This window comes from Mauremys reevesii, linkage group 1, assembly GCF_016161935.1.
Source record: "Mauremys reevesii isolate NIE-2019 linkage group 1, ASM1616193v1, whole genome shotgun sequence".
Taxonomy (NCBI): Eukaryota; Metazoa; Chordata; order Testudines; family Geoemydidae; genus Mauremys; species Mauremys reevesii.
The window spans coordinates 118,421,468-118,493,556 of record NC_052623.1 but is presented as its reverse complement, the minus strand read 5'-3'; the positions used below and the strand labels follow the sequence as shown (position 1 = coordinate 118,493,556).

The 72,089-nt window shown below is 40.4% G+C and overlaps 1 protein-coding gene and 1 long non-coding RNA gene across 3 annotated transcripts; one reads left to right on the top strand and one right to left on the bottom strand.

Annotated features, from left to right (window-relative positions):
* Positions 1-24,696: 24,696 nt before the first annotated feature.
* LOC120395159 lies at positions 24,697-60,053 on the bottom strand. The gene is made up of 3 exons (XR_005592499.1): positions 59,969-60,053; positions 31,293-31,511; positions 24,697-24,831 (listed from the first exon to the last, which is right to left on the bottom strand). It is a non-coding gene; the product is annotated as an uncharacterized LOC120395159 (long non-coding RNA).
* On the top strand, positions 58,933-62,429 carry POU3F3 (POU class 3 homeobox 3). 2 transcript variants are annotated; one of them, XM_039519307.1, is made up of 2 exons: positions 58,933-60,982; positions 62,252-62,429. In XM_039519307.1, the coding sequence occupies exons 1-2, from the start codon at positions 59,942-59,944 to the stop codon at positions 62,273-62,275; spliced, it is 1,065 nt and encodes a 354-aa protein (XP_039375241.1). In that variant the 5' UTR covers positions 58,933-59,941; the 3' UTR covers positions 62,276-62,429. The 2 variants fall into 2 exon arrangements, with proteins under 2 accessions (XP_039375241.1, XP_039375240.1); XM_039519306.1 differs by having other exon boundaries at positions 58,933-61,254.
* The last annotated feature ends 9,660 nt before the right edge of the window (positions 62,430-72,089 follow it).

The following is a 72,089-nucleotide window of genomic DNA, read 5'->3' as shown; positions in this document are numbered from 1 at the left end:
CCACAGTGCCTATGTCAAATGTAAAACTTTCTCAAACCCAAGTACTTTCTCAAATCTTGATCCCACTCCATCCTTTGCAGGGGCGGCTCTAGGAATTTTCCCGCTCCAAGCACGGCTGGCAGGCTGCCTTCCGCGGCTTGCCTGCGGAGGGTCCACTGGTCCCGCGGCTTCGGTGGACCTCCTGCAGGCGTGCCTGTGGGAGGTCCGCCAAAGCCACGGGACCAGCAGACCCACTGCAGGCAAGCCGCCAAGGGCAGCCTGCCTGCCGCCCTCGTGGCGCCCGCGGAGCGCCCCCCCGTGGCTTGCCGCCCCAAGCACGCGCTTGGCGTGCTGGGGCCTGGAGCCGCCCCGATCCTTTGTCAATCCCCTCGCAGCACCCAGGACAATTAGCAAGCTAGAAAATCCCAACTGGCAAAAATAAATCTCACAACCCCCAGCTGTGCAGGTTACGGAAAAGTGCCTGTGGCCCCACATATGTGACTTCACTGCAGAATCTAGATCCAGCCCTAAGGGATCTGGTGCAGAGACCAAAGGAAGACAACTACAATTACAATGTGTGTTAATTAGAACCCTTCTTGTTTCAAGAAGCTCTCATATCAAGTGAGCCCATGATATATATTTTTTAACAGGAAGGTATTAACAAAGATTGCCTATAGAAGATGCTGCATTTCTCGAGCCATTCATGTCACTTTGTATTTTTACACTAGACTAGTTTAAAACTTTGACTTTAACCAACATGAAAGGCCCTTAAACAGTAAATAACATATCATCAAAAACAAATAGATTAACAAGTGAACATATATAGCCATTATATTTCTTCCCAGCACGGCTTAGTTTTCTGCACTACCTAGAAGTATAAGACTGGCAGATCTGGGCCAGAGGTATGTAATGGGCCTTTTTGCTTTCTTTTCTTCTCTCTCCTGTAATAAATAATCAGTTTTAGAGAATTGATAAAAAGAGACTAGAATGAAAAGTGAATATGACACATTTATGAGATGGATTTTTTTATCTGTTTCTTAAATCCAGCACCTTTGTTTCAGATCATATTAAAAAAAAGAAAAGGGAGAACCACACGTTATAATGCATTGCAGTAGTGAACACACATGAATAGATGGATCATACTCTATCAGAGGAACAAAATTCGCCACAAAATTACTTGACAAGTTGAAAAAATTGTTCTATTATCTTTCCAATTTAATAAAACAAACAAACAAACCATAGGCCTAGAGCCAGCAGAGGTTAAAAACACATTATTTCCACATGAATCCCTATCAAAGGCTTCTGAATGAAGATTCTGAAGCTGAAACTTCTGTGTCTGCATTTTAAATTTCCATTAGCACTTTAAAAAAACCTGGAGTTTATGAATCATGATTTGCTTCATGCTTCCCAATCCTGATTGATAACAAGGAGCAGCATTAGCACTATTTTCCCCCATCATTCCACCAAAGCTAATGGAGTTGAGGATTTGTTACTTGATCTAATGGCAATAGCTTTCCAATAGACATGCACGGAATCATTGATTAGTTTGTCCTCTCCTTGTTTGCATTGGAACACTGTTCAATTTACACCAATTAAAGAATGCTTGGTTTGTGTATTGAAGAATAATTAAGGGATGGGATTCCCTATAGGCTGCTAAAAATGACATCTGACTGGAATGGTGATTACAGCATGAGGGCAGCATTAGTATTTAAATAGTCTGACTGCTCTATAAAATCATTACAGCATCTCACCATGAAAAAGAGCATTAGTTAATTTTGCCTATAACTGAATTATTTGTATGTATTTGCCTGGTCACTTTAAGCAAATTTGACAAGGCAAAGCTTAAAACGAGTGCGCGAAGTTTGGTGTCAGAGGCATAGGATAATTATGATTTTATATATATATAAATGAACAGCAGAGCTTTGTCAGAGATACTCAGATGAATGCAATGCATAAAAAGAAATGTGTTGCTGAAAAAAAAATCAGAGAGGAAATGGTAAGGTAATTATATAATAAGCAAAACTTTACACAAGAAATTCTTATCTGGCCACTACCTTGGTTCTCAAACCATTGCCCAAGAGTCTGCAGAGTTCTTGCTGGTGGTCCACTGAATGACACTTCTTGAGAACCATGCAGTGGGAGATTCGGGTGTGGGCATGGGAAGTGGTCCAGGAGAGTAGATCTCCCTTGTGAAGTGGTTCACAGAATGAAACCATTGGACAACCACTGGCCTAACACATCCATGCAATGCTTTTGTAGACAAACTTGGTTTTCCATAGATTACAAGGGGGAGAGTGTTTAAATTAAAAGAAAAATAAACTTTGGGGGAATGTTTTTAGCCTCCATTAATCATCCCTTCCAGCCTTAAAAAAAAAAACTCGAAAGATTACAGTATCTACAGTAATGGTCCTAAACATGACAGTAACATTACTGTAGCATACGCTGCTTGAGGCCATTCCTGTACTATATTTACTTTTCTGTAGTCTATTTAAATGTAGTATATTTATTGTGCTATATTTAGTTACTGTAGTATATTTTATAAGGTCATCTGCTCACTTCAAGGCCTCACACTTCAGCCACCATCCTTCCTTTAAGGATTTATGGGATTTCGTTTGAAGGTCATCAACACGCTCTTTAATTGATCAAAGAGTTCACTGTTAAGGAATATGATAAGATTCCTCCACTTAAGCCTCTGAGGGGAATGAGATTCAGAATAAATTAGATCTGAGTCATCCCACATAACTGTATAACACAATCTCTGAGCTGTCCGACATTTTGTTTTAAATTATAAATATTTTTTTTAAAAAGCCTCCTGCTTCTGCTATGCTATAGGTCTTCAATGCTTTACTTTGGCCCTTCAAAGTTAATACTTCCTCTCAGTGACCAGCAAAAATCTCCCTTTGCAATGAGGCCGTTATAGAGGTATATTCTTCCCTCGACCCAGGCAAAGAATGTCTGTTAAATTAATAGGAGCTATACATCCAGAAAAGGGGGAAACTATACCCTGGGGAGTAGTCATGGAAGATTAATGGCAGGAGGAGAAAAGTGATACAGTGCAGGCAGAACAAAATCAGAACCACCCATACAAAGCTGGACAAGAGTTCATTTTTTAAAAGTCAGTCAGAACGACAGGAAAGCTTATTAAAAAATCAGGACTGTTTCAGTGCATTTTTACTTACACTGGCTTTCAGGAGACATGAATAGAAACCAAACAGTAATTCTATTTTTTTTTCATACCTCCTCTCAGAGGTCTCACTGGCAAAGAAGGATTTAGCACTTAATTTCTGTACTTTTATGTGGAAAATTAGGAATTTGCATCTTAAAAGGAAATTGCTTTTCAAACTCTCATAAATTTTGAATTTCATTTTTTTAAATAGAGAACAGCATTCTCTACCTTCATCCCCCACACATAATAAATAGCAATCTCAGTTGGTTCTTCTCAGAAATGGGTAGGCCAGAAGGGAAGTAGAGCTAGGCAATGAGAGAGGTATTCCTGGTTACTGCTAAGAGGAGGCAAGGTTTGCAGATGATACTAAACTGCTCAAGGTAGTTAAGACCAAAGCAGACTGTGAAGAACTTCAAAAAGATCTCACAAAACTAAGTGATTGGGCAACAAAATAGCAAATGAAATTTAATGTGGATAAATGTAAAGTAATGCACATTGGGAAAAATAACCCCAACTATACATACAATATGATGGGGGCTAATTTAGCTACGAGTCAGGAAAAAGATCTTGGAGTCATCGTGGATAGTTCTCTGAAGATGTCCACGCAGTGTTCAGAGGCGGTAAAAAATGCAAACAGGATGATAGGAATCATTAAAAAGGGGATAGAGAATAAGACTAAGAATATATTATTGCCCTTATATAAATCGATGGTACGCCCACATCTCGAATACTGCGTACAGATGTGGTCTCCTCATCTCAAAAAAAGATATATTGGCACTAGAAAAGGTTCAGAAAAGGGCAACTAAAATGATTAGGGGTTTGGAGAGGGTCCCATATGAGGAAAGATTAAAGAGGCTAGGACTCTTCAGCTTGGAAAAGAGGAGACTAAGGGGGGATATGATAGAGGTATATAAAATCATGAGTGATGTGGAGAAGGTGGAGAAGGAAAAGTTATTTACTTATTCCCATAATACAAGAACTAGGGATCACCAAATGAAATTAATAGGCAGCAGGTTTAAAACAAATAAAAGGAAATTCTTCTTCACACAGCGCACAGTCAACTTGTGGAACTCCTTACCTGAGGAGGTTGTGAAGGCTAGGACTATAACAGCGTTTAAAAGGGAACTGGATAAATTCATGGTGGTTAAGTCCATAAATGGCTATTAGCCAGGATCAGTAAGGAATGGTGTCCCTAGCCTCTGTTTGTCAGAGGATGGAGATGGATGGCAGGAAAGAGATCACTTGATCATTGCCTGTTAGGTTCACTCCCTCTTGGGCACCTGGCATTGGCCACTGTCGGTAGACAGGATACTGGGCTAGATGGACCTTTGGTCTGACCCAATACGGCCGTTCTTATGTTCTTATGTTATGTTCTTATGTAAGGTGTGTACAGTTAACCATTTATTCTCCTCAGCACTCTTCAGTAGGCACATGCGTTATTCTTTTAATTGAAATCTGAGGAACTGCAAGGGAGAATATTTAATTTGGAACAGTAAGTATTTAGCTAATGTTTGACCAAGCAAATCTCAAAATCTCAGGACCTATCTGAAATATGATGACTGTTTCAGGTGGTTATGATTTTTTTGTTTGTTTTTTGTGAGGTGATTGTTTAATTTTTTTGGTGGTGGGTTTTTTTAGTTTAAGATCATCTGTCTATTCTGGAATCAGCTACTTGGAGATCCAGCTGTGGTCCAAGATGAGCTTCAACATTTACAAAGACTTCTGGTGAAGCTCCCTTTCCCCCCTCCTCCCATAGGAAGATTACAACATGAGTGTTGGCACATCAGTTAGCCTGAGCTTGATGGCATTCAATCAAAAATTAGTTGGCAATAAGCTTAGGACAAATCATCATTTGATATATTACTGAGTCATATGAGGTGAGGTGGCTGCTCTTATTTTGGCCTTGCTTCTCTTCCTCAGTGCATCATCCACACAGAAACTGGTGGTTGGGTTGCCGTGTTCTTCTCATCCAGTCTGTGGTGCTCTGTCAAAGAACAATGGCCACTTGAACATATTCTGGATTTATCTGTGCATAAATTGCTCATATGCCAACATACAAAATGAGTGGTTGTTTGGAAACAATTGTTTGACAAGCTGTTGACCCTTCTCTTCTTAAAAGAGTTAAGCATTTAGAGTTGCTAACTGGTAATAACTACCAGTACCATGCATTATCTCTGCATGTGAAAGGAGATAAGAATGATAAGGTGATCCAGGTGAAAATTTGTTTTCATATCCAATATTTTAAAGGTTGTATAATCTACTGGAAAAGATCTGTCCAGCCCAACAATCTAAATGCAATGATCCTTCATATAAAGATCATATAGGTAAATTGCTTTCCAACTAGAGTTATGAAAACCTTTCCAAGTTCAGTTTGAACTAATTCTGTATGCAATCAGTTCTCATGAGTTTGAGTGCCTTGATTTTCTAAAAGCTCTAAACAAACCTATTTTTCCAATGTTTAAATTTGGGATCACACACATTTTGCATGAATTCACGCAAGAATACTGAAACCAGGAGTAGAGCTTGTCGCCATTGGAGATGTGCCTGATCCATGAAGTTCAAATCTAGATTTGGATCAGAACTGAGAAGACCCCAAGAACTGCAGACTTCCAAATACACAATCTGTTTCAGAGCCCTTTATAGAGATAGATCTGAGCCATTAACTTCTCACATCCAAATTCAGATTTGTATCAGAATTTCCCCAGGACTCAAGAGAGTTCAGATTTAGTGTTGCACTCCAGACACATCTGTAGTATAGTGTACTTAGATTTCCAGAAAGCCTTTGACAAGGTCCCTCACCAAAGGCTCTTACGTAAATTAAGTTATCATGGGATAAGAGGGAAGATCCTTTCATGGATTAAGAACTGGTTAAAAGACAGGGAACAAAGGGTAGGAATAAATGTTACATTTTCAGAATGGAGAGGGGTAACTAGTAGTGTTCCCCGAGGGTCAGTCCTAGGACCAATCCTATTCAACTTATTCATAAATGATCTGGAAAAAGGGGTAAAAAGTGAGGTGGCAAAGTTTGCAGATGATACTAAACTGCTCAAGGTAGTTAAGACCAAAGCAGACTGTGAAGAACTTCAAAAAGATCTCACAAAACTAAGTGATTGGGCAACAAAATGGCAAATGAAATTTAATGTGGATAAATGTAAAGTAATGCACGTTGGAAAAAAAAACCCAACTATACATACAATATGATGGGGGCTAATTTAGCTACAACGAGTCAGGAAAAAGATCTTGGAGTCATCGCGGACAGTTCTCTGAAGATGTCCACGCAGTGTGCAGAGGCGGTCAAAAAAGCAAACAGGATGTTAGGAATGATTAAAAAGGGGATAGAGAATAAGACTGAGAATATATTATTGCCCTTATATAAATCCATGGTACGCCCACATCTCAGATACTGTGTACAGATGTGGTCTCCTCACCCATATGAGGAAAGATTAAAGAGGCTAGGACTCTTCAGCTTGGAAAAGAGGAGACTAAGGGGGGATATGATAGAGGTATATAAAATCATGAGTGATGTGGAGAGAGTGGATAAGGAAAAGTTATTTAATTATTCCCATAGTACAAGAACTAGGGATCACCAAATGAAATTAATAGGCAGCAGGTTTAAAACAAATAAAAGGAAATTCTTCTTCACACAGTGCACAGTCAACTTGTGGCACTCCTTGGCTGAGGAGGTTGTGAAGGCTACGACTATAACAGGGTTTAAAAGAGAACTGAATAAATTCATGGTGATTAAGTCCATTAATGGCTATTAGCCAGGATCGGTAAGGAATGGTGTCTCTACCCTCTGTTTGTCAGAGGGTGGTGATGGACGGCAGGAGAGAGTTCACTCTCTCTGGGGCATCTGGCATTGGCTACTGTTGGTAGACAGGATACTGGGCTGGATGGACCTTTGGTCTGACCCAGTACGGCCATTCTTATGTTCTTATGTGATAGCCAAATTGGAAAATGCTCTGTGACGTGCACATTTTGACCTTTCACAGATCTCATTCCTCAGACTCAAAATGCACAAGTGAATATCAGACTCAAGGAGGCTGATTCTCATTCTCACTAAGGCCTCGTGACACCACTCTGGTTTTGACAAAAATGTCAAGTTTTGGCATAACTTTTTCAGACACAAGCAGATCTTGAGTGAACCACTGCTGGTTTGTGAACACAAGTTGAGTTCCCATCAGTCTTGATTTTGTGTATATGTTCAAGGTTTGTGTCTAATTCCATGCATGCTTCTATTTTCAACACACCCTCCCCCTAATGAAAGTTATTTATTAATCAGTTATTTTGCATCTACCATAGTGCCTTTGTCAAGGGAAATTGCCTTCATGTTGCAATCCACTGTCAGAAGTGGCTTATAATGGCAAAAGAGTGCAACATATTGAGTACTATGAAGAGAAGAGGTGATAGCAGATATTCCTGTTAATGTTACCCATAGTAACATGTCCTGGGATGTTTAACATGGTCTTCACCTAGCTTGCAAAGAACCATTGTACTTCCACTATTACTCAACTGCAACAGATTCAATAGCACCAGATTGTTGTCTGTTCTGTGCCTTGATATTATACTTTCAAACTGGTCTGAAAAAGACGTTGTTATGTGTCAGTGTGTAGTATTCTACCTATGTAAATTTTTCAATGCTAACAATCAGACTAAGCATGGCTCTACATATCCTGTCCATACTTAATATAGTGCCTATGCACTGAAATATATTTTGCTTATGCTGTATTAAGTGGTATCATAACAGATCACAAAATTTTGGCAAAATGTTGAACGATAAATTAGTAACATCTCCACATGATAGAAATGAGAACAAATCAGTGACTCTGTTTGCATCATGTCAACCTGTAGCCTAAGGGCAATTCAAGTGGAAGGGGACTAGCAGTAGCAGGGGTTTTTGTTTGTTTGTTTGCTGGTTTGTTTTGTTTTTCGTAGGGTTTTTTTATTATGATGTATGTTAAAAGATCAAACAAGTTGGAGTTAATAAAACCCAAATAACGCTACATTTCTGGTTTAAATTAAACCAAAGTACTGAATCTGAAACCCTAAACTTCAGGAAACTTAGGACTTAATTTATCTGTGACGTCATTCCATTAACTTCAACCAGGGATGAATGTGATCTCAATTTTGATACCTGGCTCTGAATTTTGAGGCTTTGGTCCATATCTAACTTCAACCAATAAAAGTTAAGAAGCACAGTGGTAAGCCTCTTAGTCTATTCTAAAATCACATGCTTAAATATTGTTGTATTGCAATATGTAAGATTTGATTCTGCCCTTTGTCTGAAAAAAGCAAGTGTGATTGGCTGTGATAAAAGCAGTCTAGCTTTCTGTATGCTAGAAGGATACCCCAGCATATTCTTTTCTGTTTTGGCAGGTATGCACATGGAACTGGTTCAGGGCATGGTTTCAATATCTGTGCCTCTGGCAAATGCAGTCAGAGTCTAACCTATACCTGTGCCCATGTATGGGATTATTTATGCTAGTGAAAACTACACTTGGTAGTGTTTGCAAGAACAATCTTTATGATTGGCAATATCAAAATTATCTTCTTCTGAAACTCTGGGTCAAAACAGTATGTGCATGACCAGAACATATAGAGAATATTTGCCCCATTTCTTATAGTCTAGCTCTGTCCTTTGTGATCATACATTTTATATTTGTTGTTTAGATCTGTTTATCTTTTTTAAAGTAGAAAAGGCATGGGAAGGGAATGGAAATAGGAGGATATACAAAAAATAGAATATAACACATTGCCACTAAGCACAGCAGAGCTGATCCTGATCTATTGCAGCATTTTATGGCATACCTGAGTCAAAATTCCAAAGCCTGGCATACTTTTCACTCCAAGGAGTGTCATGCCACAGGCTAGGAAATGCTGCAGACAGTCTACTCTCTCATTTTGTATAACTGAATAATCAATCTCCATTCTGTTCTGTTATATAATTGATGTAGCTCCATCGAAATCAACCATGTATAGAGCCAGATCCTCAGCTGGTTGATTTCTCTGGAGCAATGCCACTTTACATCAGCTGACGATCTAGCCAATCTTTCTTTCACCTGTGCCAAATGTAGTATAAGGGTAATATTATTCATTTAATAAATCATCCAAGTAAAACTCAATACAAGTTGCTGCAGCAGTATGCAGAAATATTCTTTAGCTGAGCAGTTTCAGAATTATAGCTGAGGATCTGGCTCCATGTATCATTGAATGTCATGCCATCAGTGGGTTATGCCTCCAACACCCTGAGAGAGCATCACAAATCCACATGAAGTGGGTCAACTGAAGAGGCTGATGAGCTAACTGAGGAGTTAAATGAATTTCTTGCATCATCTTTACTACTGAGAATGGTGTCGAAATTCTTACGCTGAAGGCGCTTTGCAAAGGAAATCAGAGGCTTTGGCCTTTACATCACTGGCTTTCAAACTTTTATACTCTGTGACCCGTTTCACAGAGCAAGCCTCTGAGTGTGACCCCCTTATGAATTAAAATCACTTGTTTATATATTTAACACCATTATAAATGCTGGATGCAAAGTGGGGTTTGGGGTGGAGGCTGACAGCTCGTGACCCCCCCATATAATAACCTCATGACCCCCTGAGGGGTCCCGACCCCCAGTTTGAGAACCCCTGGTTTACACAGACTGGAGTCTTGATGGAGGAAGTTAGAGAGTAACTTGAGAAACTCAAGTGCAGTAAAGCACCACAGCCAGATGGTGTTCCTCTGGGAGCTCGGAGGGAAATAAAGTGTGAAAAAGCCAAAATATTGACAAGGGTGTGCATTACTTCCTTAAAAACAGCCGCTGCTCAAGAAGGCTGGAAAGTCCTGTTCTGCTGCTTGTCTTTAAAAGATGTTGAGGAAGATCCTGGAATTGCAGAGCTCTGAGCACCACCACAGTTCTAGAGAACCTAGGACACCGTTTTTAAGAGCAATTTAAGATCGATACAGTACAAACTTTGGATGCATATAACCTGATGGGGGTCAAGCCAGCATGGCTTCTGCTAGGGAAAATTGTGCCTGGCTAACCTGTTGAAGTACTCTGAAAACGTTCACATAATAGAAGAGAAAAGTGACAATACATAATCTCCTTGAATTTCCAAAGATTTTGATGCAGTTCCTCAAAAGAAGGCTTATAAAAAAAAAGTAAGGAAATAAAACTCAAATTCCAAATCCTAGCTTACACAAACTTTGGGAATGCAGCATCCATCCCAGACTGGGATCCAAGTTTCACATCTGGTTCCCATCTTACAATAGGACAAACCAAACCCAATATTTAAAACTCCAGAGCTAAAGTTTGCAGCTCCAACCCATTTCATACCTACAAATGAAATGTGTGTGTATGTAAATGAGGAAGAAATTAAATATAAAACCAAAAGAATTAAAATAATGGTTTGTCGGATAAAAGTAGAATTGATGTAACTTGCTGTTGACACTACATTTCTATGGCTGGTACAAACTATAGAGGATTCTGAGAAATAGAGAAGTCAATCTTGTTGGTTTTGGTTAGCCTCGCTTCTGACAAATATTTTGGTTGGTTTGGATTTGCGTGGTTTCATACCCTTTCAGTTTCACTTAAATTTTGGGTTCAGTCAAATCCAAAACCTTGCAAGCAAAACAGATTATTACTGTTCGGCTCTTTGTATCCCCTGTGAGCTCATTATGTTTGGGCAGTTTTCAGATGATGCCAGGGCTAGAACTAGACAAAATATATAAGATGTGGAACATCTTTGACTGGCTTATTCTAAGCTTTTAGTTGAGAGACGGGCAGTGATTTTTGAAGACAGATTGTAAGAGGGCTTTTAAAAATAGATAGTTACATTTGAATTAGACCAGATCCTCAGCTGGTATAAATCCGTGTAACCCCTCTCTGTCACACATACACGCATAGAGACTCATAACGGTTTTGTTTCCCTTGTTTTAATTCAGTTTTGTTTCGTTTTAGTCACAGTGCTTTAGTTAGCTTTTAAATTGTAGGTTTTAGGAGTTAAGTTTCCTTCAGGCTTAAGTGAGCGTCATGACTTTAAGGGAGGCAGGAGGGGAGGAAACTTGAAGCAGGGGTGCTGGGGTGTGGCAGTGCCCCCTGGCTTGAAGTGGTTTCCATCATGTGCAAGATTTAAAGTTTTGCTCAATGACTTTCAGCAAATTTGTTCCAATACCACTGACATGAGGTGCAAGGAGAGGGACACCTGAGCAGAAAAGACTGTGGGAGAGGAGAAGGTGAAAGAAAAAGGTGGGAAGGGGAGGTGTCAGATGGACAATGAGGTACCAAATGCTAGGCATGCCTTTCTGGGCCCTGCTGCACTGTTAAAATTGTAACTGACAGCCAAGGTGTCATCTGCATCCATGACAAGACAGAGGTGATCTGTTGTTGAGTGGTTGAGCTTTTGGGAAATGCATCAGGTAAGTACCAGGAGGCCTGTCACCAACAGCAAGGGGGTGAGAGTGTGCAGGATGATACAGACAGGTGGCGGCTCCTGTGACACAACTGCTGTTCAAGGCATGTATTAACCACACAAAATCTCTGTTACTCCCACACTCTAGGGCACCCATCTTTACCCAGTTCCTAGGGCTTAAGGTGTAACCCTTTGATTTAGGCACCCACCCTTAGCCCATTCCTAGGGCTCAGGGCATAACGTTCAGCTGGTTTGCAGAACCTTTTGCCAGTGAAAAAGCCTCACACAGTAATATCCTTATCCTCTACTAGCAGGTACCAAGCAGAATACACATGCTAAGCATACAATGCCATGCTCACCAATCCTGATCAGGCAGGCAGACTTTCCCTGTTGGCCAGGCAAGGTCCTCTTGTCCGGATTCTGGTTGCTGCACATCACAGTCATGCAGAGAATTCTTAACAGCTTTGATCTTAGGCTGTGTCTTAGAATTGAGTTCTTCGTCTTCCAGGTCTTTCCTTCTTCTTATTCTGTTCCTTCAGCTGGTCTCCTTCAGGGACCCCAGTTTATATAGTGAAACTTGAGTCCTGCTTAGCTATACTTTAATTTAGCCCTGCATGAACCAATCATTTTACTAAAACAATTCTTTAACCAATCATACCCCACCACCTGAATTGATTTACACTTAGCAAAATTACAGACTGAAACAACCAAAGAACCAGACAGAGACCATATAGATAAACAATAGAGAAGTGGGGGCCATAAAGACAAAACAATACAGAAATGAGGGTTTCACAACCACCACCATTCGTGAGTGATTTCTTGCCAGACAGGATGCTATCAAACTAAGTTTTCTTTAACCATCTTAAGATCTGTTTCTTTATCTGGTGATGGTGGGTGCTATTAGGAGGGTCACTGTCTTAACAGCCCAGTATCACATTGTTTTAATGTAATTTAGATGGAATATGAGGATGTGACTTTCTGCTTCTTGGCTAATGGCGGCTGCATTCCTAATAAGGCTGCAAAGGCCTTAGGCTTTACAATATGGCTACAGGAAAAGGACTTATCCTTACAGCATGGACTTTTTATTAGTATGTGCTTGTACCTCAACAATGGGGCCCCGCTACTGATTTGGCTCTCTGGCACGATTGAATATGAATAATAACCACTGTAGGGAGCAGCAGCTAGCTGCGGAGAAGAGCGGAACCAGCTGCTGGAAGGAATGAAGGCACTGACTGAGGCATTGAGGAGTGAAAGAGGGCGATGGCAGAGTCAATGGAGACTCATTGCCAAGAAGAGGAAGATGAAAGCACAACAGAGGTTCACCTTAGGGAGTTGCTCTTGGTCACTCTCCAATGACTGGTCAAGAGCCCAGGCAAGGAGTAAATAGCAATGGTGAGGGGCATTTCCAGCACTAGTGCTCGAGTGGTGATGGTAGTAGAAGTAGTGCTGGAGCTGGTGTGCCTGAGAGAGCATCAGGTGGTGCCAATAGGGAAAACAGAACTGCCACTGGGGAGCAACACCACTTGAAGAAGTGAGCCCATGATCCCTCTACTCTACCCCAGCCCTGGGGAGTCGAAGTGGGTGCAGGCTGGTTCCACTGCACTTGCAACTGAAGCAGGGTTAAGGGCTAGATTTTTAAAGGTGTTTTGGTGTTTAAAGATGCAGATTGGTGCCAAGTGGGATGCCTAAGTGCCTGACTCCCATTAATTTCAATGGGAGTTGGGCACCTAGGCACTTTTATAAATCCCACTAGGAAGCTATCTGCCTCTTTAGGCACCTAAATAGCTTGTCAAATCTATTCCTAATTCCTTTGGGCTGCTCAGGTGAAAGAGTAAAGTAGATCCAGTTTCTAACTGCACTGAGTGCTGCTGTGTATTTTTAACACTCTGGTGACATTACCACTGTTCATCATCTTTTTTTTAATGTTGTTTCTTTTCCCCTCTCAAAGAATCACTTTAAGGAAAAATTAGAACTGCTTGCTCCAGTTTCACATAGTGTGTGCCCACACAGTACCACTGACCGGTACATAATCAATAATAAAAAAGATGGCAATAATCTCTCAAATGTAGCCTGTTGTAAATTGGACTATGATACTTACCTACTTCATAAGCATATTGTTTGGATCAATTAACTCATGTCTGTAAAGTATTTGGGGATGCCTGAATAAAACGTGCTATACGAGTGTAAAGTATTGTTATTGACTAGAGCTGTGTGATAAATTTTAAATGCACCTTTTAGACATACTGGTACTTTAATTTAGCCCTGCATGAACCAACAATGTTTTCCTCCAGATTTTTTGTGTCCAGTAATTTTTCACTAAATTCGGATGAAAACACTTTTGCTCTCTCTGGATTTCCATCAAGAATCTGAGGCTTTGCTGGTTTCTTTCAAGTTCAGTGTGTGTTCTTTGAGAAGGATCATAAAAGGCAAAAACCACATGTTACTTTTCCTGTGGCCCTGATTGGCTGAGCAAAGCCTTCATTGTCTGGCTTCAAAAGAAGGACAGGAGACATTTGACATGGGTTAAATCAGGCCGCAACTTTATTATTTGAAGTCTGAGACTACCGGCAGATAAACCCGTACAGTTCAGGTAACCCCCTGTTTATTCCATAATTACCTGGGGGGCTTTTACCAGCTCCCCCTCTTTTTTCATCTAGGTCCTTCCAGCAAATCCATTGCTGGGACCTCACCAGCCGTCCCCCCATGTAGGCTAGGGTTAAGGTAGGCTATAATAATGAGGGTTGGCTCCCTGCTGTACCAATCATAGGAGTCCTCAGCCACCCTCCTTTCACTCCTTTACTGAACACCTCTGTTTAATAACTTTTCCAAGCCATTTATCCAGGCACTGTATATCTTACCTGCACTGGACATCCACCCAACACTTGACTAATGAGTTGCGCCATATGGCCTACAGCCCTTCATGCCATGCATGAACAGAGCCCTTCCTGAAACCTGCTGTGGGTAGGGTTGCCAACAGTCTAATCACACAAACCCAAACACCCTTCTCCACCCCTTCCCCGAGGCCCTGCCCCACTGACTCCATCCCCCCTTCCTCCATTGTTCACTCTCCCTAACCTCACATGCTTTCACTGAGCTGGGGTAGGGGGCTGGGGTGCTGGATGGGGTGTGGGCTCTGGGCTGGGGCCGAGGGGTTTGGAGTGTGGGAGGGGACTCTGGGCTGAGCCCCAGGCAGGGGGTTGGGGTGCAGAAGGGGGTGTGGGGTGCAGGCTCTGGGAGGGAGCTATGGGCTGGGGCAGGGGGTTGGGGTGCAGGAGGGGTTGGGGTGCTGGCTGTGGGCAGGGGATCAGGACTGGGGCCATGGGTCGGGGTGTGGGAGGGGGTATGGGGTGCGGGCTCTGGCTGGGCGTTGCTTATCTCTGGTGGTTCCCAGTCAGTGGTGCAGTGGAGCTAAAGCCAGCTCCCTGCCTGTCCTGGCCCTGTGCTGCTCCAGGAAGTGGCCACCACATCCTTGCAGCCCCTGTCGGGGGGCCAGGTGACTCTGCACGTTGCCCACGCCCACAGGCACCAACCCCGCAGCTCCCATTGGGTGCAGTTCCCAGCCAATGGGAATTGTGGAGTCAGCACTCAGGGCAGGGGCAGCGCGCAGAGCCCCCTGCCTCCCACCCAGGGGATGCTGGGATGTGCTAGCCACTTCCGGGAGCGGTGTGGGGCCAGGGCAGGCAGGGAGCCTGCCCTAGCCCCACTGCACCGCTGGACTTTTCGCATCCTAAAATCTCCTGGTTTGGCTTCAGTAGCCACCAGGAGGTAGAGCCTGACTCCAGGAGACTCCCAGAAAAAATGGGAGGGTTCGCAACCCTAGCTATGGGGAAGATGTAAAAGCCCCAACTCCACCTAAGCCAATATGGTGGCAAGGGAAAAATTACTTCCCACCCACCCCCTTAACAAAGGGGCATCTAGCGTAATGCCCACAGCAGGTCTGGACCAAACCTGATATTTTACCACCTAAAGGAAGAGGGAGAGTGGGTGCTGCCTCAAGCTGCTCTGTGCCAAAGGAAAGGTTAAGGAACAGGGCTGCCCCTATTAATCTCTCATTTCAAGGGGCTGAGTCAGTGAGCACGCTGACCCTTTTGCAGCAGTTTTATCTCCCCACCCCACCCCCAGCCATAAAGCACAGTTCCCTTTATTCAACCAACACGCCAAATATCCCCTTCCTCCCCCTCCGCCCCCCGACTTAAAGGTGTAGGGCAGCCATTTCTCATGGGGTCTGTGTTTAGCTGAACTCTTCTATCCATTTAAAAACAAAAATATCATTTCATTAATCACACTTCAATAATCTCCATTTGTATAGCCAGGTAGAGAGTGGAAAAACTGAGAGAGGAGAGGGTTTGTTTCCTTTTATGGCAGTCCCACACAAACAATGCATCAGTGGGACCTCATCTTTGTGTCTTTCTTGCAGGCACTGGCTTAGTATAGTTCATAAGTGAGCCCATTTAAATGTTCACAAACCTGAGGAAACCCATAGGCAAAACAGAGATTAATTAATCTTAGCTGTATGTTTGCAATGAGATTCAAACATGAAGAGTTGGTTCTTTCAAAGCAAACCTTTTCTGAATGTCAGAACCAACCTAACTTAATGCTGCCAAAGAAGTCTGTTTTGAACTGAACTGGAAAGAGCTTGCACACCTCTGTTGTGAACCAGCTGTGATAAAAAGTGGCCTCCACTACCCAGACATGCCATATGGCTGCCTGTCAGTGTCATTGGCCAAAGGTTCTCACCTGTCTTCTATGGAGCAAATTCTTCTCTGGCTTCAGCCATAGAGCTTCCATTTATGCAGATGGGACTTGCACCCACTTGTTACATGTCCTAATTTGTTCTTCGGGATCTGTGAGTGTATGTCTATATTTTCCACATAAACAGGCACATTGTCATAGTTTGCAGATAACTCCACAATGGGTTTTACTGTAATAGTTTTTATTATATAATAAGTCAGCCATAGGTGGTGCATACCCTACATAGGAATAAATAAAAAACAAAACACAGGACTCTGTGTATCACATATACATATTTTAATGGTTTGGGCCATGGAGTCCCCATATGAAACAAAACTTTATGCAAAAAATATATAATGCAATAGGCAGCATAATCAAATCAGCAAAGAACATTTATCCCAACCTCTTAGAAAGATGGCTTCAGCATAATGAACCAACAGAAATATCTCATCAATACTATCTCTCTCTGAATTGTATTAGATGAAACAGGGTAAAGTTAAACAAGTTGTACTATCATCACTTTTACTGGTAATTTTTTCTATGCTGACAGCAGTTTGAATTGCTTAAAGGAGATAAATAAGCTGTAGGTATAAATGAACTTATTAGGAGCCATTATTTTAAAAGGCTGATCCAAAAGATATTAACTCTTGAAAGCAATGTCCCACACAGCTGACCAATTTAAAGAAGCCCCTGCTGGTACAAAGAAGAAGGAGTTAGCAGACATCATTAAACATGACCAGATGAAGCTGCAGGTAGCCAAAGCTTTCCTTAATGAAAATTTAAAGAGTGTGGATGAAAATGATATTCCTCCAATCCAACAGAATACTCTGGTAAAGACATTCAGTTACAACCAAGATCTTTTTTAGCACCGAAGAAGTGTTGTTTGTTGATCAGGATTTATTGCCTGAAGTGAACTGTTAGGCTTATGACTAGCAACATAATATTTTCTATGATAGACTACGCTAGCTCTTACACCTATTTACTAGACAAGCTAATATGTTCAATAGTTGTAGATTTTCAAATAAACCACCAGAAGCTGGACATTTTCAAAAATGAACGTGTCCATGTCATTTTTATCTCACGCCTTTGTGTAAAAAAGAAAATGATAATGGTGTGAATTTACTTTTTAAAACAGTTGGATTGACTGATTCAACTACTATAAGCAGTGGTGCAAGTAGAAATAATTTCTTGCCGGTACTGCACTCATGGGAGGGACACAAGGGGGGAGCACGTGACCTTTCCACGTGCCCCTCCATGTGATTCCTCCCTGCCCTGCCCTGCCCCAGCCCAGGGCCCCCCATGGTCTCCCTGTCCCCTTCGACACACCACTTTTTATATACAAACATCAACATGCTTAACTACTTACTTCCCCCCCAAATATGTAGTATTTCAGTCTGTTTATATGAAATATGGGAGTTGGGTGAGGAGCCATTTCTGTATATGTCTGACTTATTAAAAGACAAAATTTAAGTAGAACTGTATCCTAAACTGCATTATGGTATTGTTCCCAAACACTGCAGTTCAATGGGGGATTCAACTTCCTTTATAGGAACAGACTCCTGAAACTCTTACCAGCCCACAAATGTGGTCCATAGTCATGCAAATAGTCCCGTGGTCTTCAGTGGGATTGAGCAAATGATTAAGGGTTTACAGGATTAGGTTCCAAGTTTGTAAACTGTTCTGTATTAAACTGACAATGCCTGAGCTGTCAGATCAGAAGGAGCTGCATTCGAATAAAGGTGGGCAGATGTGTGATAAGTCTTAGCTCTATTGCTAAGATGAAGAACATATTTTCAGCAAAGTTCTTGGCAGATTCCTGAGGCAGCTGGTTTAAGGCCATCAGTGTCCAGCATTAAAATCTTCACTTATAGTTCTCTCACGCACAAAGCTGGAAAATGAGGCATTTGTTTTCTTTATTTTGCTGCTCCAGTTCCAGTTAACAAAATGCATGTTAGACTAGTTTGGCTGAAAAGAAGAATTCTGTGTACATTGGGGACAACACCTGATTCCTGTAAGACTGCAGAACTGGGCTGACATCAGAATCCAAACATCCTCCGGTCAGTGCAGGCAGAGGCATTCCTCTAATGATTTGGACTTGATGTGATGCAATATGGGTGTCATGGATAATTCAGACCAATGGGGAGCAACAGAATCAGAAACACTATTTAAACACCTTCCCCTCCCCTCCCCTCCCCTCTTGAAGACTCCTGACCAACATACAAGCACAATACATATGCTAACAAACTTAAACAAAGCCTTTGCTTAAGTTTGTTAGCATATGTATTGTGCTGTTGAAGCCATTTAAAGAATGAATGCCCTCCCTAGCCATGTTCTGCTCCTTTAAAGGCAAAGCACAGCACCACTTCCTCCAGAGGGGGGGAGCTAGCCCCAAGTCTTTCCGGTACCTCATACCCACTATCTTGCCGGTACTGCGTACTAGAGGGTACCTCCCTACTTGCACTCCTGACTATAGGTAATAGTGACCAACAGAATAAGAAAAAGTGAAGGTAAGGGAATGATCTTGAAGAAGGTTCTCTGTCAATCTGTCTGCCTGTATAGGAATTTTAGGACAGTCACCACCAAAGTGTCAGAGTGTATAAATCAAAGACAGTTGGTGCTCAGCACCATGCAAAATCAATCCTTAATTCAGAGCAGTAACAGCACCTCAAGACACCTTGTCACCAAAAAGACACTGACAATCTAGAGGGTGTTGAGAGAAGAGCAAGAAAAATAACCAGGGGACAGAAGGGATTGATTTATCAGGAAAGATTAAATGAGCTAAATATGTATACACAGCTTGGCTAACTGACAAATAAGAGGAACATTATAATAGTCTAAAGATACTTGAAGGAAATAACTCCAAGGAAGGAAAGGAATTATTTAAGGAGGTTCAAGGGAACATAACTAGAAGTAATGGGATGACATTAAGAAAGGGAAAAAATTGACATCAAGATCCATTAGGCAGTGAAATAGTTTCCCTAGGGAAGCGCCATCACTTGGGACATTTAATCTAGATGTACAAAACAGTAGAAATATGCCATAGGACACAATCTTGCATTGGCAAGGAGCTGGACTGGATGTCCTAAAGGTTTGCACGTTGCTAATTTATGTGAGTCTGTAATTTTCCTGGCTTGTGCCACAAACTCATTGTTAACTCAAATGTATTTATTTTCTCTGGGCCCAATCCAACTTCCACTATAGTCAATGGATGTTTCCAGTGGGAGTTGGAATGAGCCCTCCCTGTCTTTGTCAGTGTTAATGTCTTTGTTTCCTGTTTGAACTGTTTTAAAAAGGAAAAACCCAATCATTCCCAAATGATTTTAGTGAGTGTATTACTTACCCAACAAACCAGAACAACTTCCTGAGTACTGTAAAGATATTTTAACCCATGTTTATGCTTGTGGGGAAAGATGCATTTGCCTTTGGAACCTCTCAGATAAAAAAGCATGTATTTTCAGAAACACATGTAAGGGAACTAGAGACCAGAAAAAAAGAAACTTCTAATGCACCTAAAAATACATTTCAGAGAAAATTTGATTCAGTTACAGAAGAGTTAAATGAATGTTTTCTAGATATTAAATCAAAAGATGTTTCATAAGATGTTAGAGCCCTCTTATTTGAATGCCTCTTATAGCAGGAATGCAGCTGGTGGAAAAATAAAATGTTGCTGTAATGAGTTTATCCATTGATCAGGATTTAACTATATTTCTGGTTAACTGGATAAATAGGTATGTAGTATAGATCTTTTTAAAAAACAATAAGTATAGTAAGCACATACAGGGGACTCAATTTGGCCTAATTTACATGCACACGGTCTAGTTTACATGACAAAATATACATGCACAAAACACTCCCTTGAGCTGAGACGTGGTATACCAACTTTCATCCTCACTTACATTTTTACAGGAAATATCTGTCACTAAAATAAGAGTTGATAATGAATTTTTTGCCCAATTGTAACTATATTGCCATGAATTTTAAATAGTAAGTTAACCAATTTCTTCTCTACAGTTCACACAATAAATAAAATCCTATGTGAAAAATGAAGCCTTTTATTCCTTTGTCAAAATCTGATCAGAGTAAACTACAGATGTTAAAAGGCAGTGTAGTTCAAAGAATTAAAAAGAGAATCTTATGGGGGTTGTAGGAAGAACAGTTTTAGAGAATAATATGGAAAATATTAAAATGCCATTATATAAATCAGTGGTACATCCTCGCTTTGAATACTGAAGATTGGTCACCTCATCCCTGAAAAGAGATAGCAGAAATAAAAAAAGTCCAGTGAATGGCAATAAAAATGATGAAAGGCAAAGGAGAGGGGAATTTCATGAGAAGAGATTAAAAACACAAGGACTATGCTGCGGGGGAGAGCTACCCCATGGGGGTGCAAATAATATTTGCACCATGACGGTTCCATCTGGAGAACTGCTTGTGACCAGTGCTTCATAAGACCTCTGTTGCCAGAGACAGTTTACAAGATGTACTGAACCCTAACCATTCTTGTGGCTGCTCTGTGCAGATACTCTGCATAAGCAGATACTCTGCATCACTGCAGCCTCCTCTCTGGGAGGACTTTCACCTGCCAGAGCCCCTGCCGTGAATCAACTCTGTCACAAACCTGATAGGTGACCCTGGGCAAGTAACTTCTTTTTGTGCTGTTGTTTTCACATTTGGGTGGAATTTTCAAAAATGTGAATGACTTAGTTGCACAATTCCCATTGCCTTTAGTCACAAATTGGGGTCAGGAGGACATTGTCCTCATGATAAAACATTGTACAATTAGGTGCATTATGTGGAGGGATAAGCTGCTTCTGAAACATCAGGTATTGGCCTTTGTAAGAGTCAAGACACCATACTTGATTGACAATTGGTCTGTTCAGGTATAGCAATGAATAGGTTCCAATATTCCCCAAACAAATGTTCAGTGGCACAGAAGTCCTGTGTATGGAAGGTCAACAGCCATCTGATCTGCCCAACGATGGACTGGCTAGTGCAGGTCTGGAGCCATTGTATACAGGAACTGCAGAGGCCCAGAAAAGACTAGTGAACTTATGCAGAGTACGTCTCTGCATCCCATTCACCACAGTTGTGCATATCCTGTCTCCTTTCTGTCCCTGCACAGGAGTCACAGAGGCTGCAGCAATCCAGGTGCTGAAATGGGGTATAATAGCCCCCACAGAACTGCAGGGCAGGAAAAAAGAGGGCCAAGGACTGGAGAAGAACTCAGTGAGCACCTGGATGAAACAGGTGTTTGTGAGCGGGAGAGGGCTGGAGGGTCGATAGTGCCTGTGTGGTTCCTCTTTCCCCAATTATCTGCATGGGGTAGGGGGTGGGGGCTTCTGGCCAGTGTTCCCATCTAATCCATTTAGGAGATGTCAGTAGACTCTGGTACTGAATGAGGGAGACCACTTTGGGTCCCTTTACCATCTCTCTATGCAGGAACAGCAGAGGAGGTACCATTTTCCCTTAACCCCAGGTTAGGCCATATATGGCACTGAGGGAGGAGGGAAATGGTTGCCAGGGAAATGGTGGAGCTGGGCTGCTGCAGAACTGCAACAGCTTAGAGGAGTTATGCAGTCATCACTAATGGCCCCTCTAGTTTTAGGAAATTGTTTACCAGATAAAACCAGTGAAAAGGATCAGAACTGTTCCCTACACTAGAGTTTTTACACCAGCAGTCTCTAAATATATGTAAAGATTTAATACATGCGTAAAATAAGCACAAAATGCTTACACTGTTGTGATTCCTGTATATTTATATCAGTTAGCAGCTTATATTTTGAATTATTTCTTTTCTGGGCAGAAAGCATAGTGGAAAAATGCATAGTATTCATAAAAATGATTGTCCTGTTCACTTGTATACCTATGCAATTTATTCTTTAACAGCTTTTTACTTCAAAGAAATCACTAGCTAATGACATCTCAGACTTTTAAAAAATCCACTTATTCAAAATCCTGTCCCTGAGGGAATTCCAGTGTGTTATCAGAAATTTTTCCAAAGATCATTAGCAGATATTACAAACCAATTGAAACTGAGTATTTTCTTTGCAAATTACTTTTAACTTTAGAGCTATTGAAAAAAGACATTGAGTGATTTAATTTACTTAATCTGTCTACAGATTGCAGTTATGTGCACATTCTGTGATTGCATTTCCAACAAAAAGCATATATAACTATCCCTAATAGAGATATTTTTCTAAATTATCATACTGGATCAGTAAGATCTCTGAAGATATTAATGTTTACTTTTTCATTTAGAAAATTGCACTAAAAATGGGCATTTGTACTTTGTTGATATGTTAGAAAATAATAATATTGCATCACTTTTTTTTACCTACTATTTTAATTAAAACTCTCCTATAGTCTTCAGGTTGGTGTGTCCTTTGAGGATATGTTTTTACTGACTTTTCTTTAAATCATTATATTTTTACTAGGCAATTAAGCTAATATTTTACATGAGAAGCACTTTATACAGTTACTCATTCTGAACCAAATCCTTTCTCCCGTACCAAACCTGAGTAACCTAGCTTGATGATGAGACTGGGGATGGGGAAACGGACCCTTGCTCCCCAGCTGTGAAGCACCAACCCTGCTGCTGTATCCTTATGCTTCAAGGATCAATGGTCAGTGAATCAACACAATGGTAGACCCACTTCAGATGCTTACTCTATGCTATCACAACTACTCCCTACTCCTGCTCCTTCCCAAAACTACATCCATCATCAAAATCCTGCAGTAGGGATAGTCCACAACAGAACAGACTCTGACACTCTCAGAGGGCATGCACTCCTGTGCAAGTTTTCAATCCTTCCCGCTCCCACCCGATGATGATTGGAAATGATCCACTTGTGTTGTGTTTAAGGACCTTCCCGTTCTCTGGATTTTCCCTATTTCCATTGAATGACGCCACCAAGAATAGCTTACAGAGGACTCAATCTGTAATTCATATAGTTAGGGTTTCACAATACAATATTGATTCATAGGAATTTTTATCTATGTGTCAAGGGTCCTCAGTAGTACTCACATTATTAGATTACTTGTACAGTCCTTCTTAGAACCCCTGTTGTTATTTACTATATATATATTATATATATATATATATAATCAAATGTGTGCTAGGTGTTTTTAAAGACAAATATGAGTATAAGGAATAAGGGATCATATTCCCCAACTGTGAAGCAGCAATCCTGATTTGAAAATCCCATTAGATGCCTATCTGCATCTTTAGGCACCTAAATAAATTTTAAAATCTGGACCAAAAGCCCCTTCTTTGGAGAGCTTAAAATCTAGGTAACAATATTGTTTCACATTAAATGGTTATTTAATAAATATGTGTTCACCCCAGGAGTGGTATTGCAGCATTTGTGGCTACCACTGCAAAATACTGCTGCTTTTCATGAGCAGAGTTTATTTGTGTTCATAGGGTCCTCTTCTCTCATCACACATCTGCAACTCACATTCGAGTATTTGTTAGGACAATGTACACATATCAAGAAAAGGACAGTTCTCATAACACTTACTTAGAACTTTCACTTATATTTTACCACAATATCTCACACACATCAGACTTCAGTGAGAGTAGAATTAGTCCCTAGATTTTTTTCCACAAGATTTTAAAATAAATCAGTACATTTTGTTGTTGTAAGTTAACACTCATTGACAGCCCTGAATATTAAGGTTCTCTTTATAGTCAAACACCCAGTACAGTGCAACATCAGTGGTGCAAGCAACTCAAACTGTGGCTCAAACTTCACCTGACATGTCCATTTATAGGCATTTAGTGCTAGATACTCAGCTGGTAAATCAGTATAGTTACCTTAACTTCAATGGTATGACACTAGTTTACACCAGCTGAGAATCTGTCCATAATCTGCCTCCTCACTGAATCATTGTCATCTGTATTGAGCCTGACAACACATGTTAACTAGTGCCAGCTGTGATAGATGGCCATTTATTGGTGAAAATTACCATTGCTCCATTGAAATCACTGGAGCTGCAATGATTAACAACAGCCAAGGATCTGGCCCAGAGATTTTTTTACAATGTGGATTCTTGTCCTGTTGGAACTGCGTGTAAACCATGAATTGATTTCACATAAACTACCAAACAGCAATTAGATTAAACTTTCAGTCACTGCCAGCCTGTGTTAAATTAGAGAGGTGATGCAGAAGTGAATGGCACTGGATCCATCACCAATTCTCTGAGCCATCCAATCCCTCTCTTATAACATATATAAGTCACAACATTCTAAGGAAAAGCTAACAAACCTAACTTTTAAAGAGAACAGCAGGAGATCAAAAGTAATTCTAATAACAATCACATATAAATATAGTGTTTTACATTTCAAACAATTGTCCAGATCCATTTTATTAGCAATAATTTGGACACTTACTTGTATGAAAAGTATTGTTCTTTCATAACCTTATACTAAATGCACTGTTGGTTGATGGGTGAAACAGCATGAGAATTTTCTCTGAATTTCATTTCCAATATTTGTCAAAATTTCATTTTCATCAATATTTTCCTTCCTACTCAAATTCCTCTTGGCTGTTGTAAATGGAGCTGTAATAAATATTAATTCTTAAGTTAACCAGAGGCAAGTAAAGCCCTCCTCGAAATAAAGCAAAAGTCTGATAGGTTGTGTAAAAAGGAGCTCATGTTATTATTAATTATTATCATTATTATTCTCATTCTTTTATTTGTTAAGCACTGACAATGTGCTCAGTTCTGCTGATTAAGTTCTACTGAGCAAGTTTTACTGATTAGCTTATAAGGACAATATACTGTACTAGAAAGAAGATACTTAACAGCTATCAAGACTCTTACTTTCAAGGCTCACTTAGCAAAACAATTATGTGCCTGTTTTGTATGCAAGTTTTCATGAAAAAAGTAGAAAACGCATAAACTGAGTAAATATCACTAATTTTCTCACCCCACTCCACCGTATTCTGCCAACTTCGCTTCCACTGAGGCTTGAGTAAGTTAGAAAGCCCTGATCCTGAAAACACTTATGCACCTTTTAGTTTTCAGCATGTGTCTAGGCCCCATGAATGGATCTAAGTTAAGCACTCAGGTGAATATTTGTAGGATCAAGGCCTGTTTTTACAAGCAGGCCTATTGAAAAAAGTGGGACTACTTGCAGAGTACTACTTAATGTGAGTACAAATGACAGAATTGAGTCCAAAGTGGACAAAACTGTAGGAGTGTCTCCAAGTTTTTCCAGGGCTGCCTAGAGGGGGGGGCAAGTGGCGCAATTTGCCCCAGGCCCTGCAGGGGCCCCCACGAGAATATAATATTCTATAGTATTGCAACTTTTTTTATGGAAGGGGCCCCCAAAATTGCTTTGCCCCAGGCCCCCTGAATCCTCTGGGCAGCCCTGAGTTTTTCACTCTCACCACAAAGCAGGTCAGATACCATTAACCACTTTTGCCCTCTCCAATATCCATACACCTTTAAGAAGCCACAAACAAATACAATGAAGGAAAGGGCAGCTTGCACCTCCCCTATCCTGGAGCTGTTGGGGGTCACCTCAGCATTCAATGCTCAGATTTGCTGATTAAGTTCTACTGAGCAAGTTTTGGGGTCTGTCTATATGTAGTGCACTGCAGTGGTAATATAGCTGCACCACTGCGGCGCGTCTGATGAAGACGCTCTATGCCAATGGTAGAGAGCTCTCCCCAGGGGCGGCTCCAGGCACCAGCGCAGCAAGCGCGTGCCTGGGGTGGCAAGCCTGAGGGGCGGCATGGCAGTCATCATGAGGGCAGCAGTCAGGGAGCCTTTGGTGGCGTTTCTGCGGGAGGTCTGCTGGTCCCGTGGCTTCATCGGCAATTCGGCAGCAGGTACACTGTACGCGCAGGACCGTTAGATCACCTGCAGAACTGCTGCCGAATCTGCGTGACCAGCGGACCTCCTGCAGAAACACTGCCGAATGCTCCCAGACTGCCCTGCTTGGGGCGGCAAAAAACATACAGCTGCCCCAGCTCTCCCGTCAGCATAAAAAAAGCATCTCTGTGAGTAGCGTAAGCTCTCCTGCGGACATAGCACTGTGCACACGAGTGCTCATGTCAGTGTAACTTATGTTACTCAGGGGGATGATTTATTCACACCCTGAGTGACATAAGTTATGCCGACATAGGTTGTAGTGTAGACATAGCTTTACTGAAGGCTGCCTTAGCTAGTGCTCCAGTGGTTAAGGTCTTCCTGTGGGCCCTGGCACTACCAGAGAATAGCTGGGGCACAGAAATGCCTTGCCTGCATGGCAGAAATGCTATGCCTTGGTTCAATGGCTGGCTGAGAGGCCCCATATGCCAGGGGTACTCCTAAGAGTGGAGGTACACCATGCCTATTTTACAGACACTTTAATACAGTTTAAAGGAGCCACAACACAACTTTCTGTAATTTGTGCACCATATCCATGAAGGACTGCAACTTTTCAAGAGCAGGCATTTCAATGGAAATAATGTTTTGGGGACTACTAAAATCAATGGCCTCACATCCCATTATGCGTTAGGAAGGAGCTTAACTGATATTGCCACTGAACACTATAATCACATCTACTTCCTCTAACTATAATGCTGTGTAGAATTCCAGCTGTAAATGTGTTCTTAGGAAAAAATGCACATTTGTCTATGTCCAGCTTTCTAGTTTGTACATCTCTCTAAACCCAGCCAATATGCTTTTTCACAACTGACATAGAAAGGTCAGTTCTTACTTACATGCTTTTTGAGAAGATCAAAGTGTATGTATGTGTAACTCAGACTGTTAGGGAAAATTTGGCCCTGATAGTCATTCCATGCTACTCCAATGGTTTCAGTGAAGCATCATGGGTCTTTAACTCAGGACTGAATTTAGTCTTTAGTATGTTAATGTGTAAATCCAGGCCTCTCCTCTACAACTACCAAGGGCCTCTGTGCTGTGGAATCATTCTGCTCTTCAAGACAAGCTGGATGTGAGCAAGATACTGTCTGTGCAACAGCAAGAAGGGAGTGGGAGGGGACAGAGCATGAGCAGTTTGAGGACAGGGTGAGGCCAGGAGAACTGTATCTGAATGGGGATGCAGTGTGAGTGCCCCTCATAGGCAATGTCACTCACTGGGCTGACGTAGATTCATGGAGTAATGCCACAGTTATACTGTGGCCTGAGAGGGAAATTTCTCCCCACCTGCCCACGGTGCATCTCCCAAGATCACTCAGGCCAGAGTGGAGTCTGGATTTTTAGCTACAGTTTTTTAGCTAGATCCCTACATTAATTTACCATTAATTACCATTACCATTAATTACAATTACCAATTATCATTAACTACCATTTATTAATTTAGCATTCAACAAAAAAGGGAGGATTTTGTTCCATAAACACGGCCTTTGTTTTCCTGAGCACTTATTAACTGACACTGAAACTTTAGCAGTGGGAAAACAAATAGAAATAATTCCACTGATTATGGTGCCACTAAGAAATAAACTAATCTGAATCAGGAGTACTAGAAAAGAAATCCCCAGTGTGCACAGGAAGGATAGAACTCTTGGCTAAAATTCAGTGTCACCCAGTATTTGTATTTTACTAATATGTTTGTTTAATTAACAATCAGAAACGTAGCCAGGCAACAGACGTAGATGATACACCTGCTTTTGATGACAATGAGCAGCAAGACTCACCACAGAAGCACGTTTTTGGAAAAATCCTCTCTCTTCCTACTGGTTTTATGCCACATTCTCTTGAATACAATCGAGACAGGCTATTATAGTCAGCCCTAATTTTCTCAGAAGGGATAGCTCTTAAAGAAGAAGTACAGACTTTTTTTTACATTGCATCACAGAAGTGGGCACACACTTAACCATAAGCATGTCAAGGATGGATGAACCAATTCAACTAAAACAAAAACATTCTTTCCTCGATCACCACCACCACCACTAAAATTTGAATCAAAGCCTAAACTTAAACCCTAATCTAACTTTTATTGGGGTTGGAAAAACAGAGATTAACTTCCCTTCACTCACCTGCTATTTTTATTTTCTGTACCTCTGTATTTAATAATTTCACTCAAGATGAAGACTGAAGGCAGCAGGACCACATAGGCTGGTTTTGCAATATTTCTGTCCCAAATGTATACTTGCATGATAGCCTATTCTCATCATGCTTATAGCATAGTTTTTCCAGTACAAGTGGACAGTTCAGACAAGGTTCAAATATGCATCCGAACATATGGGTGTGCATCTAGACTGAATCTCCTTTCAAGCTTCAGCCAGCTCTACTCAATTGGGGAAGTATAACAACATCATTCATTTTTTAATAAACTGTTAGAAGAACGTTCAGGCTTCAGAGTAAAACCCTGTAACATCAGGAAATACCAAAGTTACAGCTGACCCCCAGCACAACTTGAGCTCAGCTCTCTCCTGAGTGTGCATTCCAATACAGTCTTAGAGTGCTGCTGGACCTGATAGGCACTGCCCTGTGTAAAGGGCTTTGCACAGCTTTATTTCCCCCGGGAGAGCACAGGAGGCATTGTGTAGGCACGCCTGTTCTTTTTACGGATGCTACTCTGAAACATTGTTCTACAGGGAGAGCATATCTCCACTCCAACCTTTAAAGAGGTGCAGCATGCCCTTGCTTGCATGCATGTGCAGGGATGGGGAACTTAACCCTATCTCCTCTTTTCCCCTCCCTTTTGGGGTAGCTAGTGCCTCAGGAGCACTAGAAGGGAGCAGTTGTCCCTGCTGTTAGGGACAGTTGTTCCCAGCCACTGAATGAGAGCAGTGAAGACTTTTCATGCCCTCCCCTACACTTGTGCAAACATGCAGTGGCCAGATACAATCTACCCTTTAAGTTTGGAAATTAAAAAAAAAAAAAAAAAAAAAGCTTCTTGTTGCTATGAGGCTAAATATTTGCTGAGTGCATAGGGCGCAATAGTAGCAACATTCAGTACTAAGCATAGCTATAGTCCCTCCCTTTTAATTCTTTATCACTTTTTCCTTGGGCCTGAAGCAAAAAGATTTTCTAACACAGTGGAACCCTGCTCCCCAACACACAGACAATAGAGTCTGCACCTCAGACAGGGGACAGAAAGAAAAATCTTCTACAGATCCTGCTGTGGGAGTTCCAACAGATTAAACAGATTAAAACAGACCTGTCAGACATCAAAATTAGTAGGGTTGCAAGGGATGTCAGTCAGAGGAGGATTCAGCCCACTGAACACAGACAGGACAAAACAAAAACCCCATACAATTCAGGCCAACAGACCCCAGTTTTCGGGAAAACAAAATCCTCAAACTAGATTTTTCCTAACAGCATTTACTTCTCTTGTCCTGATTAAAATGAAAAATATCACATTCACCACTTTACCTTAATGAACAGGATCAGTATATGACCCCATGGACAAACTCACCATAACACCTGGGACTTTAAAATGACAGGCCAGGACCTCAACTGGGGTAAATCAGCATAGCTTTGTTGACTTCAAGAGAGCAGCATGGATTTACACCATCTGAGGATCTGTCCTCATATGCTGTATCTTTTGAACATCTCTGCTCCCATTTTTTCAGTCTGCATCAGGTTTAAGGTGACTTTTCATTTCCAGCATATGGGGCTGAATGATTAGAGCTATCTGAATTTATTTTAAATCACACCATATTTAATGGGAAAATAAAGTTGTTATGGTTTGGTTCACTCCTGGTTCTGATTATTGATCTGAATGAGTAAATTAATGTTTATTTAATAGCTATATTTGTGTACTAAAGAGACAGTTTTGGATAGAAAGCACATTTCTATCTGAAAATTGTTTCCTTGCTGTTATTACAAGTAACACCTAACATTAGTCTAACTAAAAGAGATTGGCAAAAAGAAATTATTTTTATCTTCTTCATTTTCTTTACTTTGTGCATTTCACAGCACTTTGCACATAGTCAGTTTCACTGCTTCTCACCTATAATCACTTAAATGAGACTCTTTCTCCTTGTTGTTTGTGTGAATCTGTCACACAGCAGCTAGGGATACAAAAACATTTTTTAAATAAAAAAATGTGGTACTGAATCCACAAAAACTGGCAGATTGTGAGGCAGGTACCTAAAACTACTCTCAACCTTTTTTTTTTTTAACTAAGCAGATTTCAAGTTGATGATGTCCCTTTAATATAAATAATGAGCTAATGAAATAAGTATGAAATTGCAAGAATCATAAAAAGAATTTTACCATCTGTGTCACACTCAGCCTAACAATGAAATCATTTCAGAGCCAAAATACCAGAGTGTGCTTCCAGCACAAGTTATACAAGAGTATAAGTGATTAGATTGTAGAACAAGATAATGTCTGTGTTCAAATGAGGAATGAATACCTGGGTTCAAATTTGGCTTAGATCACAAAGGCAGGGAATATCATATGTCATTTTAAACTAGTCCCAGTAAACATTTTTCCACATCACAAAACCATCACACATTTTTGTGCAGGAAACAATCTCTACAAAAATAAAATACAGGAATGAAAGTAAAACGTTTTTGAGGTCAGAAATGGGGTATGATCCAACAGTTCTTAGATAAATTCTGTAGCTCTTAATTCTGTAAACCTCAAAGAGAGTTTTGTCTGAATAAGGAACACAGAATTTAACCCCATGGTTGGAAGACTGGATTTAAGCATAGATGCAAAAAGAGAAGTTTATCTTCTTACTTCTTACTGTAAAGAATCATAACCAGAATCCAAGCTTCTCCCTCTCTTTCGGAATGGGATCCCAAAGCACAGGACTCTCTGGGCATGATGTGGCAGTATATGAGTTGCAATACAGTGTTGTCAGATCATACTCATCTGTCTGCAGAACCTGAGCTCACAAAAATTCAGGGGCCAGATCCTCAGCTGGTACAAATCAGCATACTGCAGCTCCACTGAAATCAACAGAGGTCTGCTGATTTATACCACCAGAGAATCTGACAGCAGGTGCTTTTCATCAGTTCTGTTACAATGGAGATTGGTTTAAATGCCCACTCCTCAGTCCACAGTACAGGCCCTCAATATGGGCCATATTTTACAGTGGCTTTGCTCACCGATCTCTTCAGTGGAGTAGTTCTGCACCCAGAGAAGCTCTGAACAGAGATCTAGCAATCTTTTCACAAATACTGAAAGTTAAAAAAAAAAAATTGTCTTAGAGACTGATGATGATGCTCACACACAAGGGATCCCATCACAAAGGATGCTGAAGCGTTACTTGGAGACACAGAGCTTTTGAAATCCATATAGACAAGGCTGGAGAACATTGTTGCGGCCTATAAGAAAACAATAGATAATTAGGGTCCATTCAGAAGTATAAGTTATAACAGTCAGTTGTGCAGTTTAAAAGTCATGCTCAAATGGAATTAATTGCCATTTCCACAGTGAGGCCGCATTAAAATTTCTCCTTGTGGCAAAGGTTTCTCCTTATATTTTGCTTAAAAGAACATTAATATATGAAAAGTTAAAGTGCTTAATAAACATCCTGAAGTGTGGGATGCTGTATTCATATAAGAAAGGTATGAGCCAACTGTGAGAGACATTCAGATGCAATCAAAGAGGATCTGAGCTTAACTGAGCTCTCACATGACAGTTCAGATCATTTCAGATCCCTTCCAATGGAGATAAAATAGCATCAAAAGCAGAGAGACTTTTTTTCTTTCTTCCAAGGATGAAAACACAACATCATTAGTCAAATTTACTCTGAACTTCCGCCTCCTCATGTTGATTTGTACTCAGGTTGAGTAAACATATCTTTCCATCATGGTAAATAAATGTAAAAGCCTATCAGTAACTTAATTGCTTAACGAATGATGCAGTGTAGGGTGTAACATGTTTTTTTTTACTACAGCACTGAAGATAAGGATCTCTCAGAAACTCCTGTTATATATCTTGGCAGTAAAAATCTGTTCCTAGTTGAAACTTTACTTATAAAATTTCAACTCAGGATAATTTTATTTTTCAGTTTTTGAAAAAAAAATCACCTTGGATAATTTTTAAGATGTACAAAAATAAAATTGAGAAGACGTTCTCTTGCACTGTGCATCACAGAGAAATGAAATTTGACAAAATTGATGAGTCCATAATAAGAGTGGATTGTATTTGGTGCATTAAAAACACCCTAAAATAAAAATGGCAAAGATACTGAGAATGAAAAATATCACAGTGATTTTTAGCCTGCAGATATCAGATGAAATTCTAATCTCCCATGCATGGCACACACCTAGACACAACTGGGACCATGCACTCTACTATCCTGGCACACCTATAGGCTTAAATCGAGAGGATGAAAGGGAGAAGACAGTTCTTCTTCTTAAAATAAAGTAGTTTTATAGAGGTGTTGTGAAAACAGCATGAGTGCAGGCCATGTAGCTAAGATTAAAATCTGGCTCCTGGTGGGCATGTGGATAGAATGCCCATGCATAGCTGCCAGACTGGCATGATAGATCATAAAGGCTACAAAGGAACGGTAAGAATCTAACCAATTAAACAAATATCACAATAGGCTAGCTCATCTTTACAGTTTATCCTTCTTCAAAAGCTACACAAGTGTCAAAATATGTATTGACCCTAAAAACTCTATCATCTTAATAATAAATATATTAATAATTATTAATAATAATAATAACAGTAATAATTACTGGCAGCCCATAATTACAGATAAATATAAATATAGACCATCTTGAGAAATAGTATGCTTGGATATTGTGTCTTAATTATATATTCCCATATCAGCTTCTCTCAGACACTGCAGGACAAAGGTATATTCAGTACTGCTGTTGTCCATTGTGCTGAAAGATTTAGCCAGAATCTCATCATGCTCAATCAGTTAGCAATGGCGAGTGTATGACATGGTTAGCCACGTCTGCCTCAGCTGATGTTACCAAAAGCCCTGAACCTGCCAAAGATGATTGTCCCTGATGGCAGGATCCTAAGGTTTATTGTCAAGTCTCTTGTCACTGACATGCGTGATTTAAGGATGTAGTATCAGACAATGGGGTGATATCTCCCACTACTGAATCAGAAATGTAGAGCTATGAGAGCCCAAGGGCTCAACTTTGACTCAATACTTGCATATACAAATTGTCCTCTCTCTCTCATTTGCCCATGCTAAATCAAAACCTAAATTTGTGCAAGCAAATTTGGTAATTAGATACATTGTATGTGCAAAAACAGCATTTGTGCAAACTGCATGTGCATCTGTTGTAACCTTCTAAGTGTGGGTGTCTAACATAAAATGAAAACACTCTGGCAACTCCTCCAGTGAAGATAAATATAAATTTTTAAAAAATTACATTGAAGTGACATAAGGAAGTCACAGTCCTGCTAGAGTGACTTTTGCAACAAATAACTTTGTTAGCACCCCAATACGTCAGTTCTGGGTTCAATAACCCACATTAGATTTGATTAAATTAGATACCGAGAAATTGCAATGAAGTCTGATGCTACCTCCCTAATTCATGTTCATAAGACCAAAAAAAAAAAAACAACCCAGAGTTTAACCTTGAATTTCCTGGCTCGGTCTGGTTAAAACATGACCCATAACATTAATTAAAATGTGGCTTTCTGGTTTATTTCAAGCGCCATGTTGTATTGGGGGAAATGTGGAAAGTATTTTTTTACTCCATGACATGTTATGTGATATAAAATAGGCTGTTATAGACTGCTCATCTATTTAATTTAATACATCATCCACGTCACAAAGCACATAATATTTTGTTCCCTGATTTCTAACTAGTTCTCACTTATCTCTCTGAAGAGGAATAGACAGAACAAATGCTGACGTATTTTAATTAGAAGTCAGAGATAAATTTCTAACATTAAATATTTGCCTCTCAAAACAACTGACCATCTTCTGCCCATGTAGATTTACACTACACACATTGACATTTATTTGACACATATATGCTGCTCAGTTGGAGAAGGGCATACATTGCTCAATAGTCTCTTGTTTTAGTATGTCCAACCCAGAGACATACAATATCATATACCAGGAATTTAAGTCAGCACACATTTCACTACTGATTTCACATATGGGCCTGGAGTAACTTTTCTCCTACTATGATGATAGCACGTGCACTATTTAAATGAGTCCTTATTCTGAGCCTTATAAATATGCACCAGATGTATCTTTTGTAAATGTTATGTTTTTCAACATCTCAGCATTTGTGAGTAGTTGAAAGCTATGTCAGCCATGCTTTAATGGGGCATAAAAGTGTGTTGCATTCAAAGAAATGGCACACCATTGTAACAGGCAAAATTAGAAGTGCTGTCAATGACTACACTTTCATGTTATCGATTTACACTGTTTAATATAGTGCTCTGTTTTTATGTGTGTGCATTTTTAATTGATGTCTATACATCCATATACACACACAGGTGTTATTTTACGGCAGTGAAAAATAACCGATACAAAACAATAGCCACAGCAAATTAACTGATTCCTGAAATTGTATCAGTGTGTTTACAGTAGTCGCAAGGTTGCAATTAAGTGATTCAGTAGATGTCCTGAGTTTGCCCAGGATCAGCTTTAACATAGAAAGCAAGCACACAAACACACTGTTGCTCTCTACTGAATGGAATCAGAACTGTTCGACCATATATCATAGGCCCTATATTGCTAACAGCTAAAAAAGTATCTCCTGTTGCTTAAGTGGAGCAGTCTGTATATTTGCAATAGCAGGATCTGACTTGTTCCCCTGCTAACATGGAGCTCAAAGTGATCATGGTGTGCAGCACAGTGAAAACCTGGGCTGTCACCAATTCAGTGCAGTATACAGATAGCTCATTTTAGGCCATATCCTCCCATTCTCATGTAGAATGATGTAGAAAGGGAGCACTTCATTTAAAAATGGTGTATCATTTAGGGAAAGGAAGGCTTGTGAACATGTGGAAGAAGCAAGGAGTGTAGTCAGAGTTACTCATAGTTTGGAGATCCATGGACACTGACTGTGCAGACCCTGCAGATCTCTAGCTATATAAGTTTGTGCCCCTTGGCTCTGTGCTGTTCCTGGCCCTCCCCCACCTAAACAATGGTATCACACTGGGGACAGTTGATGCTGTTGTATTGGCTCCTCCCCAGCACAATCGGTGTCTATCTATGACTGATCCCTCACAGAGCACATACTGTGAGTTCATGTTAGGTCATTTGCCTTATTATGAACATTTATTTTCTCCTTTTAAGAATTTGCACCTGACTATATCTCAGAGAAGAGGAAAGGTCTCAACATGTTACATAGTCACTATTATTTGAATGCTAGAATGCCATTTGCTTTTAAGTTTCATGTTAGAACCATTTCATGCCCCTCACTCAGGCAAATCAACTCAAGGGCTGACCCATATGACACATCAGTAAACATAATGGCATCCTGGCATTTTTGGAAATAGTTTAACATCCCACAACTATTTTTATTATCAGGTTCATAGGCTTATGAATGAGAAGAATATCACTGGATAACTGCCATTCAGAAATATGTGTAGAAAAATCCTAGATGTCTGTGCATCTGATGGAATGATCACAAACACTCAAAAAATGCATATGCTAAACTTTTAAGATATGCACATTGCTGAAATATATCCTACAACTAATGTCACATTTCAGATATATTTTAATTGTATTTTTACATTTGATATTCAAATTGGAAAAGTATATCTTATTAAACACAACACTTGGCTTTGCTACTTTAATAAAAAATAAGTTGTTAAGGGAAAGAAAAGCAAAACTACTGATTCTTTTCCTTATGATGATCAAATGAGTCTTTCATGTTGTATCTTACACTTCAATTTTTTAGCATTTTGAGGCAAATAGCAGATATCAAAACTTAGTAAATAATCAAAGACATACTCAGTTTTTCCAAACTGTCATGCTACTTATCTTGTATTAACTGATCTCTTAGGTAGCATAAGCTTATTTAATTGCTACTGAAGATTATTTGGATGAAAAAAGAGATGACACTTTCTCTTACCTCTCAAAAAAGACAAAACTATATTTTTCAAACAGACACACACAGACAGCCAGATTCTGATCTCCTACACACATGCACAAGTGCAATAGCTAATGTTAAAAGGTTTGATAGGAGCTGCATATCTAAGATTGCACTCTGGATCACTGATTGTACATTCTATACTTAAAATGACTTAATTTGAAAATATATTTTATTGCTGAGTAATTCATATTGTGTTACATTCAAAAAAACCAGCTTTCTGATTTTATTTCTAAAGGGCAGTTATGCATGCACAATAACTACATTTCAAAAGGAGTTTTAGTAGGTTAGCAAAGTGCATATGCATGTATCCCCACTGACATGATAGACCGTAATGGCTGCGGTCTGTCATGTCAAGCATCTGCATATTAAACAGTCCCTAAGTACACATTGACACAGCAGACTCTAATAGCTCTGAAGCTGTAACAATCTATTGAGTCAATAATATACATGTTAAAGAGCATCTTGTATACTTCCATCAATATATTTTATCTTTTAGTTAATTTGTTTCTTTTTTACATATATATATATATATATATATATATATATATATATATATTCAGTGTTAAGGCTATAATAACCTTTATCCTTAACACAATGTCACAGATATGTAACATATGTCATACACATGTTCTCCGTAGCAGAATCCATCCAGAACAGGGCAGTTCTTAAAAGGGTTATTGTAATATTTTACACTGCCAACATCCACACTTTCAGGTTTGTAGCTGTTCAAGACAGGGTAGAGATATTCTCTTCCCTTTGGTGCACCTGATCCAAAGCCCGCTGGAGTTGTTGGAAAGACTCCAGTTGACTTTACAGGGCTGTGTGAATCTGCTTTTTTCCTATTGTATATTTCCTTATAATTAAATGGAAAAGGTCACGGGGAGAATGAAACAAAATGCAAATGGTTTAATTGCTATTATTATCAACAAAAAACTAAGAAACAAGGATAGAGATTTTTTTTTAAAAGCCACCATTTCGTTAACTTTGAATTAAGTCGGATGCTACATCCTTAATTCATGATTACATGACCCTAACACCTTTTACATAGCAAAACAAGGAAACTATTATTAAACATCAGAAAATGGCAACTTGATCTCCTTAATCTAAATAAGTGGAGGAAAAAATCTCACTCAGCACTTCCAAACTTATACCATGTCATGGTAACATGGTCCAGCCCTTACTCATCACAGACCTTCCCTCCTGGTTTTATATTTCAGAAAAGGGTTCCTTTTCCATAATAAATAATAATAATACCTTGCACTTTTTAAAGGTAGGTATGAATTATTATTCCCATTTTACAGATAGAGAAACAGGCACAGAGAGATTGCATGACCTCTGTAAAATTTACAAATGTTTGAGGCCTGATTCTCCTCTCACTTGCACTAGTTTTACATTGGCACAACTCCAGATATTTCACTGGAGTTACTCCTGACTTATACCAGTACAAGCGAGAACAGAATCAAGGCCAATATTTCCATTTCTCTTCCTAGGAATCTCTGTGTTGCTCACTCTCTCCATCCCATTCCTGGTCCCCAGACACAATCAAACCACACCCTGTATCATGCTGCACTTCAACACAATCTCACCCTAACCTGGACCTGGCTGGGACTTCTCCCTGCCATTTATAAATATGCCAAAAACTGATGGGAATTGCATTCTAGTAATACGGCAACAACTTTCCTTGTATAATTCCACAGGCCTAAATCCTATAATTGGATCCTCCTAGGCAGACCCCCATTGGGTTCTATCCAGCCTCAGAGTTCTGTATGCATAGATATACCTGCAGGACTGGGATTTTAGAATCTCTCAGAGATGTTTGTTAACTTAATCCTATATACCCACTAAGGCATAAGTATTTATTACTGGGCTTTACAAACAGTGGATAACTCAACACACACAGCAGCGATGACCCTCATTATTTTAGTTCCTATGCTGAATAGCTAACAAATAAAAACTTCTTGTCAGTGACACAAGATTTTTTTAATTTATAAAATGCACCAAATTATCAACATTCAAGGTTTGTGAACAAAATTTGAAGATGGAATGCAATGATACAGACGGAGCAAATCTTACTCAGGATTACATCTAACCTAAATCACAGAGGAGCAGACTGTACAAATTACCCATGGTCTAGAGCTAGAAGATTATTCAAATCTGCTCTGCACCCCAAGGAGTTTTTGGAGGGATTGTCTCAAGAAGGAGACAATTTTCCCCCCAGCTTCCTAGCACAGCAAGGCAATTCATCACCACGGGACACTGCAGAGTGTGCTCCTCTCTCTGCAGCTAGCAGTTATAGGCATGGTCTCACCCCTTGTAGGGAAATTTGTATCCCCAGGGACTCATAGCAGGAGCTCTGAGTTAAAGGGACTGTAACTGCCCCTAATTCTTGCTCTGGGAATGCAAGGGCTTCTTGTGCGCTTCCACCTTCCAGCCAGCACACCAAGAGCCAGGGACAATCTAGCCCTGATGAAGGCAAGTATGTCACACAACAGGGACTTGTGTAGTCTAATTGTAGAAAATCTACTACTCATTTGGCTCTACCATCAGCACATAACTAGCCACACAGCCCTCTACTCACTTAACAGGTTGCTCTCACTGTGCTGTGTTCTCACTGAGCATTCCCAAATATTGGCGGATCCAAAGCCCATAGAAGTCAATGAGAAGATTCCCAGTTACTTCAATGGGCTTTGGATCAGGCTGTACATCCTTAGTAGCAAGTGTGTGAGTATGTAATTTGGATATGGCTGTGCTTTCACACTGTCCTTGCTCATAGGATCTGACCCCTTCCACACTGGTGAACTATAGCTAGCTTGCCCACTGTTTTATTTTCATTGCTGGGCACTGCACATGGAGTCTCCAATTTACCAGTGAGCTACAAGTGGAGTAAGTGGCTGACAGTCATGGGTGTTTGGCTTCTCTACACACTTAGCCAGAGTAAGATTTGACCTACTAGCTGTGAAAAAGCAGCTCATGTCACATGTGCTGCAAAACCCAGCCAGAACAGACTGAAGTTTAATCATGGCCATGTTAACCTACAAAAAAAGAGAACAAAAAGTTAAACTGCTTAGTATAAGGTGCTGCATGTCCCAAACATCAAGGAGGGGAAAAAAGAATTCAGCACATTAGGAATGTAAAGCTTTCGATTTGCTTTTTCTTTCTACAGAGACTAAGGTCCAAACCAACAGTGCTCCCACTCGTTATGACACCCTAGCATGAATCCTATGAGTAGAGCTTCTGATTTTTGGCTTTAACTAATAAACACGATAAAATGCCCATGATACAGGGAAAAAAGAAAAATCAGTGTTTATCCAATAAACACCAGAAAAACACTGGAAATGGTTACTTGTGTCTAAGGGATTGTTCATGGAGCAGTAATGTGCACTCTGGGGGTGTGATGTCTCAAGTGCACTAAGATGTTGTGCATTAATTGGGCTGTGTACACCCCGCTGGTGTGTACTAACGGTTACCTAGTACACTTCAGCAATAGTGCTTTTGGAAATAGTGCTACATTAAAACACACTAGGGAACATTACAAAGAGATTACTCATTACAGTATCATGGAACTTCAACCAGCTCCCGTCCACAGCACTGTTGTGTGGTGGATGTCATGTTGCTCGTAGGTACGCCTTCTGTTTTGGGAGATTTATTAATTTCATTTTTGATTCTTTATTTTTAGCAATTTTTGAGGTTTCTGTAGAAGTCCAAAAATCAGAGGGTTTCAGAGGTTCCTCTTCCTATATACTGAACTGAGTAATGTATATAGTGTATATAATGTATATACATTAGTCATTACAGTATATAGAAAGAGGAAAGCCCAAAAACCCAATTTTGGGACTTCTACATAAAGCTCAAAAATTTCTGGAACTAAACCCTGAAATATGAAATTAATAAACCCTCAAAAACAAAATCCCTACCTATGAGCAACGTGACATCCAACCCAGAACACTGGGGTGGACTGGCGCTGCCTGAAGGGGACAGGTTTCAATTTCATGATAGAGATGTTGCCAGTAGAATGTATGCTACTGTGTCAGAACACATGGGGGCTGGTGATCAGCAGGGAGTTGAAACTACAGGGTCTATAGAAAACTAAAAGACAAGTAAATGTGATATATGTTGAAATGTCCCTTTTGTAAGGTTAAATTATCAGTGCATTAGTGCATTATCAGGCATCCATTTCCCATTCACAGTTGTGGCCACTGTGCAACCAGTTCACATCATAGTGCTGAAACTTCCTCTTTAGCATTATTCTAACATATTTTTGTTGGTTAATAAAGTCAAGGAAGAGTTTAAACCAATAGTTTTCTTGTTTCCAATAACTTGGTGGCCTTTTCTTTATGTACCCTGTGTATTAGACAAATATAGTTAATAGCAGCCAGATCTGATTGGCTGACATCTGTTTCTTTACGGGATTTATATTTGCCAAGTAGCCGGACAGCAATATCTATTTAGTATTCATGGAAAGTACTTACAGAACAATAATGACAATAATTGCTTCTGATTCTTGTGTTTACAACACTGCCAAAGTATCATTAAGGCCTTATTTATGGATAATAATGCTTATTAATCACAATTATTTGAATTTTGGAATGTATTAGATTAATATTCTTTTGTATTTCAGTTCTGTATTAATGCTGTGAAAGGCATTTATTGAGTGCAACTCATTGGGACAGCTTATTTTGGAAAAGTAAATCATCTGAGCAATTTCCAGGTAATAGATAAAGAAATTATGTGCATACCAGATGTATGTGCACAGTGAGCAATAGATACCACTACTAAAATCAGCACCTGTGGACTAAAATCAGGGACAGACTCTGAAAAGAAAATACTCTGAAAGGGATACTGATATTACAGGTTAGTTTGCATTTAGAAATCCTATTGAATAGAATGCTTTTATTATTTTGAATAAATATTTTCTTTTTTGTCTGTCTTTAAACTCAATCTTTAGTAATGTATGCTATACTGGGGGAGAGTTTTTGCATGAATTCTAAGATTCATGGACACTTGAAAGGTTGCTAACATAGGAAGTATAGTATAAGAAAGACCTAATTTTGGATGTAAATAATTTCAGCTTTTATAAATCAGTGTCTGATAGTGCTGGAATAATATGATGGAATGAAAGCGTAAGAGGAAATGACAGTTGTAACAAGAGAAAACGTAACCCTAAATCTAAATATCAGCTGCCATATATTCATATTCTCCTTTTGTCCTTCTGTAGTACTTACAATTCTGAAAAAACACCAAAGCTACTGTAGTACCAAACTCTCGGATTTTTGGTGTGCGGCCAACTCCATAAATTTGCATTTAAACAAATAAAATCCAGAACAGTGTCGTATGTCTTTTTTTCCTGAGATGGTTCTTCAAGCATAATTTAAAGAGGCACTGTCAACTTAAAAATCACATTTTGGTCTGATTTGTTTTTCCCTGATTGTTGATGTAACATTTATGATTACTATCACTGAAAAAGATTACAGAAACTATCTTCCTATATTCTATTCAGTTTATTTACTTTGTGCTTTTTGTAGCAATTTGTGCATAGTCAGCTTAACCTGTGTAGTAGGTCACTTCCCCCTGTTTGTGTGATTCTTTTATTCAGCATCCGTGGAAACAAAAGCATTTTTAAAATAACTGTAAAAGCACAAAACTAGGGAAGTTGGGAGGAACACTTAGGTCTGGTGAAGTACCTGAAACTACACTTAACTCATATATTTAATATTTATATAAGCTGACAGTGTCCCTTTAAAATGTAAGTATTTCACCTATTAATATTTTGGCTAGCTTTACGAAATACATTTATAAAACACATGCATACAGGTTTACCGAGAATTTCAAAGCATTAAGCAACAGTCCATGCTGTATATAGCTTGATCACTATTAGAAGAATCAAAGATATTTTTTAAATATTTCATAAGAGATGAGCCCAAGTAGCAAAGATCAGGCCCAGATTTGAAGTGAAGTTTTACTAAGTTCAGTTCCCAAAGAACTATCCCACTGCTCAGAGGTGGGAGCAGGTCTGTAGTTGTAAGGCCTGGTATTATCCTTTGCTTGACCCATTGTTATAGACATAAAGGAAGTTCAGATCCAAATTAAGAGCTGGGTTTCCCCGAATTTTGGGACGTTTGGCTGAGGGGCTTTGATTAGGCCCATCCCTAATTTCTAGTCATCACTATCTGACAAAAATTGTTTCAAACATTGATCATGTTACTGAAGGTCTTTGACTAATGATCAATCATCCTTTTTAGTTCTTCTGATTCTACTGTACTAAACAAAATTCCATAATGTCAGCATTTGAGTGTTACATGATTAATTACAATGGTACAGTACGTGACATCATCTCTTCCTCGCTCTTATTTATTGCCCTCCTACAGAAAGTTTAGACTGGTGGTTAGAATTCAGTTTATTACACTCAGAAATTTGTCCTTCCTAAGGAGGTCCAGAAAATATACTTCTTAGTATTTCCAAATCATAGCACGAAATCTGTGGAAGAATATAATAATAAGATCTTAACTTGTATAACCTAAAATGGCAGCATTGAAAGCATAACTCACCAGATGCAGCTTCCAGTCTCCCTGTATTTAATTGTATTAAAGTATTTGTAGCACTGGTATCATTTTTTTTTCAAAATGTTTTTAGTGTTTTAGGGGCTGTTCCTACTCTCCAGACTGTAAATGGCAAAACTACCAACAGTTCTACATGGAATTATAGTACTGGCATTTACATCATTGGGAGCAATAAAGAATTTTTGTGCATGGGGTAAGGTGATTGTTTTGAGGGAGAGGGTGTTATACTACTGCTTTCTTCAATATTCAGTATTCCTTTTATCCCGAACATCCTCTACAGAAAGAAATCTAAATTCCAAACAACAATCTTTAGTCCACATTTTCAAACCAGCACACCAAAACCTAGGTTCCTTAATCCATATTTAATTTCCTGTGGCCTGGTTTTCAGAAGTGATGAGTTCCCACAAATCCCCCTGAAGTCAATGGCAGCTGTAAGTGCTCAGCACCTTTGAAAATCAGGCCACTTGCATTTAGGTGGGGTCCTAAACATAGATTTAGGAGTAACCAAGTTTGAAAATGTTGGCCTTAATGCACAATATAAGGACCTAATCCTGCAAACTCTTACTCACATAATCAATGGGACAACTCAACTAAGTAAGGGCTTGCAGGACCAGATCTCAAAACAGTGCTAAACTGTAAACTGCAAACCTACCTGCTTACATTAACAGTGGGACTGCTACAGGTTAAACTTTAGGATTTAAGGGTACTAAAAATCTAAGACCAATGTAGAACAGTTTTGTCTAAATAATTTGTTCTCTAATAGTATTATTGCAATTACGATACATAAAGAAACATTTCAACATGAAGCTAGAAAAGACCTAGCCACATAAGTAAGTTTGAAAATAATCTTTTTTTCTTGCTTTATTTTACTTACTATATTTCTCAGTGGAACTATATTGTGTCTGCCTGTCTTTAGTGTAGGCTTTATTGTCAAATTGTAATTCTTTTTGCTTTCAAACTGCATGATTATTCTGTATTTATCCCTCCAGATACATAATGTGACTATTTCTCTTCCTTACTTTTATATCATTGATAGCTACTATAGTTTTGAATTCATAGCCCCACTTCATTAATTGGCTTGATGTAAGGGCTTCTTTTACATACTTGAATGGAATTTTGCTCAGCAAATTATATCTATATATAAAACACCATCTTTATTAAACTGTAAGAAAAAATTAGGAATAAAAATAAAACCATACGTCACCATCTGATATTCTATCAACCAAAAAGTACACTCTTGTCTACATCTAAATATCCCTGTAGGGGTTATATATTTTTAATACATGCTATATATTTTGTATTTTTTTCTCTGTTGTAGCATGTCTGATTTCTTTAATTCCAAACTTTTAAAAAATGTTAAGGCACCAACCAGGGGAGTAGATTTAGCGTGATTTTCATTATAAGTTCAATAATTATCCTTTAAGCATGACATGAAAGTCCCATTGTTTTAAAAAGTTTCTTCTGGAATAAACATCATCATTCATATTGGTATAACAAAATTTAAAACAAAAAACAAAAAAAAAGTGGAAACAAAAATGTGTTTTTATAGAAAAGAAATTCACGTTTAAACAAACATGGAGGAAAGGGCAAAACTGTTTAACAATGGATTTTTTTTTCTATCGGAACAGATTAGAATTTAAAATCTCGATAGCAAGATTTAAAAAGAGATTGGACATTTATATAGAGAAGACAACACCAGACAGAGTTATCATAACTAATAACAAAAAAAATTGGAAGAGATATTAAACGTCATGAGTCAGGGATTTAGCCCATCTCTAACTAGTAGAGTTCAGGAAGAGACCTAGTGTGGGGGTAGATTACCCCACATCTGCCTATCACAAGGTTCATCCACTTTCCTCTGAAGCATCTGATTGACCCCAGTCAGAGACAAGACATTGGACTACATGGACCTTTGGTGTGTTCCAGTATGGCAATTCCTATGTTTTTCTGTCCCTAATGGGAACTTCAATATTTCCTAATTCTTGTCAGTGTCTTGTGTAATTTGTAAGGTAGAAAAATTTTCACAATCATCTGGATCCAACACCACTTTCTGATCTCTAACTCTTCTAAAAAGCTTAACCCTGCATTCCTTACTTAGAGGCAAATTCTGCTTGCCTTAGTTGTTGAAGCCAAAGATAATTTTGCTTGATTAAAGTGAGCAGGATCTGGCCCTCATTTCTCATGCTGGAATAATTGTTATTGACTTAACTGGGATCACAATATGGCACTCAGACCTTATTCCAGCAAACTTCTCATAGATTTTAATGAGAAGAAGATATGGCCTTTATACCAACCACATTATAACCCCACTGCAGTCAATGGCATTTATGTCAGAGTGAGGATTGAGAGACAGATCCTGCTCATTTTATTCAGGCAAAACTCCCATTGGGGTCAAAAAATACAGTAAGCAAAATGTGGCCCTAGGCAAGGAACGTATGGTTTAGCTTTTAGAAGAATTAGATATACATGCTCATTTGTGCTAGATCAAAACCAGAAAGTGTTGAAGTCAAAGGGAGTTATGCATGAAGAAGGACTGAGGGCCATGTCTTCATCTCACTGAAAACATTCAATGGGACCACAATTTGGAGTTGGAATGCAGAATTTGACCCTAATACAATCCTGCCAATAGTTTTATTGTGATAATTTTAATATTGTAGTATTTTAAAAAAAAATCCAATGCCCAATGTTACATGATTTGCTGTAAACAAAAGCAAGTATATTGTACAGATTACTATTCTAATCTGCATTAATTTTAAAACTAAATATGATTATTGTTGTGTTATCTGACTTCATGTTTTCTATAAATGTCCCTTTATGGTTTTGTTTTTAGTATGTATAAAAAAATGCAAGAATTATGGAGTATATCAATTCACTTCATCTCATTAATCAGCTACCTGATAATGTTTTTCTTGCAGTGTAGTGGAAAGTAAAACGAAGGTTCTTTTTTATAATGTCCAAAATTAAATTCCTATTCCACAATGTTTATATTCCATGTGCAAAATTACCTGATATGTTTAGGTATTTGACTTCAGTTCTTTAATAAATTGCTTCATTGGCAAAATGTTGCATTTAAAATTTAGAATCTAAAATGAACTACTTCTGTTTTCTTGATATGGAACAATTTTTTAAGTTCACAGTAATTTTAAATATGATGCATTTAAAATATTAATATTTCACATGTATTATTCACTGACTTCCAGGTGTCATAGCAAGTTAGCGACTCTTCATATTTAAAAGGAAGAATTGTTTCTTTTTTCAATACTAATGTTCTATTAATTCACTTTGTAATATCACTCCAGTTCAGGCAAACAGAACTGCACTAAATTACTTATGCCAAAAATCATGCTGAAGTTGCTGACATTATATAAAATTTCATTTTCCATTACTATTTTATATGGTCTTATCTTGCTAGTGTCTTTTTCAAGTGCAATACATGGCCCTCATTAGTTAGTTTTAGAAACACAGGTATATACATGAACATTTATATGTTGAGACGAGAGTGCATGTGGGTATATATATTATACATTCTATCAGTTAAGTGGATTTTACAGAGTGAAACTTCCAGTAAATTACATGTAAATATTCTTTATGAACATGCGGTCTAACTTACAGTTTCTTTGGTGGAGCATCAACAGATCCAGTTACTGTTGTCTTTTCAGTAACTTAGTGTGATTTTCTTTTCCAGCTTGTGTTTTAAAATATATAAAAGACAAATCAACTGAGAACTTTCCTGTTATAAAGGCCTGAAGGCAAACAGCTTCCTCATCAAGTCCAAAGAAAGGCAAAAATTCTGGATGTGAAAAGAGAACCTATTTATGACCCTGTAACATTCATATTCTTCATATAAAGATCACATGGCTACTTAACTATCCCCAAAGATATGATGGAAAACATACCTGGAGATGCTGAAAGGTTTTAATGAGTGAATCAGCAAATAATTATAAAATGCCCTTCAACAGTGAGATAATTACAAAGCACTGGATCCAGAATAGTGAACAGTAGTGAAATTACTGATAAATAAATGTAAAGATCTAAAAATACACATGGCTAGTTGTCTAACCAACTCTTTCTGAATGTCATCAAAATCAAACCTTACTGTAGGTAGGAATGCAATTCCAAGGTTATTCATAACTAATCTTCAAAGAAGACACATTAATATATATTTTTAAGTATATGCTCTGAACTTTCAGTTTTGCTACATTGTTTAATGTAGTACAGGTAAGGTCTCCCATATTGGTTTAATCTCTGCCATGTTTTCAATTTGGAATTTAATAAATCTGAACATTTTCCAAAAAAAAAATACACTTGATCCAAATCTTTTAAAATAAATAAATAACCCCCTTTTCCTTTGTGACCACAACAAAACGATTTGGATGATAGTAAACAATATGAGAGTCTCCGGGTCTGTAGCATGGAACAGTCTTCTATTTCTATCAATTCTTCAGACGCCAGGATTTTGACATACAAACTAGACCCCCAACTCCAAATTAACAACAGAAGTAAGACACCATCATATAGACATACAAAGTCAAATGCGCTCTTTTCTGTCTAGCCCACCTCAAATATTAAAAGAGCCTGAACAAAGCAAGTGCACATCAAGCTAGAAGCAATTAAGGAACCGAAATGTATTTACAAACACACAGGGAGACGGAGGGAGACACACACACACAACTTACTGGGCACACTGGAAGGGATGGATTTTCTCCCCCAGTGATACCTACCTTAGGAGTGCTCGCAGGAAGGCACTGGGTTAAAGTGTAATCCCCTTTGATATTTCTGATCCAGTTTCACGCGGAGTAACGGGGGGAGGGAGAGGAAGCAAAGAGAGTGCAAGAGAAAAAATCAAACTTGGGTACCAAATTATAGATCAGTTAGTGGCGGGGGAGGGGGGGGTGAGAAGACCTAATTAGTGACAGAGTCTGGACGCCACCGCCTCCCCCCGCACTGGGGGCTGACTGAGTGGGCAAGGGAGGCAGGGCGGGGAGCCAGGCGAGCTGGAGCGGTGCAGGGCTACCCCCCCCGGTCCCACCCCGCAGCCTCAGCGCAAATCTACAGCGCGGCGGCGGAGGAGAAGCAGCAGCCGCAGCTACCTGGGAGCAGGCGGAGCCGTGTGCGCAGCGCGGGGCTGGGCGAGCCGGAGGGGCCGGGCCGGGGGAAGGGAGCCGAGGGCTGCCGCCAGTCGCTCCGCGCGGCCAGCCGGTCCCCTGGGTGCCGCAGGCGGGCGGCGCTCGGCTGCCGGAGGCGAGAGGGAGCCGCGCAGGGGCGGGGGGAGCGGGGCTGCGGGGGTGCGCGCGCCCCGGGGGCCGCTGCTGCTCCCTCCTTCAGCCTCCCCCCGCCCGCTCCGCCTCTCTCGCCACGGCCGGCAGCTCCCGCTTGGCAGCGGAGAGGAGCGGGACTCCCCCCCCCCCCGAGTCCTAAGGAGATGCACTAAAAAGCGGGGAGGAAAGGGGGGGCGATTGGGCTCCTGCAACTGCACCAGCCCAAGTGGGAGCCCAGGCTGGAGAATCGATTGCGTCATTTCGGGGGGTCCCCCCCCTCTTTTCTTCCCCGAGCCGGATTGATCTACCTGCCAGGCTGTGCAGCGCTCCCCATCCAGGTGCCGCTGCTGCGCCGGTGTCAGTCCGTCGGCAGGGCTCCGGCGGGGGGCGGGGGGACCCCGCGCGGTAGGTGGCTGGGGCGGGGGAGAGCAGCAGCCAGCCCTTGTCTTGCGAGGCTCCGGGAAGGGTCAGGCCGGGGCGATGAAAGCAATTAAGACGCATCTGCTGTGTTTGCCTTTCCGCCGTCCTCCTCCCGCCTCGCGCCCGTGTGAGCCGTGAAAAGCGGCCAGCTGATGGGCGGCTTCGCTGCTGCAGGATCGCTTGCGCCGCGGTGGATCCCGCAGCAGCACATGTAGTCCGCGCAGCTTGGCTTCAACGCACCCCGGTAGACTAAAAAAAAGAATTCATTGGTGATTGGAGGTTGCTGTTTTAATTGCAGGGTTGTTGGTTTTGGTTTTTGTTGGGTTTTTTTTGTTTGTTTTGTTTTCAAAAAGTTGCCCGTGTGCTGGGGAGGGGGAAGGATGCTCCCTGATCCATCTCCTGGTGCCCAAGGCGTCTGTTGAAAGTGTTAGCCGTCCACTTTTGCATTGCACGGTGGGGTTCATTGAGCCCACTGTCCTTTCCTCCTACTTCAGCTACAAACAAACTTTTCTTCTGCAGAAAGGAAGTAGCTGAGGCTGAGAACCTGAAGGTAGCGAATCCCTAGTGGCTTCCCTCGAGCTGCACTGACCCCAGCACACAGGCGAAGGAGCGGTCTGCAGGGCCTGTTTATAACTGACAGAGAGTGTAGTATGCCGTACATTTTAGACAAAATAACAGCCTCGGGAACAATTCCCCTCCCTCCACCAATGGCTGCTTATCCCGGCATTGTTTCCTTCTGTAACTGATCCTCTCTAAGGATGTTTAAACTTCAGCTTCAACCATTCAAGTCTTTTTCCCCCATAGTGTCAATATTAAAAGTGTACATTTTCCCTAATGAAATGCAGATCATGAGAATCTAATATTGTGGCCCATTTTGACTTCAGATATATAAGAGAGAAAATCCACTCCCTAAATGAGTTTATGATATCGATTCTGTAGGGTAATAACCTATGGATGTTGCAAATAGTAGAGGGTGCTTTGTTTTTCATATGGTATATAGTGATGAGTCTGTCAGACTACACATTGTTTGATCTTTTATAATATACAATATTTCAGACACACACGCTGATGATACCTTAGGTGTTTGAGGGTAGGGGACACGATATCTTATACATTTGAAGTTTTTATCAGGCAGAGCAGATTACTTTAAGCGTTCAATTTCTCAGCGATCCAATTTTATTGGGATTTACTATCATTTGTGCTGTGCCATCCCTGGGGAAATAATGCTTTGATTAATGTAATCCTGGGCTGGGATCCGCCACATGCCCCTCTCCCAGGAGAAGAGCCCTGTTTGACAAACAAAAACAGAGCAGCAACTATTGCAATCTGCACTCACCTTTAGAAGGCACAAAAAATCCACCCCTCTCTCGAATACAATAGCAGCATTTCAAAACAATGTGAACTCTTATTAATTTACTCTGAATGCTCCTGATTCAGTGTGGGCTGTCCAGTCCAGCCCTCAGCCTCAAAGGCAGCCCAACGGATGCTGCTCTGTTCCCCACAGAGAAGCAAAAGCATCTCTGGGAAGCCCAGTGCCTCTCTGTAGATCTGCCTCCCCTTGGTCTCTCAACGTTTCTGCCTCTTTGTTTCCCACTGCAGGGCTTGCTGCAAACTGTTTTCAACTCCCCTCATTCAATCCACCAGCAGCCAGAGGCCTATGAAGCTCTGTCATTTCATGAAATTCAGCCACACATACCTGAAGCCATATATACCTCTCAGACCGGGGCAATGGTAAGCAAACCACAGCAAAGTGCTCTAAGCAGTTCAAAAGGGAGGTAGTGGGGCCCCAGAAAACAGCCTTGTACCAAAGATCTTGTTAAATAAAAAGAAAACATCCCACTTTTGTTACTGTTTAAATATCTAGATTTTTTTCTTTTGTTTTGGAAAGTGCTTTTCTCCCCCCAGTGCAGAGCAATATACGTTTAAAAGGCCTAATGAAATAAGCAAACCAAGATCAGAACTAAACCTGCTTTCCCTTCCTTTATAACAGTAGGTGAACTGGCCTGTAGTCCCCCCACATCCTGAAGCATATTCTGGGCAGCTGAAATGGTAGTGCAGTGTTTATCTTATTCCACCATAACAAAGCAGGTCTCATGGTGCCTGAAGAGGAGATCCAGTGACAAAGGAGGGCTCTGGCTGAGGTTTTGCCACTTTATTCAAAGTCTGGATTAATAAATCCAGGCTAGGGAGGAGGGCTCTCAAGCCTGAAGATAGAGGATGCGATTTGCACCAGGGTTTTCAATAAGATGCCAGCATCTCTCTCATGTTTACCCAATGACCGCACTACAGTGACTCAGCATTTACGGTTTCTTTAGGTGTGTTTTTTCCCCCTCTTTTTTTCTTTCCTGGTGAAAAACGATGCAATTACATTTCTGCATGCTGATCTGAGCGTTCGAATAACAAGCTTTAAACGCGTTATCAGACGCTTGTTAAAGGGAGTGGGGGTGCTGAGAGAAGAGAGAAATGCTGCATTTTTTTTAGAAAGAAATTTAAATTAAAAGCAGCTATAGAAAGAGATCGGCTGCAGCTCCGCTTCAATCAATGCACGGAGACAGATTAGGAGAAAGTCTCAGTCAAAAAGCGTAAATCACGCCAGGGAAAAGTTATTTAGAATTAATTCCTGTCTTTTGCGAGTATAAAATGACTTTCCTATATGGGATTCACTCAGTTTGCCTCACATCCCTCCCTTCAACAGTATAAAATTGTTATTTACATTTTATTTTTAAAAATTGGATCTTTAATAAGCCACTGTTTGTGGGCGTGTTTGTTTGATCATTTTAACCAAACAGTATAAAAGGCCCCAAACTCACCATTGCTACTATTGTTATGGAAGGTTCCTTGCTTCAGAGGTTGCAAAATTGTAGTGGGAAGTATACAAATCCATGTTAGGAGCTCAGGATCTCCTCCTTCACAGCCCCATCAAGCAACAAGAATTTTTTTAAAGTAGGATCAGAGGGTTGAATTTAGGGAGGGGGATGCAAAGAAATGATGAACGATGTTAACTTTTGACTGTAGGAGTCATGATAGAGTTGAGTGAAGCTTCAGGGAAATAAATCATTTAATCCCAGAGCTACTGAAGTCACCTTTTCAAACATTTTGAGGCTTGAAATCATACTGCTGTAAAAGCGACTGAGTACTTAAAAGTATCAAACATCAAGAAATGTAGATATATTAGGAATGGATCCAAAATGAGAAAAAAATAACCACGAGATCATGAAAATATCAACCAGATTATATCTCCCAACGAAAACAACAACAACAACAACAACGGCATCAGCAAAATTGTAGCTCTTGCATTCACTAAAGGAGAATAGACAGCATGTGCATGTTTGTGTGAAATGCCAAAAAGAGCAGCCTTAAGCTTGACCTACTGCAATCTGCACTGAGCTCCTCAGACAATAGACAAGTTCAAATGTCAAAAAATCTAATAATAAAAAACAGAGCTGCCAAACTGCACGAACTGTTTTCTGGTGTACCACAATTATTCACCCTCTTATCCACTAAGAGACTGCCAGTCTTATGCGCGTAAAAGAAAATCTATGTAATGCATATAGATTTTTTAAAAAATGTGAAACGCGATTGAGATGGCCAGCAAGCAAATCAGAATATGTCTAATGAATATGGGCTAAGGTTTCCACAGCCTTGGAAAGACGCTAACTTGTAAATCCTTTTTTTTTGTTGCTACATGCACAATTATTCTTATAAATAAAAATCTACATGTTCGAGGAGCTAGGTTGTAACTATCTATCCGGAGAATTTTGAGGGAGGTGGTGACATTAAGCTTCATATGCAATGTGTCTGCATGGAACTCAAGCCAGCAGATAGATTATTCCATTCATTTGAGAACTTTCATCACTATGCATGTTAGGTGCACCCTAAACACAGTAGAGTGTATAATATCAGAAATGTGCTGTTCTAAACGTACCTATATTTTCAAATATATCTTAATTGTATGTGTAGTACTGTGTTATATTACTAATTTATTACAGAATCAGAAATTATTTATTACCCTAAACAATAAATAAGGTTCATACTGGAACCTTCACAATTAAATGTATGGATAAAAGATCATCCTGCCTATTGTGTATCTCCTTGTTACTGTAAGCCTTTAAAAGTAATGTGTCTATTTTCCTCTTTTCTCCAGATTGGCTGGTGTAATATCTCTTGTCCAGCTATCAACGGTTATATGAACTACTATATGGGTAAGGTTTAAAAACAGAGCAAATCACATTATCTGGGAATGCTACAAATCTGGAATCCAGTCAACTCCACCTTTTCATCTGACTGCTGTATTATAAAGGAAAACATTTTACATATAGCATACTGTATATGTAGCATGTCTTTGTTTAACATTTTAATTTGTAAATGCTAATTAGGCAGTTGCTCTCCACAATTATATTATTACACACCTAATCATTCTCGAATATAAGTAGATGAATACTAAATACAGTAAATTGTATTTCCCAATACCTCGGCACTGTTCTTCATTTTGCAAATGAGTCTTTCCGGACAAAATAATTAAAACAACAAAAAGAAAAAACTCTTTGTAGCTTTGTTTTAATTGTCCTGGTACTTAAGGCATAAACGTGGCGGTCACATCCAAATAATATATTTAACAGCCAGCATGGAAAGTAACTCTATCAAATTAACTTGTTGCTCGTTTTAAGTGTTAATGTTTTCTGTTTGCTTTTATTCGCTTCTATGTATACAGACAGTGAGTCATACAGGAATAAGACTGAGGAGTTGACCTACTAGAATTGGTTTTTGGACTATAAACTCAAGTTGCATTTGAGGTAGAAAAAAGACAAAGCACGAACTGCACGAAAATGCAATATTTTTCAAATATGGGATATTAACCATCACTGGCCTCTCTAAACTCAAAATCCCATGGTCATATGTCCAAAAACTGTTTGATAAACAATGGTAAATCCAAGACTATGTGGTGACGCTTGTGAAGAAAATTGCACTCTAGATATGTACCCTAATAGTCTGGGAAATAGTCATTGCTTTCTTTGGCAAATGCGGTATGGTGGGAAGTTTTAGTCATGTAAATATCTCCATGCATTTTCAGTCATGTTCAATACACGGCAAGGCTTAACTCAGTTGTGAAAGTGAAGGCATGTGAACACTTTGTACATGGCAAAAAGAGAAATGTCTATTTTTTCATTGTTTCTTTTGCTGTTTACTTCTCTCTATTATGCTTTTGAACAGTGACTTAGCTTTCCACCAGATACCACATTTATGGGCAATACTATTTCCAGGATGTAATTGGTCTTTATACTGTAAAGACAAAGAGTAAAACTTGCAGTCACACTGAAACTGACGAAGTTCTAGTTGGAGAGAACAACCTGTCTTTACGGCCTGGCAGAGTTTGTTATGGTTATGCATCAAGCGTGCCTGCCCCACTAGCGCTCTCTGGCACTTCCACTTTTACAGGTGTTTAGCTGGTGCTAAAGGAATGTTAACTTGCTGGTGCGCATATAGATATACAGATAGACCTTCATACGAATAAACATATGTACTTATCAATAAAATCACAGAAGTAAATTGCTTACTTATGTGTCCCATGCAGCCACCTAGAAAAAGAACTAACAGTAATGGGCTCCTTGCGCAATATGTTAAGACTATGTACAATGTGTTTGCAAAACGACAGAAAATCTGAGCAGACATCGAAGTTAAGATTGTTTCATGTCTGTAAATATCTACAGCTGGAACTTCTTGTGTAGTTTTTGCATGTGTCCACTGATACGGACTTCAGATGATTTAGATTGTTAACATAATGTTATTTTATAGCTACATTCGAGATAGTGAAGTCATTGAAAGAGAGTGAGTGGCTACTTTATTGGGAATATTGCAGATACTTCTGAAGGTTTAAAATGGCAATTAAATATTACATGATGTAAACACACCCTGGGTTCTCTTTGTTGTATCTGCAGCGGTTTAAAAGCTTTATTTGGACAAAGTCTGTGTGATACATTAGGTTACCATGAAATGATGTTTTTATTTAACTGATTTCACTTACTTGGAGGCCTTAGCTCACTTTAAGATAATGCACCAAATTAACAACTTTTAGGATGGCTTTTTAACTATTAGTCAAACTGTAAAGCCCAGTGTAGAATCTTGTGCTTCTATCTTAGCGGTGTGACAGTTCTATTTGGACTTAAGTCTGTTGTATTTAGGACATTAATTTACTCTAGCCTCTTTATCCACCCCACGAGTTCACTATTTTGATGTCACCATTTATATAACTATATAAAATATCATAGACACATATAGTTTGGAGAGGGCATTTGTTCCTCTGACAACTCTGGAGGAACAGAATTGTTGTTCAATGTAGTAGCGTTTTACTCACCAGGTTCTGAGCCGCATCAGTGCGCCCCCTGCTGACCATCAGTGCTCTCACTGAGCACTTCAAAAGTTTATTTTGTTCTGCAAACCGTATCATATAAAATTAACGACAACCAATAAAATTATCTTATATGTTTCAACTGTAAAAGTCCAAAACAAAATAAAGCTAGTTTTAGTGAAGCTAGAAAGCTCTGGTTTGGCTTCGTTCTCTTTGGCTGAACTAGGGTCCTTTTATCTAAAGCCCAGTGCACAAACATATAGCTTAATGTGACTAGTGTTCTTCCTTTTATTTCTTTCTCTATGGCAACCAATATGTTCTGCTCAGAAATGTTCCCCCATCAAGGAAACAAATGATCTTGAGGGAGCAGCTCTATACGGCATCTGTTCCAATGGAGAACACAGAGTTAACCCCAGTCAAAAGAGACGCTGAGCCCGTCATCAAGAAGTGGAAAATGAGCGATTCTTCTCCCCCAAAATTGAAACCTATACCTCCCTAGTTTTACAAGTCATTTTATTGATTTGAGTATCGACCGTTTCCAAAAAAGTAACTAATTCTAGGGAATTACAATGCTCACGAGCTGTTGTGTATCCAAAAGAGCGCAAATAAAATAAAATTAAAATTAATGAAAGTAATGTAATGGATATTTAAGCCTGGGTAAAGTTTTCAGCAGCAGTATCTGGCCTACTAATTTCACCTTACATTATTTATCACATTATTTATCACACTCACCTAAACGATATAAAAGAGTTTCAGATCATTAGACTATACCTCTCAATTAGATGGGAATTCAGGGAAAGTGGATCTAGGGACAAGGAAAACTGTCAGAAATGAGAAACAAAGTGAAATCTGGTTTGTAATGCTCAAGCCACAATCTCCTTTGAGAATAAAATGAAGGGATGTCCTGGTTAGTTTTGATTGATTATACTCTTTCTGATGGACTTTCACTACAGAGCTCTAGATGTTGTGCTTAACCGTCTGTTCCCTAGTTACAATATTAACCCTGTGTGTGCACCATCGCTCTCCTCCTCCTTCTCCTCTTCATCTTCCTCCCCCAGCACCAGATTGGTTTATTTCACTCCCCAGCTCTCAGCAGGTGTCCACTTCTCTACTTTTTGCCTTGCCCCTCAGCACACTACTGCTGTTCAAAGCTGATTTTCCCCAGTCATCGGAAGAGATTCTCCTGAAGAAACATTTGAAAACAATAAATATTTATAATCCTTCACTCTTTAGAATCCATAATATTTTCTAGGGCTTTTTTTTCCCCCTGAGTGCTCCAATAATTAACAGTGCCCAGAAAAGTGAAGAAGTAACCAGAAGACTTTCCAGTACTAAAGAATTGCTTTACTGCCTTGAGCTTTGGAATGAGCTTTTTATGTAATATTTCACTAAGGCTTTTTTTTGTCTGGGGGGGCGGGGGCCGCTGGTGGGGTTTTTTTTCATTAGGCTTGCTTCCTTCCAGAGAGTTGCCATGTGCTCCCTGTCTTTTCCTAAGCGTTTAAAATTAGATTCACAGGACTTTAAATAAAACAAAAATAGAGAAAAAATTAAAAACACTTACCGACCAGACTTCCAGGATTTAGAGGGCTTTTTTTAAAATTTTGTAATTTTTTTTTTTTTTTGGTTTTAATAAGGTGACAGGGGGAAAATCATGTTCTCAACTCCAGCGAAACGATCCATGCTAAGATTTTCCTTTGCACTGACTCCACTAAGCCCAGCTCTCCACTTGTCTATTATTTTCACCAAAATATATGAAAATTTATGCAAATGAAAATCAGCACTAACTGTTCTCCCCTTGTTATACTTTGGATTTTTTTTTCCAGACAAAACAATCACACTCTGCAAGGGAGGGGGTGGCGAGAGTTGAGGAACTAAGTTGTTGTTGGCTGTTGTTTTTTGTTTTGTTTTGTTGTTGTTTTTTTTAAATAAAACACAAAACTCCAACACAAGCTTATTTTTTGTTGTGCGTGTGTACAATATTTTTAGGAATTTTTAAAGAATGTAGATCTGTTTGCAGAGGCGCTATCACGTTTCATCAGGCCACCTGAGACGGCTTTTGAAAGCGTGTACTGTGAAATTCATAGCAGTAATTTAGACAAAATCCTCACTGTATATTAATGAAAGACGGCCCCATGGCACCGTTCCTATCCTCCCCATTCAGTGTAAACAAAACCACGAGACTCACTCGGTTTTTGAGCCTGATCCAAGCAAAATCGGCTGGAAAGGAAAACATGGGGTTCTGGCACTGACTATTCAAACGTCTGCACCTGGAGATCTCAGATTTATTCAATGAAATCTGTGTTAGATCTTTTATACATATAAAAATGAAACCTTTGGAGGACGCATGGGAACAAAAAAAATCGTTACGTTTAGGATTTAGTTACCATTACTCTTCAGATCTGTATACTTCACATTAATGGTTTTTCTAAACCTACCTAAGATGGTATCTTTTACCGTGCAAGCAAGAACCTGGACAGAGTCCTAAATAAATTCTGCTAGTCTACAGTTAATCTTCAAATCACGCAAATGCTGCATACTTGCTATTGGGGATGTAGTCTGTGCTGGAAGATTAATTCAACTAGCTGAATTTTGTGGGGGAAATTATTAACTGAAAGAGGGGAGCGTTATGTTGCACATTTTAATGTAAACATAATGCATTTTCTATCCATAGGCGCGGACACACACACTATATGTGTATATGTATTATACATGACGGATAGGTAGCCTGTATGGATTACACAACACAAACACAATCATTAGTAAAGATGTGTTCCTTGAATGTCCGAATTGTGTTATTTCATTGGAAATCCCCGAGGAGTGTTCAATTTGCCCTTGTTTTGGTTGCCACTTTCTCTTTTTTCTTGGTTCACTGAGGTTGCCTGTGTGCTGCGTTTCCGCTTGGTCGCATCTCTCTCTCTCTCTCTCTCTCTCTCTCTCTCTCTCCTTCCCCCGCCCCCCTTAACTCTTTCAGCTGGACTAGAAATAATAAAACGTTTCATACAGCCAGATCGGTTTCCTGTGAAATACCAGCGTTTGCAGAATAATAAAAAATAGTGGGGGAAAAAACACATATATAGTCATATAAATATATCAGTAGGAAATGGGGACAGAGGATTGTTTGGTGGATCTAGAGCAGGATTCAATTTGGATTTTTTTATGCTAAGGATTCGGGTTCAACATATTTTATAATAATGCACGTGTTCAGCAGCTTGAGCTGTTCTGTTTGGTAAAAGCTTTTTATTGTGCACCCTCTCAAATATTGTTGATATTTAACAGTTCGGTGCAGCTATCCATATAAGTGTCCAAAGACATATGAGCTGCATTCTACTTCCCATATATACAGGGGAACTCAGAAACTAAAACAAAGAAGCGTGTAGCTGATTGCATGTAATTAAGGGAATAACTTGCCATGTTAGCTTCAGCCTAAGATCTGGTAAGGAAGCGATCATGACGGTGGAGACTGGCCAAAAACCTTAGTAAATCTTTTAAAAAGATAATAGCTCCCCCACTTCGCCTTTCTGACATATGCAGAGAGAGATAAATGGAATACAAAACTTTGAAACAGAACAGGACGCTTCCTTCTGTAGGTGATGACTGTTTGATTTATGTAGACTGTAGACTATATACAATGGCTGCTTACAGATGATGGGAATTATTCGCCCATGAGGAGACTCATGTGCATACAAGTAAAATAAATGCATTATTAGATACTGGTTTTCTCTCTTCCCCTCATCTTTCTTTTCATTCCTTCCCTCTTCCCCCCTCCCCCCCCTCCGCCCAAGGGGTTTTTATTCTCCCTCTCTCCCCCTCCCCCACATGCCCAAGTTGCTCTGTGCTGGGAGAACTCAGATTTATCCGCTGGGCGTTAAGAGTTAAGATGTTGAGGGGAGAAGAAGAGGAGGGGCCGGGAAGGGAGCGCGGGGGGGGGGGCAGATTTCCAGCTTCTACGCCACTTTGCCTAAATTAAAAAGCAACCAATCGGAACGGCCGGAAGGGGGGGCCTCGCGTCCGGAGCCAGTCATTCTGGCTCTGTCAATCACGCAGCGGGTCTCCAATCAGCGGGGGCCCTCGCGCTCGACTTCCTTGTATTTGGGAAAGTGTGGTGGTGGTGGTGCGCGCGCTCGGCGGAGGGTAAACATTCGGCAGTCCCCGCGCTGCGAGGGAGGGACGGGGAGCGCGAGCTGTCAGGGAGAGCGAGCCGCGCTGCTCTCCTCCCAGCACCCCCCGGGCACGCTCGGCAAGCCTGGCAGCAGCCCGCTTCCCCCACCGGAGTTAGTGTACCAAGGAGCCCCTAGATGCACACACACATACGCACACCTCTCTACCCAGGCGCTCCTCCTCCCGCAGCCCGCTGCTGGAATTAACCACCAACCTTGCCAGGGAAGGAGAACCGTCTCGCAACCTCCCCCCTCTTGCGTTTTTGCCTTTTCCCCCCCCTTTCGAAACTGCCTAAAAGGGGGGCAGGGGGGAGGGAAGATGTCTCACCCAGCCCGTGCCTCCAGCGAGAAGGCTCCAAAGGGACTTGCGTGTCAAAGGGGACAAAGTGCTCCTGCGAGAGCCCAACTTTGAGACATGCAGCAGCAGCAGCATCCCCAGCACCGCCGCCACCATCCTCAGCCCAGGAAGTTTTCCTAGGACACCGACCAAACTTGGCAAGAGAAGAGGAGGAGGAGGAGGCGAGAGCCCGGAGCCGAGCAGGGAGAGAGCGAACAGAGGGAGCGCGAGAGAAAAGCCACCCGCGCGCACAAAGCCTTCGAGGAGGAAAGGGAAGAAAAAGTTTCGCTCCGGCAGGGGCAGGCTGCGAGGGCGAGATGTGCTCCTGAGGGCGTGACGGGGAGAAGGAGAAGGGGGCTCGTCGCTGTGTCCCCCCCTCCCCTGTTTTTGAGCTTTGATTGTTTTTTATTATTATTATTTTTATTTATTTTGTCTTCCTGCAAAAAGAAGCGGCCCGAGCGCTAACAGGTGAACGGAGCTGACGGGAGATCGGGGCCAAAAGGCAAAGCGGCTGGTGGGGAGGCGAGCCCCGGTTCCGGCGGAGCAGCGCGAGTTCCCGGGAGAGGCTGTTGACAAAGGGAGCCGAAGAGCCCCCGGTTGTGCGGATTGGTGGCACGCCAGCAGGCAGGGGGGTGGGGGAGCGGAATGGCCACCGCGGCTTCTAACCCTTACCTCCCCAGCAACAGCATCCTGGCCGCCGGCTCCATCGTGCACTCGGACTCGGGAGGAGGGGGCATGCAGCCGGGCAGCGTCGCCGTCACCTCGGTCTCCGGCGGCTACCGGGGCGACCCCTCAGTCAAAATGGTCCAAAGTGACTTCATGCAGGGAGCAATGGCTGCTAGCAACGGCGGCCATATGCTGAGCCATGCCCACCAGTGGGTGACAGCCCTGCCTCATGCAGCCGCCGCTGCCGCCGCCGCTGCCGCCGCCGCCGTGGAAGCCGGCTCGCCCTGGTCCACCAGCCCGGTGGGGATGAGCGGCAGCCCCCAGCAGCAGCAGCAGCAGCAGCAGCCCGATGTGAAAGGCAGCTCCGTTCGAGACGACCTGCACGGCGGCACGGCGCTACACCACAGGCCACCCCACCTGGGTCCCCCACACCAGGGCCACCCGGGCGCTTGGGGAGCCACCACCGCTGCCCACCTCCCATCCATGGCCGGGGGACAGCAGCAGCAATCGCTCATCTATTCCCAGCCGGGGGGGTTCACTGTGAACGGGATGCTGAGCCCTCCCCCTGGCAGCCAGAGCTTAGTGCACCCGGGATTGGTGAGGGGAGACACGCCAGAGCTGGGGGATCACCCCAGCCACCACCATCACCACCACCACCAGCATCAGCACCACCAGCAGCACCACGGCGGGGTCAACAGCCATGACCCCCACTCGGATGAGGACACGCCGACCTCGGATGACCTGGAGCAGTTCGCCAAGCAGTTCAAGCAGCGGCGGATAAAGCTGGGCTTCACGCAGGCAGATGTGGGCTTGGCCCTGGGCACCCTGTACGGGAACGTCTTCTCCCAGACCACCATCTGCAGGTTTGAGGCTCTGCAGCTCAGCTTCAAGAACATGTGCAAGCTCAAGCCTTTGTTGAACAAGTGGCTGGAGGAAGCCGACTCCTCCACGGGCAGCCCCACTAGCATCGACAAGATCGCAGCCCAGGGCAGGAAGAGGAAGAAGCGGACCTCCATCGAGGTGAGTGTCAAGGGGGCCTTGGAGAGTCACTTTCTGAAATGCCCCAAGCCCTCCGCCCAGGAGATTACGAACCTAGCGGACAGTCTGCAGCTGGAAAAGGAGGTGGTCAGGGTTTGGTTTTGCAATCGGAGGCAGAAAGAGAAAAGGATGACCCCCCCCGGGATCCAGCAGCAGACCCCCGACGATGTCTACTCCCAGGTCGGCAACGTGAACTCCGACACGCCGCCCCCACACCATGGACTGCAAACAAGTGTGCAGTGAGAGTCACAACAGTAAGGGAAAGGAAGAGAGGCGAGAAAGGGAAAGGGGGAGGGGGACCGACAACACCACCACCACACACAAAAATCCAGACTTGGTTCGACTATCTCTCTATCTGTCTATCTAGCTATCTATCTATATATAGACTATATATATCTCTATATACATAGATATAGATAGCTATATGAAGCGTTTGAAAAGGTCGATCCGAGCGCTAGCATTTATACTGTGGTGGGGAGGGGGTGGAGATGCATAATGCACCAAAACTGCAGATGTTTTTTCTTTCTTTTTTTCTTCTCTTTTTTGTAAACATTTCTAAATTATCCCCTATTTCAGCGATGAACAGCACCCACCCCTTATCTCCCTTTATGCCCCCCCCCAAAATGCCCCCCTAAAAGGGCTCTCTTATATGAATCATGGAAACTTTTTTCTCTCACACACACTTTTCTTTTTTTATGGGAGCAATCCAAGAAAAAGGGAAGCAGAAGCAAAATCATCTGCCTGGTCGTAGGGTGCCTGCTGCATTCCAGGACCCTGTTTTTCTTGGCCAAACCACATCATTTTGGTGCAAGATATCAATTCTGGGGGTGCGGGGAGTATCCTGCAAAATGAAAAGGGTCACTTTCTCCAGGGGAAAAAAAGGGAAATATGCACACTGCACTAAACACAAGCCGACTGTATAGGGAAGCAAATATATATATATATATTAAAAAACCCACAAAAATATGGGAATAAATACCCGCATACCGAAAGCTGACTCTGAAAAGGGGGGGGGGAGGGACAGACCGTGAGAAAAAAAGAGAAGAGATTGTTGGTCCCTAAAGTTCGAGCTCTATAAAAGGACTTTTCATGAATTAAGGGAAACAGCCAGAGAAAGGGAAATAATTTAGGGCTGTCAAAGTCGTGCTCCTGACGGCTGCCAATCATCATGGAAGATTCCTTAAAAAATCCACTGCTAATATTTTTTTTATTAATATTTTTATTTTTATTTTTATTTCTGGACTGATTCAGATAAAGGGATTTAGAAGTACTTGAGCATCTGCAGCTGCACTTATCTGAACTTCTCCTCTCCTAAATCCATTGCCAACTTTGATTGAATGGGTGCTGTGGATGTGATTATATAATACTGCCATTTCCAAGCAGTGTTTTTGGTAGGTTTTAATAAACAGACTTTTCAAAAAGACGGCAATATAGAATTGTTAGATCCGTTGTTGATCTAAAAATATTTGCTTTATATTTTCATTAAATGACTTCTTTTAATATTTTATTCAGAATACCTATGAACTGCTGCAAAACGGTAATTTATTTTTCCCCAGATCTTGTATTACGTGTTTTTTTCAGACGAGCACAAATCAAAATGAAATGAAAATATGGACAGTTGTTAGGTAATAAGGGTATCTTTTGATGTGATAATTTGATTGTAATTTAATTTGAGTAGTGATTCCGTAAGAGCTGATTGAGAAAATAAATTTGTTAGAATGAAATAGTCTGTGTCTGATGCATAAACACTGTGTCGAAAAAGTTCTCTTAAGGATATTGCAAATATTTAAGTGGTAGAACTAAGGATGACCTGCTTTCTGTATCTGGTATCTACTTCAGGTATCTGGAAATGCAGAGTTCCGGTATTCATGCTGTTAGCATTTTAGTACAGTACTCATTTCTTATAAATCCGTATACAAAGTACATTTCCGTAGAGTTTTTCATAAATATCCCTGTGTAATGGGATAGTAAGGCAAGGTTAGAAAATAAAAGGCCACGTTCTTTAAACTAATTGTTTTATTTTAAGATTTAACTTCAGTGCAGTAGATGTGTAAGTTTATGGACTGATAATGGCTAATACTGAAAGCAGTTATGTTTTTAAAAGTTTAGTCTCTTTTCAAACTAAGAAACGAAGGCTAGGGGTTTTTTTAAGTATAAATTATTTGACACATTTTATATCTGTATAATATTTGTATTTAATTTATCGTTATAATTTAAAGAAAGGTACTTTTTTCAAAAAAAAAATAGAGATGATACTTTCAAAATCCTACCTAGGTCCTCACAGTTTACCATTTTTGTTGTTGTTGTTGTTTGTTTGTTTGTTTGTTTGTTTTAGGCTTTTTTGTACGAGGTGTGTAGTGGTGTAGTACATTTTTTACTTCACTCGACTATAATGTTGCCATTCCTTCTTTACAACAAATGTGTGTATAAGTAACGTTAAAGATGCCAATAGATGCACTAGGTAGGCTGTCATATTTATCTGCTAAATTTATTGCAATATACACACAAGTGAATGAATATTTCAACTCTTCATTTTGAATTGGTAATGTTGTCGAAACTACAGATCTAAATTTAATGCCTCTATGTAATCCCCTGAAAACGTATTATAGAGAAATATTTTATTTTTTTATTAATGTAAGCTTTCAATACTCTCTGGTTTCCCCCGTTCTCCCATTTTCTTCCTCCCTCCTTGCTTTCTCGCTATGTGATAGTGATGCTGGGGTTAAAACCCCAGAAAACTGCTGTAGAAACAACACACATTTATTCCTTTTTGACAGGCCTTGTGTCACTTTCATAAATCAAATCCAACCATATAGCCGTGTACTGGATGCATTATTTTAACACCAGATCGTAGTAAATATCACACTCGTTTTGATTTGTGAAATCCGAAAAGGCCATATTAGAAAAAGGAAAAGTGAAAGGATACAAGACAATTTCATTTATTCTCTTTGTTTAATTTAAGAGCTTCCCAGTAATTTTAAAAGGGAGGAGGGGGGAGAAAGGGAGGGAAGGAAGGAAAGGAGTAATCATGAATTTTGCTACATGCAAGGGAAATCAGAGAAAGGACTTCCAGTTTGGAAGCAGTGGGTTTGTTTTTATGTGGTGGATACTATTAGCACGTGAGGTGGAATCCTATTTTTCACACATGAAGGGTGGTGGCTTATTAGACATGGAGTAGGTCTATTTAAATTTCGTAGTGGTATTTGGTTACTGGATTTGGATGACAACAAAGAGCTACATTAGGCTTCACACTGGTTTCTATTAAAAGACAACCTTTGCGGATTTCTGCATAGGAGGGGCTGATTTTTACACTAGAGGAATAACGTTTGGTAGTAGGAACGTGCAAAATCTGTCCATTCTGTGCACTTATTGTGCGCAAAAAGTGAGGCCATTTCCTCCCCCCGCTTCCCTCCCCCAATAAGAAATCGAATCATTTGAATGTATTTAGGAACTTCAGGGTTGTGAGTCTAAGGGATAATAAGAGGTAGATAATAAGTAAGAGGTTTTCTGTTAAGGGTTATATTGTTACACATGTAAATAATGAAAATATTGTTATATATCGCCAGATCTTTTAATGAAGTTAGTAATTGTATTCATTTATAATATCAGTGTTCTGTGTTTGGTAACTGAGTCTTCATCATTTTTCCTTATTATTATTTTTCTACCTAAAGGAAAGCCAAATGTTTTACAAAGTTGTGTTTGCTCAGTCTGGGTAATCCCGAGATGTGATTATTTTTAGTTTACATTTTCACATTCTGCAGTCTTCTACTGCGCCCTAGTTTTCTCGTTGACATCCCATCTTTTCCCCGGCTAGTCTGTATGCTATAAATTATTTTCAGGTGTATTTAAAATAGCCACCTCACTGCTGTTGATCCACATATTTTCGGAACATAACGAAGAGCTATACCTTGGTTTAAAAATACAACGGTTCATTTCTGAAATTATCTTTAAAGATTCCTTATGCTTTAATGTAGTGACTGGTGTTTGCACATTACAATGCTCATAATTTGTTTTGTATGAATGGTTTTAAATGGAACGTTTAGAGAATAATTGGTTCTAATATGAAATGCAGTATATACTATTGATAATTTTATCAATAAGTGTAATATTTTAAATAATTTTAACAATTAAATTTGTTTTTTTAAATTATATATTTGTAAAATATTTATCCTGTTGAAAACAACAATATATTGTTGTATTTATTCGTTTATTTTTGTAATAAATGATCAACATCTTCAAGCTAAAGAAAAATTGACACTTCTATATATTTATATAGATATACCTTTTAAGATACAGATATATTTGTTCCGATTTTTAATGTAAATGGAAGAAAATGCATCTATAACTGGCAGATTTCAGGACAAAATTGTAGAGATGATCTTCTTGACACATGTAGTTTAGTTTGCCTAAGTTCCAGGGTAATTAATCAAACTCTAAAAGAGATGCAACAAGTATTGGCCCTGGATGCAGGCTTGGAATTATGTAGGATATAGAGTGATTTTTATAAACCCAGGAAGATAGATACCGCAAGGAAATTGGTCTTCTTTAGCATGATGAATGGATAAAATGAACCGATGGGATACAGAGGTAATACATATAGATATTTGCAGTTGTAGTCTGAAATATTATGTAAGGTCTTCAGTAGACGGGGGGAACCTTGATATCAATGACACAGCAGTAGGAAGCTTGTTGGCTGACCGTCTTTTTGCTAACTAAAAAGCTAACATACAGTGAAGAACTACAGAACACTCTCCCCCCCCCCATCTTCTTTAATGCCAAAATAACACTAAGATTCTCTATTTGGAGTGGCCAAGTGCCAAAATGCCAAAATAACACTAAGGGACTATATTTGGAGTGGCAGGGTGGGTCCTGTTGGGGGGAGAAAGAAAAGGCCAAATAAGATTCTTACTCCTCACTCGGGGCAAAACTCTCATTGAAGTCAATGGGAACTTTACCTAAGTGAAGCCTGAAGCCTTTGGCCCAAAGAGAGGGTGCAGTGGCCTTGAGTGTAGCCTTGGCGGACACTTGGCCATTTCAGCTCCCCAGAGCTGTTGTTAACCTGCGCCTGAAGGTCACTCACGTGACGTCATGCCCACTGGTTCTGCATCAGAAGCTTGACCTTGACTTTAATAAGGAAATAAGGGTGCTGCATTCTTTAATCTTTAACCTAGCCTGTCACCCTGGGAAAGGAAAATTCATAGGAGGGATATGCTGTTTAATCCGAAACTTTGATTCTCTTAGATCAGAGGAGGTCATATTCAATAGATTATTATATTTATTAGCACATATGGTATCTTCTAAACTCTCCGAGTCATTATTGCCAGCATTGCAGCTGTATAATATTGGGGTTTTCTTGTAGGGCTGTTGCAATTAGAGCACTAGGTCCGGTTTATCAGCAGAACTAATGATCTTCTGAACTTTTCCTAGATGGCTTTGCTGCCAGAATATATGAAATTTTTTGAGTGAGAGATAAACTAGTCTAGTGGGGGGCAGGGGGGAAGTCGAGGGAGTAACCTTACACAATCTCTCATCAGTTTGACTAATGTGTGACTAGTTTCAGGTGGATCATGCAAAGTGCATGTTTCAGGATAAAATAGGCCTTTACACGCAGTAAACAGGTGGAAGCTGGGCAGTGGAGATAGGGATGGGGGGGATGCAGCCCCTGAGTATGTGGGTGCGCCAACTGTATACTGTGTGAGAGTTGTGTTTTAGAGCAGGCTGAGCTGCCTCAGGTTGTGGACAAGGAGACCTGCAGGGAGGTCCTGCTCTGATCCCTGCTGCCGGCCAGTGCTGCTCTTCAGTGGCAGCTGCTGCAGATCCCACAAGTTGTTTTCCTCGTGGCGACCATTCAGCAAAACACACGATCCTTTCTCAAAGATTTAAATTTCGCGGATGAATTACCATACACCGGTTGCTTAGCAACTAAATTCAAGCCGGGCTAAGAATATGCAAGCTTTTTGTATTCTCATTAATAAAAATGCCACTCTGACACAGCAACCTGACTTTGGATCACTGCAACTTCTGTAAAAGCCATAGGAGAATACAACCCGGCTCCTCCATTTAATTACAGATCAGAGTGGCTTGAAATGTGATGTTTTGTTAATCTATCTTCCTAAAAGCGATGTAAAAAATAACGGCTTTTGAAGAGCAGTGGAAAACTACTTTTTTTTAATGGAGCTGTCTTTTGATGTTACTGATAGCTATAAACTGAAACCTTTTTGAGGCACATATTCAAGTATATTTTTCCCCCATTTTTAGTTCCCTGAAATCAGAAAACATTAAGACATTTGCAACCACAGAAATTAAAGTGCAATTGAGGCAGAATGATGGAGAAGGAAACATCTCTCCAGAGATGGAAAAACTTCAGTAGGTAGCAGCAGTTAAACTAAACTAAATAAATAAATATGTGAAACTCTGTAAAGCTTGGGTTTTCTTTGTCTTTTGAAGTTGTTCTGTTTAGTATAAGTGAGCACGTACTTACTAAAGGGAAAAAAAGCGGTGGTTATAAGTCTTAATGACACTTTGCTGAATGTTTGCCTCAAAAACTCCATTTCCACTCCTGTTAAAATTTACTTTTTTGTTGTTGTTACAGCTATGGCTGGATACAAGTGTGTGTGTGTGTGTGTGTGTGTGTGTGTGTGTGTGTGTGTGTGTGTGTGTGTGTGTGTGTGTGTGTGTGTGTGTGTGTGTATTTCTTTAGCATTACCAAAAAGTTTCCTGCCAGCACTCAGTCTTACCGGCAAGGGAGAACTATACTACAGCATCTGAAGTTAGAGTGTCCCCTCTCTCAAGGGCAGGGCAGTACAGGCCCTGATCATTTGTGCACGGTAGTTAGCATACAAAGATATTGATAATAGTTTGGACTTTCTCTTTTTTGTTTGCTATTTGGAAACGTGCATTTAGCCCCGTTGCGGTGACGGATGGATGTTCGGGGAGGAGGGTTTGTGGTCTGTTTTGTTTTTGCTTTGTTTTATTCAGCAAATTGTTAAAAAAACTTTTTGCAATGAAAGTGCTACAATTAAAAATTAAGAGTAAAACAAGCAACGTAAAATTGATTAGTGGTAGGACAGTATTTTTCAGAGGGGATGTGTATAAAGGAAAGAAGGAGACCATTGAATTCTGTCCGAATTCCCCAATCCCTCTTCATTGAAGAACCAGGTTTTTGGTTGTAAATTATTATTATAGCGGGTGCTTGTAATGGGAAGTCCCTTTAGTAAAAAAAAAACACTTTCACTATATATATTAAGAGATCTCTGTCCTTCGCTAAGATTTAGTTTCCACTCACCTTAAAACACACACACAAACAAACAAAAAACATACAACAAATTTCTAGGTAGGAAAAGCAGTGAGGTGAGAATCTTATTTATATGTGAAGACTGTAGTCCTAATGAAACCCACAACCACCAAAGATCTTTGTCCATTGCTTTGCTTCTTTCTTCAGCCATAATAGGATGAACATCAGTTTAAATAATCAAATTTCCTTCCAGTTTACACCTACTGCTAATAAAAAATAAGTGTGATTAAAAGCCAGCATTTAAAAGCAGTCTTTGCACAGCAATTGAAATTTGTGCCAGAATATATTTTCTAACAGTGTATTGAAAACTGTAATTCCAAAACAGGTTTATTGGATAGGGGGAGGGGTGGGAGTGTTTTGGGTTTTTTTTTTGTTTGTTTTTACCAAAAGGAAAAGTTTAACAACTTTTCTGAATAGTTCTATAGAATGTTTCAATGAGAGGAAAATATAACATCACATCAATTCTTATATTTAAAATACAAAATCGATAGCTTTTACAAGACAATCTCACTGACAAGACAATAGACTAGAGTAGATATGTTTATTTTATATGTAGGTGATTTTAAATCAATTTCATTCTAGTGTTGAATACCAACATAAAGTATTAGGCATGGAAATAATTTTCATAACAGTATTGTTAAATACATTCAAATTCTTTAGTAGCATCTTTCTGTCCATTTCAAGTGTCCACATACAGTATTCTTAGGGTTATTGTAATGCACATAATATATAGAAAGAGTTGTATTTACAGATATCATGGTTTGGGATCATACTACTACACCATGTTTGCAAAAATCCAGTCATCGTTCATGTGCAGAATTAATTTTCCCTTCTCTTTTAAAAGAATGCTTTAAAAATCGCTGGATTATAAAGGAAAACAAATGGAGATTGTTACTCTGATTTGACCATTTCTTAAAAACAACGTCAGGCTATCAAGATATGTGTTTGAGACGACATAGCCCAATACTATTTCTTTATAAGGTGCATGTTTAGTGTTAGAAAGCTAAACGATTGTTGATTGTGACTTGTGTCTGGGGCTTTCCTTTCAAATTGAAATGAATTGATTAAAAAAAGCGGGAACTGGGATATGGGGAACCGCATGGCTGCTATATTTATGTGCACGAAACCGAAATTTAAACAACTTGAGGCAGTTTTGGATGCATAAACGTTTTATATATAGTAACCTTTTTGTTATTAGTTTTGGACATGCTTGGTGGTGCTTTCCTTCCAGCGCTCCATAGAGCTCACTATACAGCATTCAGTGTGCACCACAGTAGAGAGTAAACTGTTTGCTCAACAATTCCAAGCTTCATTTCCAACTAGAGTACTAATGTATACTTTAACTTAGTCGCATCAATCCAGGTAGCTTTCTGTAGACCACTTATTTAGAGAGCTGAGGTACAAGACTGAAGTGCATGTTTTTTCTGTGTGAATTATATAGATAAAAGCCAAGAGCAAAGGGACAGGAGACGTGTTAAATTATATTTTGTGGGGCTTTTTTTCAAGTTCCAGACGTAAAGAATGTTTATAAAGTACAAAAGAAATGAGAACTGCTGAGCATTTATCATTATTACATCCCTCAACCGACAGAGAATGATTCCAGAAAAGCAGAGCTGAAACTAATCTTTCTAAAAGGGGGGTGGAGGGAAGAGAGAGAAAAAGGTTTGGTAAAGAATTGTGCTGGAATAACATACATTTGTTTCGTCCTCTAGGACTCTCATTCAAAAGAGAGGCCCATCTAACCGACTGAGACATTGCTCAAAGAAATCTAATAGATATTCGTTCCACACTAAACCCCATAGATGAAATGTAAGGTGTCAGATTCCTCATTTGCTTCTCTCTCTCCTTTACACACACACACACACACACACACACACACACACGCACGCACACATACACTTCAGTTTATTTATAAAAGATTAAAACATACACACAGAAATCCTGTATATATATGTGTAAAAAAAAGTCTTAACTCCATATGCTAAAAGCTCCTATCAGTGACATTAAATTAAGCATGTAGCTTTATGAAATGTTGCAGATTAAATTCTATCGATACCTCAAAAGAAGCAAATAAATAAACATTCCGTTTCCTGATATGCTTACCAATTTACATCATAGTGATTAAAACAGGTTATTAGTTAGTTAGTTAGTTAGTTTGAAAACCATAACCAGGACTCCCTTTGGCTATAATAGAGTGTACTTGAAAATACTGCCTTTTCCCCCTTTTTTTATTTGAAACTAAAAGTAGGGAATTAGAGTGTAACTAATAATGATTAATAGCTGAAACGACGTTTTTAATACTGCTAGTGGTACCTATGTTTCTTTGAGTGTTAGGCGAAATGAGTTATGTCAGTCTAAGTAGAACACAGGACACATATTTACCCGAAGAACAAGTTGGTTGTTTTTATTTTTTTAATTGTCAAATAAATCCAAGAAACTCAATATGCCAACCTCTGTAGAGCAGAATTCCCTTATTAACACAAGAATAAACAAAAAAGAGGGAACATTACCTTGTCATTAGATGCCCGCTTTGTTCCTGAGCCTTGAACTGCACCTTGGAGCCCATATTGGAAAATAATGCCCTAGAGGAATGAATAATCCACTCCAAACTGTTGTCAATCCCCTAAAAACACACTGTATATATGTTCGGAGTGATTTTGACATCTAATAGATTTTTGTGCACGTATTTTTTACCTGCTCTCTTATAACTACTGAATGTTTTAGACAAGAGTTTTCTCCGTTTCGCGTTCAATAGCTGAGCCTGCTCCTAGCTCTTCTCATCAGCCTGAGCCATCCTGGGACGCCTATTGCACAGCTCCAAGGAAAGAAAACTTGTGCATGGACATGCGTCTGAGTCCCCACAAGGCTCGTGGGTCGGCGGCTACCACACTAATGCGCAGCGACGCCGGTGGCTTCTAGAGGGGGTATCGCGTTATCACTTGAATAGAAGCTACTGCCAGTGGACAGCAGGAGTTTAAAGACGCTGAGAATGAAACACTGTGCATTTGCAGCTGGACCATAATTAGGGGGAGCAGAAGCTTTCTCTGGAGGTGTTAATAAGGAATGGCTTATCTGGGGCGTCAGACTGGATTTCAATCACGTGCATGGAGGGGTCTCTTCCTGCTCGCCTTTGCTGACAGCTACATTTCCAGCTAACCTGCCCCAGCAATGGACTCCCCGGGTGTGAAATCTGGGCTGGCTCACCCCAGTTAAGGCACGGAGGCAAGGGCCCCGCTTCCCGAGTCTCCGTCAGTCTTGCCCAGGAGTAGGATTGGGTGACTCTCTTTTGGGCAGCCATGTATGTGAAGGCTGGGCCCCAGCCCGCGGCCTCTGGCAGTCTGAGCATGGCAGTGATATGGTCTGGGGGCTGGGGGGGTGACTCTCTCTCCTGCAGGGCTGTCTTAGGAGAGCTGGTGTCACGGCGGAGGGTAGGGTACCTGGAGACGGGGTCAGGTGGCTGTTTCAGCCAGTCCCTCCGCCGCCGGGGACAGGGGCCCCCTGGATGATTGGGGGTGTTCGCTCTTGCTCACGAGCCAGCCCTTCTTGGGACCTCTCTCCCCGCCCCCCTTCTTTCTGCAAAGTCCCGAGAAAGACAGCGAGAGAGGGGAGGGGGCCGCAGGGGGCAGAGTAACGACTGACCCCCGCCCCCCAGCCCCAGGCCAGGCGCATCGCCGTGCACAAATCCCCCCGATGCTGGGTGGGGGTGTGGGGGTGCAGGAGGGAGGGTAGAACTTGCCTCAATGCGGGCCACCAGCGTTAACCAGGCGGTACCTAGTACCCGCAGATAAATCACTC

What these genes read in the sequence shown, in the direction of transcription:
- POU3F3 (XM_039519306.1), top strand. Translation starts at nt 59,942, where the DNA reads ATGGCCACCGCGGCTTCTAACCCTTACCTCCCCAGCAACAGCATCCTG.